At 30.3% G+C, this 72,089-nt stretch overlaps 2 protein-coding genes across 3 annotated transcripts; both read left to right on the top strand.

Annotated features, from left to right (window-relative positions):
* The first annotated feature begins 49,165 nt into the window (after positions 1-49,165).
* LOC114162428 lies at positions 49,166-55,233 on the top strand. 2 transcript variants are annotated; one of them, XM_028046314.1, is made up of 3 exons: positions 49,166-49,184; positions 50,597-50,705; positions 53,385-55,233. In XM_028046314.1, the coding sequence occupies exons 2-3, from the start codon at positions 50,654-50,656 to the stop codon at positions 55,055-55,057; spliced, it is 1,725 nt and encodes a 574-aa protein (XP_027902115.1). In that variant the 5' UTR covers positions 49,166-49,184; positions 50,597-50,653; the 3' UTR covers positions 55,058-55,233. The 2 variants fall into 2 exon arrangements, with proteins under 2 accessions (XP_027902115.1, XP_027902114.1); XM_028046313.1 differs by lacking the exon at positions 49,166-49,184 and adding an exon at positions 50,424-50,499.
* A 1,102-nt stretch (positions 55,234-56,335) lies between these two features.
* Positions 56,336-60,729, top strand: LOC114163432 (BURP domain protein RD22-like). Its single transcript, XM_028047747.1, has 2 exons — positions 56,336-56,361; positions 59,958-60,729. Exons 1-2 carry the CDS (start codon positions 56,336-56,338, stop codon positions 60,727-60,729), a joined length of 798 nt encoding a protein of 265 aa, XP_027903548.1.
* The last annotated feature ends 11,360 nt before the right edge of the window (positions 60,730-72,089 follow it).

Raw genomic sequence — 72,089 nt, 5'->3', positions numbered from 1 at the left:
ATCAAATGAATATATAATTAAGGGTTAAATATGATTTTGGTAAGTAAAAACTGAAATTAGCTCATCTTCAAAACTTTGGCATAATTTAGTCTTTTACGTTTAGAAATGTGTGGAATTAATCTTTTTAACCAAATTTGATTAAGTTTATTTGATGTTTCAAATGTGTTTTATGATAATATTTGAACTAATATCGAAGCAAAAATGTGTCAAATGGTGTAAACAATTCAAATACTATCATGAAATGCGCTTAAAACATTAGATAAACTTAATAAAATTTGGTTGAAAAAACTAGATCCACATACTCTTAGAGATAAATGACTAAATTGGTCAAAAGTTTCGAAAATGAACTGACAATTTTCACTTAGACTTCATGAATTAAAAACCGATTTACTATATATCTAAGACAATCTTAGTATAGGTAAGTTACTGAAATAGACATTTTAATTTATTGACACGTGTCTAAAATTAAGGATATTTTTATCTTTTTAATGTTGTTGTGTTTTTGCCGCCCGAGAGCCTTCTTTAATTAATGATTGACGGTTGACAGCAACATCCTTCTTCTCCAAGGCAATCAGTTTCGTCCAATTTAATTTTTGTTTTTCTTCTTCCATTTTACTTATTCTTCTTGTCGGATCCTTCTTCTTTGTTCTAAGTTAATTTTGTTTACTCACTATTTGTTATTGTTCATGCAAAACAGAATTTTTATATGGTTAAGGTTATTTTTTGTTATTCTTTTTCCTTTTTTTCTTTTAGGGTGCCAAGTTTCGTTTTCTTCTTTAATTTTTGTGGTTATTTTTCGCGGCAAAAATTGTTTTTAATAGACTTGCATGAGAATGTGATCTAGGGTATTTGGATCGGGATATTGGTTGAACTCAGTTTGATTTTAGAGTTATTTTTTGTTATTGTTCTTCCTTTTTTCTTCTCGGCCAAAGTTTCATTTTCTTCTTTATTTTTTGTGGTATTTTTCGTGGAAAAAATAGTATTCCCTAGATTTTCAGGAAAAGGTATTCAAGGGTATTTGGATCGGAATATTGGTTTAACTCGGTTTGATTTTAGAGGAATGTGTATGTTGAAAAATTAGTGATTTTTTTAGAGAAACAAATGTGCTCTTTTTCAACTATTTCTTTCTCTAAAGAATGATTTAAGCTTTCTATTGTGATTTTATTGACTATTAGGTCCAATGAATAAAGTTGTTTTTTATTCCATTTATAAAGCCAAACAAGATGGAAGATAGTAAGGTAAGAAACAATATATGCCCAACTTCCATATTGTTTTGTAAAGTATCATATATTGTCTTATAATGAGGATCTTTGCTATGCTTAAAATAAAATGTGACATTTTTCATTTTTTTAAACAACCTTTATCTTTACCCATTTGTGATTGATTGCCCATTATTTCATGACATGCAGTAAAAAAGTTTTCAACAAAAATAGAGAGGTGGTGATCTCTACCGTGTCAAGCAATGCAGGGAAAAAGTTTCTTAATCAATTTGTTTAGAATGTCTTCACTATTATCTTTGTGTCTAAGGTCTAAGACATATAATTAGAGTCATTTTTTAAGCTGAGGAATCCCTTTTTTCATGCAAATTAGCTTTCTAATTTTCCTATGCAATTTTTTTGACTGAACATTCAAACAACGACTACAAGAAACTGATGAAAAGCTAAAAGTAATTGATTAGCAATTGCAAGAAAATGACCAGGCTTATGCGTAATTGAAAGGTCAACTTCAATCGTTACAGAATATACTCCTCACATTACTACCTCATGACCAACAAGTCCTCCGACAAGCTATATCCAACCTAACACAGTCTCAACAACAACCTTCACCTGCCCAGCCTACAGAAGTGCAGCCTAGCCATGTCTAACCAAGTCCAAAGCAATCTAGCCAAGTGTAGCCCAACCCAGTTCCAGACCCTGAAGACCTTGTTGATTTTGATGACTATGTAGATTATTAAGGTTTCTGACTTATGAAAGTTATGTTTAGAATAATTGTACCTTGGATATATTCACTGATTACTAATACTTTTATTTTTTATTGTGTACACTGAATTTAGAAGTTAGTTAATGGATATTTGGCATGAATTTCTGTAATTGGCAGGTATATCACTATAAGAAAATGTTTCATTAGTAACCAATTTTAGTGACCAAAAGTTGTTAGTTAATATAATGACTAATATAGATACCAATTTACAAAATAAAAAATTATTGGTTACTAAAATAGTTACTTTTATGAATAAAAGATTATAATTGGTCACTAAATTGGTTTTTAAAATTAGCTACCATGGTTTTGGCTAACAACTTTTGGTCACTAAAATTGATTACTAATGAGGCATTTTCTTGTAGTGTATGTATGCTTTGCAATGTTTATGCAAGTCTGATTGTGTGTGGTAATGGAGAAATTAAAACTGATTTTGTAGATATAGTTAACTTTATCGAAGGATTTATCGACGAGTATATCCATTGGTAAACTGCACAGGATAACACAGTCATTCGCCCTTTACCGATGGATTTATCGATGGCACGTCCATTGGTAATTACCGACGATCACTTATTCGTCAGTAAATATTGTCTATTGAAATTTCGTCAATAAAATCATATTTCCGACGAATAATGTCCATTACGGATGGATTCTAGCCGTTGGTAAGTAGTGATTTTTTTGTAGTGTATACCATTAGCTATATTTATATACCATTTTTTGGCTGACTCTATATTTATACACCTCCTCCCTTTCGTTCTCTGTTTGTTTCTTTTCCAGTTTGGCTTCATCTTGATAAGGGTGATTGGGTCTGATTTGGTGATAAAAACTAAATGGAGAAAACGAAGTGAGGAACGTAAAAGGTGAATGACATGTTCTTTTGATAGTTGATCATACTGTGTTATGTTACCATTTACATTTTAAATCTTTCTTACTACTTTGTAATGATTTCTAATCAATATTACACAAATATCACATACAATAAACAAAATAAACAAATGGAAGATTTGTTGGATAAAGCTTATAAGAAGTATGTCATATGGAAGGAAGGAAGTACAAAGCAACATTTTTTGGTTATATGTGGGTTTGAAGAGGGATTCGTTCTTTTATCAATATAATAGCTCACTCTACTACATTTGCCTGATGGTTGGGAAATGGTAATTTAAAATCATTCAATTATTTTGTGAAAGTGTTCAAAACACTTTTGTGGCAGTAAATTAAGGCTTCAATTGTGTAATATTGCATTTCCAATTATTTTGCCAGTTTTTACATAGTGAAGAATTTTCTAATTGATTAATTTGGGTCTCAAATACATGTGATGTGTTCTGATTATAAAGAATTTTCAGAGAATATAGATTTGGCTATATAATGAAAATTATTGAACGACTGAACATATTTTCTATTAGGTCAGTAATATATATATATATATATATATATATATATATATATATATATATATATATATATATATATATATATATATATATATATATATATATTTATTATAAAGCTAAGATGACAAGGACGTGGTTGTTTGATATGCACATGCAGCCATGCAATATCTTTGAGATGTTTGATCAATAATGATGAGGACATTGATTGTCTGGCCAAGACCTATCATGAGGACATTAGTGATGAAAGGCATAACGTAAGAAGCATAAGTAGCATAAGTAGCAATCACAGTAATCCTATGGTTGGCAATTGCAAAGAGCAGTTCTTGATTGAGTGTATTTTTAATGATTCTCAAGGGAATTGTTTCTCCAGCATCTACTAGTACACACATAGTTTCTGCATAGCATATTTGTTGTATATTTTACTCATATGTATATCATAAGGAAGCTAAGACTCAATAATAATTCCATACCTTTTGACTTGAACATCTGTAGTAAAAGTGGTTACTTCTAATAGAAAAATTGTGTTGTCTGAAGGGCAAAACAAAAAAAAAATGTTTTTTATGTGGGGATAAATGATGATGCTATTTACCAATGGATGGAGATGTTATACGGTCCAGCATTTACTATTTTTATTACGAGAGAATCTCCATCTCTTTCTTCCACAGTTGGACTAGTAAATTGCCCATTTATAACGAGTATGTTGTGGGTTCTGCACAACCTCTTCATTGGGACAACTTTAATATATTTCAATCAAATATTGAAGTTAGTAAAACTAAGAAATGGTGCATGATCATTACATTGAATGAAAAACATTTAACAAACTTATGGTAGTGATTCTCTACTGTTAAAGCAAGGGAAGTAATGATGAAGAGTAAGCCAAGTAAGAACCAAGAGTAACCATTGCTTGCCAAGGAGGTGGATAGTCTTCATTGGTGCCAAAGAATTTGTCAAATGTAATTACTTGAGTTATGTGACATTTAGTCTATGGTGCATCTATTTATAGAATGATTAAACCTTGATTGTAACTTTGAAAGACAATTGTTTTAGCCTTTATTTAATGAGTTAAAAGAGTAATAAATAGTTTAGGATAGTTAGTCTAATCAGAAAGGATTTGGTGCACCCACTAGCCCAGTGGAACAAATGCTAGATTATATAGTTTAGATACATCACTTATAATATTTTCTTTAATCAGAAAGAAGTAAAAACTCAAATAGTTTCTTTGTCTGAGAAGGTAAGAATGTGACGGAATCATGAATCTAAGTAAAACTATGTTAACTTATGATGTAGAAATAAAATTAGCAGCATCATATTTTCAAAGAAAGGAATAAACCCTAAAAACAATGATATTTGAGAAATTTTAATTGGTAAATTAGTCATTTTCATGCTTTATTAATAGAGTGAGTTAAATTTGTACCCATAAAGAAAATATTTGTGAAATGAGATAGTCTATTGAATAATTCAAACGTGAAGATGGTCCACACAACCAATAATTTTTCTAAGTTTATTTGTTATAATCTCACGTTGAGGAAAAAATGGCCTAACACAGGAGTACCTTCTCAAGTTTGAGGAAAACATGACAAAAAAGCAAATAAATACTAAACAATTAAGGTCGGGTTGAATTTTAATTTAATTCATAGTGCAGAGAAGTTGTTTAGTGTTTAGTTGAATACTAAAGTTATTACCGGAAACAATATTTTTTCATTAGCTTTCTAAGTAATATGATACTGGCATTTGTTAATCCAAAGAAAAAGATGCATTTAACATTTTCAGTTACTATTCATTATCTAACCTGAACTAAAGTATCAAGTGGTCTCAATGGTAATAAGGTTGCATTAATTGTATAAACATACACAATACATTTCATGCTCTTTTAGCTGGGTAATCATCGGTCTTATATTAAGTACTGCGAAAATGCTTCTCACTGATAATTTCATATATTTTATAATTAAAAAACTAAATTTATTATTATTTTCATAATATATATATATATATATATATATATATATATATCCCTTAACACAATTAATTTATATTAGAAAAAAACAATATATATTACAGATATGTTTTATAGTAGATATTTTTTTATTATTTTTTATTTAATTTTATCTATTATTAATTAAAAATAGGAAATGACAAATAAAAGAATAGTTGGTCTCTACTTACATCTAGAGATATTAAAATAAATTTTAATTTGTGAGTCAATTCGACATTGACAAAATTTAAGTTGTGAGTTGAAGTATAACTGACTCAATTATATTGAAAAATACGTTAAATTTTTAGCTGCGTAATCATTTGTCTTATATTAGGTATTGTGAAAATGCTTCTCATTAACAATTTCATATATTCAATATTATAAAAAAATAAATTTATTATTATTTTCATAATATATTATATATATATATATATATATATATATATATATATATATATATATTTCCTTTAACAAAATTAATTTATAGTAGAAAAAAACAATATATATTACAGATATGTTTTATAGTAGATAAATTTTTAATTGTTTAATTTTATTTTATCTACTATTAATTAAAAATATAAAATGACAAGTTGATTTATACTTACATATAGAGATATTACAATAAATTTTAATCCGTGACTCAATTCGACCGATTTCAGTCACTTAGAATTGATAAAATTGACAAAATTTAAATTGTGAGTTGAAGTATAACGGACTCAGTAATATTGAAAAATACGTTAATTTTTTTTTATTACTTTACTAGCAATAATGTTTATATATAATCAATCTTATCCAAAATATAACATTCATGACTACAAATTTATCAAATATATAATAACACATCAACTTTTAAGATATATATTTCTTGAATACAATATATGTAATTGAAAAAAAAAATGTAACATCTTAAGATCATCACGTTTAAATTAATACTTTTACATACTAAATTTAAACTTCAAATTTACTAGAATAATTTATATTCAATTTATCATTGTATTGGGATTTATATTTATTATAATAGATACATTTTTTATTATAATAATTATAACTAGGGATGGCAACGAGGCGGGGCGAGGACGGGTTTCACTATCCCATACCCATTCTCGTAAAAAAAATTCATCCTCATCCCCATACCCAAATCTAACGGGTATCAAACTTTTGTCTCATCCACATCCCCACCGAGTAACGGGTATAATCTTGTACCCATACCTCTACTCGTTTTCTTGCTACTTTAATATTAAATTTTATAAAATGATAAAAAATTATGGTAAGGAAAACATAATATTATCAAATATTCAATATTAGGAGCATAGTTTTTTCTTCGATATCAACTACTTTGAAATAAATTATAATTGTTTACATTTTAGATTAGAATACCAAATAAAATTTCATGAGAACCAAAACATTTATTAAATTTCCAAACATTAATGAAATTAAAATATAAAAGGAAAAAAAATATTGAAATTAAAATATATTTTAAATGTTTGTTTACTTCAATTGTTTAAATTATAATGAATCTCTTTTTTATGCACTAATAAAAGTTATAATACATCACTTGATCAAAATGACGCAAAGAATAAATAATAAACATGTTAATACAGATTTGTCTAATATAATCCAACCAAGAAGGGGCTGGATATTGAATCTTTCACTGAATTTAATTGAATCTTGAAAGTTTCTTTAACTCTTATGACTCAATTTCCCAGTTTTACAGTTCTGTGTTAATGGGTTGTGTAAAGCAATTAATAAATATGTAAAAGAAGAGAGAAACAAAGAACACAACAAGTTATATTGGTTTGATGCAAGATGAATCTACGTCCAGTCTTCTCCTAAGCAACCCACTTAGGAGGATTCCACTAAATCAATAGAGATTCAAGAATTACAAGAGCATCTATATAATTCAAGACCCTAAAGACTAAGGAGTTTGATCTACAAATCAAGAACTCCCCCTAGATGCAATGCATCCACACAATTGCACCTAGACCTTCACTTTACCTAGAGAAACAATCTGTAAACAGAAATACAACAAGAAAAGAACCAAGAAACGAATACACCTAGTAGTTGTGTAGATTTGTCACTTGATTCCTAGATTCAAGCTTGACCCATCAATGTTGAATCCACCATCAATCCTCTTGAAGGTTCACTTGAATGATGTCTAAAGAATGCATAAGAACTCTATAGATCTCAGAAAGACAATCTCAAAATGTTTCTTAGGAATTTAGTAATTTTCTCTATCTTAAAATTGATTTTAGAAACTGGTTTTATACAGAGTTCTATTGTAGTCATTAATAGATTAGGAATTTAACGAATAGATTATCATGAGTGTATTTTCACTACATCAGTGCAGTACTCTCAGCTAATCTTTTAGTTAAGTAGCTAATCTATTTACGAATTCACATTCAAGAGTTTGATGGTTGATACAATTCAATGCAAGCTTATTTTACATATGATTTTTGCTCTACAACATTTAATGCATAAGCTAGGAAAGCAGGACTAATCCTAAAATAGTAATTCACATGATGCATAGCCTTGGACATCATCAAAACCATCTTCATCTGAGTTGTAATAGCTCCCCTTTCAACAAAACATAATAATAAAATTTTAACATAGATCTTGTATCTTTTGAACTACATTATATGTTTGATGGTGATAAAAAAATATTCAGGGCAATTACATTAAATTTTATATTGTATTAAATAAAAATTATTTATACAATTATAGTGAAAAAATTAAAGTATGATTGCAATGAGTTAGAAAATAAAAAATAATTAGATAAAATTTATCGAAATAGTATTCTACATGATGAAAATAAATAAAAAATTAAAAAATTAAAAAAATGTACGTCTTATAAACAATTTGGAGACTATTGAAAGGAATCGCACAAACGAAAATAAATGTATAATTAAGGTATGGATAAAATGAAAAATATCTTAGAGATCTAAGAAAATTTTTCAAATATCAACATATATACTCAATGGTTGAAAAATAACAAAAATTGTTTTGGCGAAACAAAAGAATTATTCAAATGAAACAAAAATTAATAATAATAAGTAAAGATTTTTTTTTATATTACCTAGTAAATGAAAGGTTTATACTATTAAACACTTAAGTAGAGAGTATTAAACATTCTCATGTGAAAGGAAAATATACAATAAATAAAAATATTAAAAAATAATAGAAATATTCAAATGTTAGACATAAATTTTTTTTTAATTGACATACATCATTTTAACATAATTACATAAAGGTTATGATAAGATATAAAAAAATATTGGAGATGCGAATGAGTTTCATTACAAACCAAATAATTAGAAGAAATGAAAAATAGAAAGTATATATATATATATATATATATATATATATACATATATATATATATATATAGGATTACTTAATTAATTGTGATTATTTTAATCATTTAAACAAGGATAGAGAGATGACAGGGACGGGTATTATGGCGGGGATAAATACATCCCTATCCCCAATTGAAAAAATTGGGGATTCCCTATACCCATACCCTAGTCAATGCGGGAATTTCCCGTCAAAACGGTGACAGATTCGGACAATACCCACGGTGACGGGTTTATGTGCCATCTCTAATTATAATCATCATTATACTCAATATATGGAAACTATTATATTTCAAAAATATTTAATTTATAATTATAATAAATATTCATTTCAATTATTCATTTATCTAAACATTAACTATTTTTAAACCCATCATCAATGCAACTATTATTGTACATTTTAATATAAAAACATCCACATATAAAATTATTTTAATATATATTACACTATAATAATATAATTATTATTTTTCTTTAAAATATTAAATTTTCATTTTGAGATTATCTAAAATTTATTTATTCAAATGTAATAATATGTTATTTTATTGTAAAGAAAAGTAATTGAACAAGAGGCTCATGTGTCAAAGTTTATAATCAGGATGACGCGTGATTTGCCTACATTTGGCTACATGTGCCGGTAACAATGACCCGTGATACGCATTTTATTTTAGTGTAATATATATGTGCTTGTATCTATATGTGTTTTTATTTAAAAATGTTAACATCAATTTCATATTGTATTTAGTTTGTGCGGATCACATAACACAATATGCCTACATTTTACTTTAACAACCACTCGTGCATACACATTTCATCTTAAAATAATATACATGTTTTTATATCTATGTGTTTCTGTTTACAAATTTTAATATTTAAATTCCATGTTGTATTTATTTTATAGGGACCATATTGTTGTAGTAGTCGACAAAAGCACGAACAAAAAGATTTTCCGAGGCGTGTAGATTCATTACCCTTAAGGACTTATCCGTGGTGTATTGCGCAAGCCCTCCAGGATACAACATGAACTTCTCGAAATTTTTGAGGATCTTAAAACTAGCAAGATAACTCTTAAAAAGAGTAAATAAATAAACCTAGGATAAAAGTAGAGGTATAAAAGAGAAAGGATGAGAGAATGAGAGAGAATGAATGACAGTATGAAAGTGTGTTTTGGAATGGAATTGATGCACCTATTTATAGGTGAAGGATGGGTGTAGGATGAGTAAAACATCCCATAGTTCACAGAACAACAACAACCCACTCAATGTTCATTATAGCATGGCTTATAGAAAGGAGAAAAGTAACATACAAATAAATTGTGGACCAAGATATGCGGAGGAAACTTTGCAACTTCCTTGAATGTGGCAACGAGAAAAAGGGGTTGTTAACCTACAAAGATCTTTTGCAATATTAACAATTATTTTATAATAATCCCCCACATATTGCTAAAGATAAAAGATAAAAAGAAAAAGAGAAAAACATGGGTCTCACATAGGATGTAATGCATCAGAGCTAGTATAGCAAGCTATGTGAACCAATCTTTGATTGGGAAACTTAACACACAATGTAGTTGGTATAGCAAGCTATATGAACCAAGGACACTTGATGTGTGTTAGCGGTTTATCAATCACAATACACCCCCACAATTCTTGCTATTATTGTTGTGTTGCGCTTACTAGGCCATGCGTGTTTCCGGTATTCATGAGTGCTCTAGAGATCATGCCAAGATCTGATACAAGCGACCCCACTTGACACTCATATAGGTGATTTCATCAACTGTATGTTGCAAATCATACACCACCCGTAAGAAATATGAAAATCATTAAAACTTTGTTTAAACTAAAATTCTTACACCACATTGAATTTTAATTTACAAAGTTTAACTTCTCAATAATGCAGCCTCTAGCACTTTCACACACACCATAGGAATGGACATAATTGATTTAAAATCAATTTAGTGTTATCAGAACTAACAAGTGACTTGTTTTTACCCATATGAACCTTATTCATGGGATCTCCAATCACAAAGGTTGGGTTACTATCACTTGTTTGTTTGCAAGTGGCTTAAATCTCATTCCCCTCGATGTTTCTAAAATCATATTTCTTCCAAGGGGTTTTGTCAGAGGATCTGCTAGATTCCATTCTAACTTCACATAATCAATGGAAATAGTTCCACTCTTTAGCAGTTGCTTAACCAAATTATGTCTCAATTGTATATGTCTGTTCTTTCCATTGTAGTTCTTGTTTTTAGTTATAGCTATTGTCGATTGGCAATCACAATGTATTGACACAGATGTGGTTGGTTTCATTCCTAAAGGAATCTTTGCTAAAAAAAATTTCAACCATTCAGCCTCACTACCAGCCATTTCGAGAGCAACAAACTCATATTCCATTATTGATCTTGCAATAATTGTTTGCCTGGCTAATCTCCATGTAATCGCACCACCCCAAGTGTGAATACATAACCACTAGTGGATTTTGTCTCATCTAAATCAGAGATCCAGTTAGGATCATTGTACCTTTAGTACATGGGAAATACACTATATTCAATGGCATAATCTATTGAACCTCATAAGTATCTCATAAGTCTTGCAAGTGCATCCCAATGTTCCTGATTAGGATATTGAGTGTACCTACTTAGTCTACCTACTGCATAAGCAATATCAGGTCTTGAAAAGCTGATTAAGTGTAGTAAGCTCCCAATTATCTAGGCATACTAAGGATGAGAAATTGATTATCCTCTATTTTTCATTAATTTAGAGTTAGCATCATAAGGGCTACTCACTGGTTTGAAGTCATAATATCAAAACTTCCAAAGAAGTTTCTCAATGTATTGTTCTTGGGATAGTAATATACTATCTCCCTTCCTTATGATTCTAAAACCTAAAATCACATTGGCTTCACCCATGTCTTTCATTTCAAAATTAGATCCTAGAAACAATTTAGTTCTATAAACTATATCAATGCATGTACCAAATATTAACATGTCATCCACATACAAACATATAATGACACATTCACCATTTTCAGATTTAGAATATAGACATTTATCAGCATCATTAGGTAAGAAACCATCACATAGTAAGACAATATCTAGTTTTTCATGCCATTGTTATGGTGCTTATTTTAACCTATACAAAGATTTTAAAAGCTTGCATACCTTATTTTCTTGACCAAAGACAACACATCCCTCAGGTTGATTCATATAGATTTCCTCCTCTAAATCACCATTTAGAAAAGTAGTCTTAACATTCATTTGATGTATCACTAGCTTATGGGTAGCTGCTAAGGCTATCAAAACTCGACTTGAGGAAATCCTAGCCACAGGGGCAAAGGTGTCAAAGTAATCTATGTTGTGTTTTTAGTGAAACCTTTCGCTACTAACCTTGCTTTATACTTATCTATGGATCCATCTGGGTGATACCTTTTCTTAAAGATCCACTTACAACCAATGGGTTTTGCTCCTTTAGGCAAATCTACTAAGGTCCAAGTATTATTTTTTGAATTGGTTAAATTTCAATCCTTATGGCCTTATTCCACTGTTTTGCATCAAGAACACTAGTAGCCTCTAAAAAGCTTGTTGGATCATTTTCAACTAGATAGGTACAAAAGTCATCTCCAAAGGAAGTTTCCTTCCTCTGTCTTTTACTTCTCAAAACTTCACACATGTCATCACTATTTTTATCTATAGATTGTTCAGGTTTCTCACTAACCTTTAAAGGAAATATATGTTCAAAGAACTCAACATTTTTTCTCTCCACAATAGTATTATGTTCAATTACATCACTTTTAAGAACAAGAAACCTATAGGCAACATTATGTTTAGCATAGCCTAAAAACGTACAATCAGAGGTTTTAGAGCCTATTTTCCTTTTCTTAGGATTAGATAACATTACCTTAGCTAGGCACCCCCACACTCTTAGATATTTAAGATTAGGTTGATAATCTCTCCACAACTTATAAGGAGTTTTACCGATTTTCTTATGAGATATCCTATTTTGTAAAAAAATGTAGTAAGAAGGGCTTCTCCCCAAAGGTTATCAAGTGCACTAGAACTAATAAGCATGGCGTTCATCATTTCCTTAAGAGGTTTATTCTTTCTTTCAGTTACTCCATTAGACTCAAGTGAATATGGTAGGGTTACTTCATGGATGATACCTTCTCTAAGGCAATATTTATTAAACAAAACATATTCACCACCTCTATCTGATCTAATCCTCTTAATTTTCTTATTCAATTGATTTTCTACTTCTGCCTTATACTTTAAAAACACATCAAAAGCTTCATCTTTATGCTTGATTAAGTACACTTTGGTATATCTAGAATAATCATCTATAAAGGTTACAAAATAATTTTTACCACCTCTAAACATAGTCTGTTTTAAATCAGCTAGATCAAAATGAATTAACCCTAACAATTCAGTTTGACGTTCTACTGGATAACAAGTTTTCTTTGTTATTTTAGATTCTACACATATATCACATTTACCACTTTGTTTATCATGCATATTAATTAATCCTAGTCGTTGCAATTTCATAACATACGACAAATTCACATGTCCTAATCTAACATGCCACATATCATACGAGTCAACAATATAAGCAGAAGAAGATTCATTAATAATTTCTGAAATATTGAGTACAAAGAGACCTTGATCACAATATCCCTTCCCCATGAAAATATTATTTTTTGTCATTACAATCTTGTTAGATTCGAATGACACTTTAACCCCAACTTTTCCCAATAGTGCTACATATATTAGATTAACTCAAATAGAGGGAACATCCAACACATCACTCAAGGCTAGAGTCTTCCCATATGTGAGTTTTAGAAGAACCTTTCCTTTCCCTGGAACAAGAGTTGTCCTAGAGTCACCAAGATAGACGTGTTCTTTTCCATCCCCTACATTAGTATAGGAGGTAAAAGCACTTTTATTTGCACATATGTGCTTGGTAGCACCAGAGTCTACCACCCTCTTACTCACATTGGTCATCAAATTTACTTGTGAAACAACCGCAACTATAGTAACTTCCCCTTGGGTAATATTTTCCCTAAGAGGATTATCATTTCTTGCTTTATGCCTACATTGAGGTGCATGATGGCCAGGCTTCCTACATACAAAGCAATTTCCCTTTTTCTTAAAGGTGGGGGTTTAATCATTTGGAATGGGAATTTCAAAATTTACTTTTCTTATTGTGATCAGGTTTATTTTTGTACCTTTTTATGCATGTTTTTCTTCTACAATGTTAGCTTTTGCAGATAATGCTTTGGTCGTTGTAGTAGCACATTCCTGCCTGTTAGTATCTTTAACTATGATGTGTGAATGAGCTCCTAAAGTGACATCTTCTTGTGCCTATGTTTCAGTTGTTGTTTATAGTCAGTCCTAGATGATGGTAGTTTCTCGATTAGGAGTTCTAAAACAAACTCATCAGGAAGGATTATATTCTCTTCTTTGATATTTTCAAGCAGCTTGTGCTATTCTTTAATTTGGATCTTAATGTCCTTATCTTCAATCATCTCCTAGCAGTAGTAGTTCCCTATGATAAATCTTTGTCTGACTATGTCTTCAGTAGTATATTTGAGGATCAAAGAATCCCAAATTTCTTTTTCTTCCTTATATGAACAATACACATCGAATAGGTCATTAGACAATGCACTAAGTAAAGTGTGTCGACATACCTTGTTTGCATGAATTCAATCTTCAACTTGTTTTGAAGGGATATTGGAGTTGGGTTTTGAAGATGTGAGAGTAGTAGCAACTCTATACATGTCTAAAAGGGTAGACACACGTTCTTTCCAGCGTTGAAAGTTCTGTCCAAAGAATACCTCAAATTTTGACACATCCAGAAACGGTTTTGCAAAAGCTGTCTGAGCTCCAGAAATAATGTTTGGATTCTCCGGAGAGGATGTGTTGTTGTAATATACATTTTACTTTACCAACAACCCATGGATACGCATTTTATTTTAATATAATATACATGTGTTTATATCTACATGTGTTTCTATTTAAAAAATTTAACATCAATTTCATATTGTATTTATTTTGTAGGTTAAATTACTCTTTTTGTCCTTGTATTTGTCAAGTAGTGTCAAATTGGTCCTCTAGTTTTTCTTTGTCTCAGTTTGGTCCTTATGTTTTTTAAAAATGATTCAATTTGGTCGTTGCTGTCAATTTTGACCAAATAGTGTTAGAGTCAACGTCACGTGTCAATTTATGGTTTTTCTAATTTTTTGTAATTTTTTTATTTTGTACACGTGTCATTTCAAAGTTGTGCCACATGTCAGAATGATAAATTAAATCCCTATATTAGTTTTTAGTTTCAATTTAGTTCCAATTTTTGTAAGAATGAAGCAATATTGTCTCTTGTTAAATTGAAACTCAATTTACTTTTTTGTATAAATCTTATGATGATATTCTTCCTAAAATTGACATTTTTATTAAAAATTTGTAGTAATATTTTTAAACAAACTTTTTCTTTTTAGTTTTATTATCAAACAAAGTGATGAATGCATATTTTTGCCCTCATTTAGTGTTTAATTATGGGTATTTAATTAAATTTATGAGCTTAAAGAGTGATTTAATTGATAATTCTGATAATTAGGCTATTTGAGCTTGTGTGATAAAAATGTCTTAAAAAGTGATTTTTAGTTGCATAAATTATTTCTTGGATATTTTAACGTTTGTTGATGCAGCTGAAATTAAGATTAAGTTCATTCAAGGTGGGAAAATAAATTGAAGTTACAAACCACCGTTAAATAAGGCTGAAATTAGCAAGGTCTGGAAAAATCACTTCTGCACCCCCTAAATTACATATACACTCCCCTTTTCCAAATGGGCTACAGAAAATCTATTTCTACACCCCAGCCTTTGTCTATTTTCACCCCTTTTTCCACTTATAAACCATGACGACACGTGTCATAATCCTCCACTAATTAAACTAACCAATTAGAGAATGAAACGTGGCGACATCTAAGCACTCAAAATTCAGCCAACCAAATGGTGCCACGTCATCATCTTCATCTCTTCCATGAAAAACCCTAATTTCTCCTCAAACCCTAGCCGCCACCATGCCGGCAGCCGCCGTCGTTCATCGTGGTCCACGCCATTCCTGCAGAAAATATGCGTCGCCAGCAACAACACCATACGAGGCCACCACTACCATCCATTCAAGTTGCTGCACCTGCGAATCCTTCACGCTATCGCCACCACGAACCTGCACGAAGAACACCTTTTAGCCGGAAATACCACAGCAGCCATTGATGGAGAACGAACCACCGTTCGCGCACCTACAACCACCGCAATAGCGCCCAACGCCGTGAATCTGCACCACTCTCCATCTCCACACGAATTGCAACACACCTTCATCATTTCATTCACGCACAAGCAGTTCAAACCTTCGTTCACCATCTTCGCGCACCTACACAAATCGGAAAACACAACCAGACTGCATAACTTCACAAACGCGAGCAAGAGCCACCTCCAACAGCAACACCTTCATCTCGACCCATGGCAACAACACTCTCCATCTTTTGCAGCAGCGAACGCGAATCCCATTGCTGCACCTGCACCATTCACGCACACCGTCGTAGTTCCACCGTCCCTGCACCTAAAATCGTTAGCCAACGCACCAGCAGCAATGTGATTGCAGATCTACACCGCGCCAGAGAGCACCTGTTCAAACCTCTGCACACCAGATCGGAGAAGAAGAACGATGCAGCACCATCTCCGCAGCAACCACTGTGAGCCACCACATTCAGCAGTCGTCATTGCACACCAGCGCAACAAAGGGAAGGAGGAAGGAGGAGTGAAACCCTAATTCATATAGATTTAAAATCATTACTTTTTACGTGATTCAAAGATAAAAGACATAGATGAATTAAAACCTCAACAATAATAAAAAGAACAAAGAAATTAATTGATCTAACCTCAAAATCCAATTAAGAAGTTACAATGGAATCAACCCAAGAAATTTAGAACTCCATGAATGCAAAATAAAAATAGAAGAATGGAGAGAGAGAAAGGAAACGAAATTAGACCCCCCTAAGGGTTCCAAAACTCTGAAGTCCCGAGCTTGTTTTCTCTGTTTCCCTCTTGGTCTCTTTATATAGGCTTCTACTAGACTTTGGGCTTTATTTGTCGGTTGCTAAAATATTTTATTTTTATTTAATTAATTAGCAACTTAATTTCTGTCCAATTTCCAATTCTGCCCCTCTTGTTTAACCATTTTTGTAGTTTTGACCAGAGTTGACTGTTGGCTTTGACCTGTTGACCAATTGACTACCCTATCAGATGCTGACACGTGGCAGTGCATTTTCTCTCTCCAGAATTAGGGTTTCACTCCTCCTTCCTCCTTCCCTTAGCTGCGCTGGTGTGCAATGATAGCGTTATCAATTTAGTCCAAATTTTTGTAAGAATGAAGCAATATTGTCTCTTGTTAAATTGAGACTCAATTTACTTTTTTGTATAAATCTTATGATGATATTCTTCCTAAAATTGACATTTTTATTAAATATTTGTAGAAATATTTTTAAACAAACTTTTTGTTTTCAGTTTTATTATCAAACAAAGTTAAATTCCAAACCTAATATCAATAATTAACCATTTTGTCATCATAAATAAAAATATCAAGTGTACCGTATTATACAAACTTAGTGAAGATTAAAAATCAAATAACTTGTCACACATAAGTTTAGGAAAACCAAAGTTTAAAGTTTAAAGTCAAAACAAAACCAAAGTTTAAAATTTGTATAGATTTTAAAGTTAATTTAAAAATATTTCTATAAATATTTAATAAAAACGTTAATTTTAGTAATATCACCATAAGATTTATAGAAAAAGTAAATTGAGTCTCAAGTTAAGGTGGGACAATATTGCTTCATTTTTACAAAAATTGGGACTAAATTAAAACCAAAAACAAATATAGGGTTCAAATTGAATCATCTTGACACGTGACACAACTATTAAGTAACATGTGTAAAAAATAAAAAAATTTAAAATAAATTTAAAATAAATTTAAAAAATTAAAAAAAATTAGAAATTGACACATGGCGTTGACTTTAACACCGTTCGATGTCCCATCCCTATCCCCACCGGATAACAGGTATAATCTTGTATTCATACCCATAACCGTTTTCTTACTACTTCAATATTAATTTTAATTAATTTTTATAAAATAATAAAAAATTACGATAAAGGAAACATAATATTATCAAATATTCAATATTAGGACGATGGTTGTTTCTTCGATATCAAATACTTTGAAATAATTGTTTACATTTTAGAGTAGAATACCAAATAAAATTTCATGAGAACCAAAACATTTATCAAATTTACATATTGCAAATATTAATGAAACCTAGTGGATAAAATTTAAAATATTTTTTAAAAAAAAATGTAAAAGGAAAACAAATATTCAAATTAAAATATATTTTAAATGTTTGTTTACTTCAATTTTTTAAATTCTAATGAATCTCTTTTTTGCACACTAATAAAAATGATAATAGATCACTTGATCAAAATGACGCAAAGGACAAATAATAAATATAATAATAAAATTTTGACATAAATCTTGTATCTTTTGAACTTCAATGTATGTTGGATGGTGATAAAAAAATATTCATGACAATTACATTAAATTTGTATATTGTAGCAAATAAAAATTATTTATACAATTATAGTGAAAAAATTATAGTATGATTGATAATGAGTTAGAAAATAAAAATAATTAGATAAAATATATCGAAATAGTATTCTACATGATGAAAATAAAAAGAAATAAGAATATTAAAAAATTAACAAATGTGTGTCTTAAAAATAATTTGAGAGACTATTGAAAGAAATCGCACAACAAAAACAAATGTATAATTAATGGTATGATAAGATGAAAAATACTTTAGAAATCTAAGAAAACTTTTCAAATAACAACATATATACTCAATGATTGAGAAATAACGAAAATTATTTTAGCGAAACAAAAAAGTTTTTCAAATGAAACAAAAACAAATAATAATAAGTAAATAATTTTTTATAGTACCTAGTAAAGGAAAGTTTTATGCTATTAAACACTTAAATTGAAAGTATTAAACATACTCATGTGAAAGAAAAATATACAATAAATAAAAATATTAAAAAATAATAGAAATATTCAAATATGAGACATAATTTTTTTTAATTGGCATACATCATTTTAACATAATTACATAAAGGTTATGATAAAATGAAAAATATATTGGAGATGCAAATGAGTTTTATAACAAATCAAATAATTAGAAGAAATAAAACATATATATATATATAGTTAATTAATTACGAATATTTTAATAATTTAAATGAAAACGGAAATATGGTGAGGACAAGTATTATGGTGGGGATATGTAGATCCTCATACTTATCCACATATCCAATTGAAAAAGTCAAAAATTCAACATCAAAACGGAGACGAGTTTGAACAATAGCTTCGAAGGTGAATTTATTTGTCATCTCTAGTGACCTACTAGTTTAATCCTATAACCCTATAATTAATGGTTCAAGATTTTATTTTTAATAATGTTCAATAAATACGGGTCTATTTTTTCTTTTGTCAACATAAGATTTTTATTTTATTTTTCCTTATTTTTCAGGATCTGCTCCCCTCAGATGTTCATCTGTTTTGGGTGAACTTGATTATGGCACTCTGGGTGCATTGGCTTTGGCCACTAAACCTTCCAATTATTGACTTGTGGTAAGACGCCATGTTGAAAGGACAACTAATTTTGAAAACCAAAACAATAACAAATTTATTACGAAGTTACAAAAATAATAGAGATAAAGAAACGAAAAAAAAACATTTAAGAGGGACAAAACACTTTAATTACAAACTTTAAAATTCATGTCAACGATCAGCCGCGGATCTCGGTAAAAAAAAGTTTGAAGGACCAAAATAATATACTTGTTATGGAATAAAGTGAATAACAGAGAGAATAGAGAAGAAACAATAGAGAATAGAGAATGAGAGAATAAGGAGCAACTCATCTATGTATTATTATTGATAGGAAAAGTCTTAATCCAACGGGTTTCACAACTTCAAGTGTGCGAACTATACGTCCAAAAATCTTTCGTTTAGTAAGCATATACAATTATGCTTCTTTGCATATTTTCATTTTGGTCAATCTTTTCTCCGCCAACAATCTTCAATGATCATTGCTTATTGATCCTCATTGTCATTCGTAGCATTCCTCGCTATGTTATAAGTAAAAGTTTCGTCAATGTTAACTTCATTTTGGTTCCATATTATATGATTCATGACATAATTTATTGAGATCTCATCATTTTCAACAATTTCAGTTACCTGAGGTTCTTCTGGAACCGAACCATTAATTATGTCAAATGAATCTTTTGGGATTTCAACCTTTTCGATTAGGTCATTTTGAATTTTAGCTCACTTTCTCATTCAAGAGTTTTTATCTTTGGAACCAATAGATCTGTCATGCTTCAAACGTGTCCACATGAGTTTTTCAAAAAAAAAAATTCGCATCATAATAACTGAGCATGCCAAACAAGCCAATCATTTTGATTTGTAAACTTATGGTTTACCATGACATGCATTTCAATTGTACTAATAAACTTGTAGTACAAACTATAAGAGAATGTTGATAATTTCTCCAATACACTTTCTTTTTCAACTCAATCATAGAGATATAAAGATATTTCATATCTTTTTCATTGTTTGTCTCAATATAATATCCATTTAGACAAATATCATTGAAACTTAATAAGTTTCTATTCAACTTCTTGGTAGAAGTATAATAGCTCTTCTAGAGTCTTCAAATATATTTGTAGTATTATAACATTGATGTTTCGCATCAAGAGAAAAATTTATTACTCTTGAGAATTGTATAAGTTGTTGCACTATCAATAAGACACATATCTTTTGGTACTAGTGCAAACATTCGTTTTTCATATAAACGTAAATATCAATATGAGATTTTTTTTAACACTTTCATAATCAATGAGGTGATCAATGCTTCCATTTGCTTTAGCAAAGAAAATAATAATAATAATATCAAGATGAGTAGCATCCATATGGCCATAATTAGAATCACCTTCTTAATAAGCAAAGTGTGTTTCTATATTTTTCTCATTATTTGTAAGATGCTTTGGTGTAGAATCAGTACAACTCAAATGGTCTTTGATCTTTACCACCGTAATGATAATATATACTTTCATCTTTTTGTCAATATTTTCAAATTCTCCTTTTTCCTTTTTCACATTATTGTGCCACTTCTGGTGACAAAATATGTCTTTAAAATTTTCTTTATAACCATGTCCATAATCAATATCATGATCACGATCATGAAGATATAAATCAAATGTTGCTGCATTCACTTTTGGGAATGGAGCAGAACCAATTTGGACAGGTTTCTTGATTTTCTATCAAAATCTCATTGCTTTGTTCATCCATACAAAGGCATGAAATAAATTCATAATATTTATTGCTGCATTCACTTCTGGGAATGAGCAGATTAGGCGGATCTCATTATTTTTCATCAAAAGCTTTATTGCTTTGTCCAGCCACCCATACATAGGCATGAAATAAATTCATACTAATTTGTGAAATGTTTTCACAATATTTTTGTCATGAGCAAATTAGTTGCTTAGATGTTTTATTTCTTTATTTAATGGTATCCCAATATCCATTGCATCTAAATATATTTCTCAACATTTAAAATCCAATATAAGGAATGCTTCCTTGTAATATCAAGGGTCACAAATCCAAATTTTGCAACGTTTCGTATGTTTAGAACTAGCACATAAAATAATAATATTATTAATAATAATAATCATCAAAATAATAATAATAATCACCGTCATAATAAAAATAATAAGACAGAGATGAAAGTTGATAAAGTTAAACAATTCTTATCACAAGAGGAAGAATATGAGGTAAAATTATAAATTGAGTAAGGATTAGAAAGAGCTTGGATTGAGACATGCAGAGCACTGTCGTTAGAGAGAGAAAACTTCCACTAGTCCTCAATTGGTTGGAGCATCGTGGTGATAACGTGTTATGAAATAAAGCGAATAACAGAGAGAATAGAGAAGAAACAATAGAGAATAGAGAATGAGAGAATAGGGAGCAACTCATTGTGTTTTATTATTGATAGGAAGAGTCCTATTTATAGATACTATATGTAATCCATAAAGGAAACAAATCAACTTAGTTAATACAAATATTTACCATAAAGAGTAATGAATCATATGAGTAAATATATCAAATCAATGGAAAATCATTAATTCATAACAATACTCAAATTTTATATATTTAATTATCATTATTAATATAACAAAAGTATATATACAATAAACATTCAGTTAAATTTACATTTTGATCTTGAGAGTTTAATGCAGACTTAATTAAAATGCGGACTTATGGAATTTTAAGAGTCATATTACAATATAGAATATTTATTTTCATATAATTATGATATGGAATATTACGAATGTTGAGAAGTTGTATAGATTGAAAAAAAATATGAGAAATATAAAATATATGATTGATATAAAAAGTATGTTATATATATATATATATATATATATATATATATATATATATATATATATATATATATATATATATATATATATATATATATATATATATATATAAATTCAAATGACTTTATCTGATTTTTTGTGAAAATAAAGTCATAGAATTATTGATCCGAAAATTTTCTCTTTACAATTGCGAATTTATATGAGAGTGAAGAAATTAATTTATGTCTAATTTTTTATTTCTTTTTTAAAACAAAAAGAGATGTAAAAGTAATAAATTAATACAATATGTGAGAAACTTAAAATGAAAAAAAATAAAAAAGTATCTCAATAAATTTTATTATTTTTTATTATATTTAATTTTTAATTTTTAATTTTATTATTTATTAATATTAAATATCATATTTTCTAAAAAAATAAAAATTAATCTAAAAAATTTAAGATAATATTTAAAAAGATGATTTGCATTGGTAACCGTGCACGGCTATGAAACTGAGTTTTAGCAATTTTAATACTTTTGCTATTACCTATATCTGAAAATTTGGCCTTAAATACCGTTTTAAACCATTGAGGATGATATTTATAAAATATCCAACAGCAGAGATACTGAAACGATATATTCAGGATTCTCCTCATAGTATCACATCCCTAGAAGATCAATAGCTACATAAATTATATTAATAAGCATTAAAAACAACCAATATTTAATTCAAAGGCTCTTCCTGCTGCAATAGTACTTTTTCACAAATGGTTTTAAATGATGGGGAACAGCAATTTGGTGTAATAGTCCTTTTCATCATTCTAGAATCCACATTCATAAACAAAAGCTAGCTAGTTAGGTCTAAAATATCATCGTTGTGTGATGCTCATCAAATGAAAATGGAAACGTTGAAACATCAAAAGTCAAAAAACAACAAAACTATTACCTGTTCCTACTAACACCCAAGTCGAACTTCTCTCACTCAAACTCTCTAAATAATCGATCCTTGAAAACTGGAAGTAATCTTGAAAAACTAATTAAAATTTAAAATAACTTTAATAAAATAAAAAATAAAAAATATTACTCTTTTTTTCAATCTTAAAATTGTTATTATTTAGTAACGGATCTTGACCAAAAATTTTGGCGGAGTCAAAATAATATAATTATTTGATCATTAGATTGGATCAATAATATAATGTCTCAAAAAAATGGATCCTTCTAATTGAACAATTGGATCATTAGCTTGGATCGTTTGTTTAATGTTGTGAACAGGTAAAATCTATGTTGTTTTAATTTTCACGAATAGTTTTCTTTTATCACTTTTAACCCATGAATCTATTCTCTTATTCTTTATTAATATACCTTTTTTAAAATAATATTAACAAATAATTTATCATAATTTAATAAAAAATTAAGAGACGTAATTATTAAAAGAAAAATATATTATAGTCAAGTCACAATTAAAAATCGGTTATATCGGTTATGAAAAAATACATAATACATTATTTTTTCTTCTATATTCATAAAAAAACTGAATATTCAAAAGACTCAAAGATAAAAAAATTAACCATTAAATTAATATTTCATTATCAAGTAAGATAAGAGAGAATTACCATTTTTTTTTCTTCAATAAAGGTGAGGACAAACGAGAAATGAGACAAAAAATGAGTTTGTGTCTAATTTCCTTCTTTTTTTTCAAAAAAAAAAAAGGAAGCATATGAGAGTGAGAGATGAATACAATTTATGTAAAATTAAAAAGACAATGAGAAAAAAATAATAAATATTTGGTTTAATTACTCTTTTGCTTATGGTTTTCATCTAAAAAATGTTGGTCCTCTAGTTTTTTTAAATCTCAATTTAATCTTGATTATTGAAAAAACTGATGCAATGTATTTTTTCTCATTAAAGTTTTTGAGACGAATAAATGATTTTTTATTAAAATTAGAATCGTTAATAAAGATAATTTATTTTGTTAATGTATTTAACGTAATCCTAATGTTAATGTTGATAAAAATTCTTGATCACTTCAATAAATTGAACCAAAATAACCGAATTGCATTAATTAATTTGAGGGCCATTTCCTCCTTGCCTGTGTCATGATCCGCCATTACTATCATCCATAAAGAAAGGAAAAATTAAAACGTGCAAAAAAGTATTTATGATAGGATTGCTGACAGCTGCGATAACCTGTTGTTCTGAGGTTTACATATCAATAATAATATCGTCTTATGTTTAAATTAAAATGGAAAGAAGATATAGACTGTGTGGATGAAAAAAGAGTAAAACATAAATAAATGTTAACAAAAACTTATTTTCAATAGGGATGTCGACAGCTACGAAAAGCTGTTGTCCTTAGGTTTGTACATCTTTAAATTAAAATGATTTTCTAAAGTGTAAAAGGATTTTGTGAAGGTAAAAACTCGTGTTACACACAGAACCACATTACTCATGATGTACACAGCGTCATGCCCAAGGCAATCATGCAACTTCCATACTTATTTGGATTAAAGAAAAAGAAAAAAGAAAAAAGAGACATAGATTGTGTGGATGAAAAGAAGAGAAAAAAAAAGTTAGTATTAAATGTTGGATTGAGCACTTACCACTTTGTCAAAAGTTATAGTTATTAGTCCGAACACAACTCTTTTTACTTAAGAGTGTAACAGTCTCAGCGTCACGATTCGATTGTAACCCGACCCACTTGGCCTTCGTCACGAGACAATTGATGCCACATACAACAATCTTTCCCTCAGCAATTTTCCTACTAGGAATTCTACTTGGATTGTGACTTGGCCCACCTGGTCTCCGCCATGGGACAATTTTGCAACCCGCAACAATCTCCCCCTTAACAATTGCCCACCAGGAATCAAACTCGTGACCTTGACTCTGATACAAATTGCTGGAAACAAGGCAATAAAGGAAAGAATAAGGAGAGAGAAATAAACGACACAAGAATTTAACGTGGTTCGGCATACAATGTGTATGGCTACATCCACGACTATAGTAGGAAGTATTTTTATTTCTAGTGTATCTCAAGCTTTACATAGGGTCTTTTATATAGTAAAATAGAGAACCACATCTCATAATTTTAAGCGATGTGAGACTAAATCAAGCACCATAATACTAACAATTCTCCCACTTGGAGTTTGATTTATATTACCACCTAGTGTAGTACCTTCATCATCAATTTTCTCGAAGGCTAGTTGAGGCAATGCAAAGCCTCAACTTAGTTGTTGTGACAGTCTTGGTCAACATATCAGCTGGATTCTCTGCACTTGGAATCTTCAACAAAAACAAGTCTCCATCATTTATCAAGTTTTTGATAAAAGGATACTTCAATTCAATGTGTTTGCATCTGGAATGAAGAATTGGATTTTTAGCAAGACAAATAGCACTTTGACTATCACTGAACAACGGAAAGTCATCTTGCTCTTTTCCTAATTCTTTTATAAGATTCTTCAACGATATTATTTCCTTCACTACTTCTGAGAAAGTAGAGCACTATATAAGGATAAAGACCTATAAACCCATTGTCTTAAGGTTTTGGGTTGAGAGTGGTGTCAATGTCTTGTGTGGTTGGGCTCATGTCTCATTGGTGTTGTATCTCCCTAGTGGAACCCCCTCTATAGACCTAACAAGTGGTATCAGAGCCAATGGTTAAAACCAGCTCAGACGAATGTAGTATGGTCCTTGTATCGAAAGTCTTCCTGGCAAGGATTCTAGGTAAGCCTGTCCCATTAAGAAGAACGACAGTACATAAAAGGCAGAGAAGGGATACTCGTGGTTTGGAATGCTTCCGTTGGAGGGGGAGTGTACCAATGTGGTTGAAGGGACTCACCCTTGAGGGGGAGATTGTTAGGAATCCAAGTGTGAGTCTAATTCCTACATTGGTTAAAAATAAGAAAGTAGAGCACTATATAAGGATAAAGATCCATATACTCATTGCCTTAAGGTTTTAGGTTGAGAGTGGTGTCAATGTCTTATGTGGTTGGGCTCATGTCTCATTGGTGTTGTATCTCCCCAGTGAAACCCCCTCTATAGACCTTAATATAATAATTTTTTATATATTTAAAATTAATCCTTTTTAAAATAAATTTTAAAAAATCATTTGAGGTTCAAGTAATTGCTAAAGTATAAATTAGAATTAAAATAATTTTAAATTAAAATAAAAAATTATTATGAAAAGAAAGTTTATATCTAAAGAAACAATACATTAAAATAAATTATTTTAGAATATATCTTGATTAATTATATATATATATATATATATATATATATATATATATATATATATATATATATATATATATATATATATATATATATATATGAAATGAACATAATAAGAGAGAGAAGAAGGAAAGAAAGAATAGAGAATGAGAGAATATGGAGCAACTCATCTGTGTTCTTTCTCTCCTTCTTCTCTCTCTTATTAGGTTCATTTCATAACGCGTTATCAGCACGATGCTTCAACCAACTGAGGGCTATTGGAATTTTTTTTCTCTTTAAGGATAATGTTCTACGTGTCTCAATCTAGGCTCTTTCTAATCATTTCTTCATTTACAATTTTATCTTATATTTTTATTCTTGAGATAAGAATTGTTTGACTTTATCAATTTTCTTCTCTGTCTTATTATTATTATTTTTATTATGATGGTGATTATTATTATTATTATTTTATGTGCTAGTTCTAAACAAGCGAAATGTTGAAAAATTTGAATTTGTAACCCTTGATATTACAAGGAAGAATTACTTATATTGGATATTAGATGTTGAAATACATTTAGATGTAATGGATCTTAGTGATACCATTAAATAAAGAAATAAAGCATCTGAGCAACTATTTTTTCCCGCGAGAACAATATTGTGAACAAAGATTTCACAAATATTATAAATTTATTTCATGTCTTTGTATGGTTGAACAAAGCAATGAAGCTTTTGATGAAAAATCATGAGATCCATCCAATTTGCTCCATTCCCAGAAGTGAATGCATCAATAAATATTATGAATTTATTTCATGCCTTTGTATGGCTGAACAAAGCAATGAAGCTTTTGATGAAAAATCATGAGATCCATCCAAAATCTGCTTCATTCCCAAAAGTGAATGCATCAATAAATATTATGAATTTATTTCATGCCATTGTATGGCTGAACAAAGCACTAAGCTTTTGATAGAAAATCATGAAACTTGTCCAATTGGTTCTGCTCCATTCCCAAAAGTGAATGCAACAACATTTTATTTATATTTTCATGATCGTGATATTGATTATGGACATGGTTATAAAGGAAATTTCAAAGACATATTTTGTCACCAGAAGTGGCACAATAATGTGAAAAAGGAAAAAGAAAAATGTGAAAATATTGGTAAATAAGACGAAAGTATATATTATCATTACAATAGTAAAGACCATTTAAGTTGTACTTGTCGTACACCAAAGCATCTTACAAATAATAAAAACACATTTTTCTTATGAAGATGGTGATTCTGATTATGGCCATATGGATGCTACTCATCTTAATATTATTATTTTCTTTGCTAAATCAAATGGAAGCATTGATCACCTCATTGGTTACGAGAGTGTTAAAAAAATCTCATTGATATATATATATATATATATATATATATATATATATATATATATATGTGTGTGTGTGTGTGTGTGTGTGTGTGTGTGTGTATTTATATGAAAAATGAATGTTGGCACTAGCACTAATGATGAAGATATGTGTTTGATTAATAGTGCAACAACTTATACAATTCTTAAGAGTAATAAATTTTTCTCTTGTTTGGTAATGTGAGACATCAATGTTAGTATTGTTTATAGTACTACAAATATATGTGAAGGCTCCGGAAGAGCTATTATACTTCTACCCAGAAGTTGAATAGAAACTTATTAAGTTTCAAGGATATTTGTCTAAATAGATATCATATTGAGACAAACAACGATGACAAAGATATGAAATATATTTATATCTCTACAATTGAGTTGAAAAAAAATGTGTATTGGAGATATTATCAAACTTCTCTTATAGTTTACACATATATTAGTACAATTGAGATGCATGTCATGGTAAACCAGAAGTTTATGAATCAAAATGAATGCCTTGTTTGGCATTATCAATTTGATGGTTTATACTACAATATATCAGTATAATTAAAATGCCTCTCATGGTAAACCAGAAGTTTACGAATCAGAATGAATTCCTTGGTTGGCATGATCAGTTATTATGATGCGAAAAAAAAGGTTGAAAAACTCATGTGGACACATATATAAGAGTCAAAAGACTTCTTCAGACCAATGATTTCTCATGTACTATACGTTCACAAAGGAAAGTTGATAATAAGACCATCATAAGAAAACTTAGAAATGAGTCAATCTCATTTTCAAAACGAATGCAAGGTGATATTTGTAGTCTAATACACCCACCATGTGGATCATTTCATGGTTTTGATTGATGCATCAACTAGATGGTCATATATTTGTTTATTATCAACTTGTAATCAAGTATTTGCAAATTTATTAGTACAATTCAGAACTCACTTCCCTGATTATCCGATTAAAAAAATCTGTTTTGATAATACTAGTGAAATTACATCTCATGCTTTTCATGAGTATTATATATCAATTGGAATTGAAGTTGAGCATCCAGTAGCACATGTTCATACTCAAAATAGACTTGTGGAATCATTACTAGAACGTCTAAAATTGGTTGCAAAACCATTATTTGTGAGAGCTAATCTTTTGATGGCTATTTGGAGATATGCGATTTTGCATGTTGCATTATTGATTCGCATCAAGCCAACAAGTTATCACAAATACTCCATTATGTAGTTGATTTTTGGTCAGTGACCTAATATTCTCATGTAAGAATTTTTTTAGTGTGGTGTATATGTTTCAATTTCCCCACTAAAAGGGACTATGATGGGTCTTCAAAGATGATTGACAATATATGTTGGATATGATTCTCTCTCAATAATGAAATATCTTGAACTACCAATAGTTTGTCTTATTTACAGTTTGACTATTCAACTGTCACTTTGATGAATAAGTTTTTCCAACATTAGGGGGAGAAAGAAAACAATTGGAAAAGAATATTGGTTGGAATGAATTATCATTATCTTATCTTGATCCTCGTATAAAAGAATGTGAATTGGAAGTTCAAAGGACAATTCATTTACAAAATTAGTCAATCCATTACCAAATGTTCTTACTGACAGAAAGGATAATCAAATCATATATACCAGCTGCTAATGCTTCGAGTATATTTGATATTAATTCATAACACGTCTGAAGCGTGGTAAGCTTGTTAGTTCCAAAGACACGTTCGAAGCCTGGTAGGCCTATTGGTTCTAAAGATAAAAACTCTTGAATGAGAAAGGGAGCTAAAATGCAAGATGACCTAATCGAAAAGGTTGAAATCCCAAAAGATTCATTTGACATAATTAATGATTTGGTTCCAGAAGAACCTCAGGTACCTAAAAATGTTGAAAATAATGTGATCTCAATAAATTATGTCATAAATTATATAATATGGAACCAAAATGAAGTCAACATTGACAAAACTTATACATATAATATAGCAATGAATGCTATAAATGACAATTTATCATTGAAGATTGTCGACAAAGAAAAGATTGGCCAAAATGAAAATATGCAAAGAATCATAACTAGATTTGCTTGCTAAATGAAAGGTTTTTGAACTTATAGTTCGTACACCTGAAGGTGTCAAACCCGTTGGGTACATATGGATTTTTGCGTAAAAATCAAATTAAGAATAATGAAATTGTTAGATACAAAGTACAATTGGTTGCTCAATGTTTTTCACAAGACCCAATATTGATTTGTAAAAAGACATATTTGTTGGTATTGGATGCAACAACATTGTAATATTTGATTATTCTAATTGCACAATGGGGTTTCCATTTACATCTAATGGGTGATGTTACAGCTTATTTGTACGGTTCTCTTAAGAATTATATTCATATGAAAATCCCTAAAGGATTTTATTTGCTCAATAAGACAAATTCTAAAGAGGGTTATTCAATAAAATTGAACAAGCCCTTTTATTGATTGAAGCAATCAGGACATGTATGACATAACAGTCTTATTGATTACTTATTCAAAGAAGGATATAGATATGATCCTATTTGTTCTTGTATTTATATGAAAAGATCCAAAAATGAATTTTCCATAATTATTGATTATGTAGATGACATAAACATCATTGGAACTACTAATGAGCTCACAAAGGCAATTGATTGCTTAAAGAAAGAATTTGAGATGAAGGATCTTGAAAAGGAAAAAATTTTGTTTGAGATTACAAATTGAGCATTTAAACAAAGGTGTTTTAATACATCAAGAGACTTATATAATTAAGGTGTGTAAACATGTTCTAAATGGACGAGTCACATCCATTATGCACTTTAGTAGTTGTGAAGTCATTAGATGTTGATAAATGTTCTTTTTAGACCTCAAGAAAATGATGAAGATCTTCTTGGTCCAGAAGCACCATATCTTAGTTTCATAAAAACACTAATGTATCTTGCTAATTATACTTGACCTGATATTGCATTTGTTGTAAATTTGTTAAGCAAGATATAGTTCTTCAGCTACAAGAAGAAAATGGTTTGGAGTAAAACATATACTTCATTACCTTAAGGGTATTGCGAATATGAGCTTATTTCATCCAAATGATTCAGAATCAGTACTAATGGGTTATGTATATGCATGTTACTTTACATATTCTCACAATGTCACAATGGTTGATCACAAATAAGATGTTTCTTCACATGTGGTAACACAATGGTTTCATGATGGTATATGAAACAAACAATAGTAGCAACATTGTCTAATCATACAAAATTACAAGGAAAATTGTGAATATGTTTGGTTAAGGTATAAAATTCAACATGTGTAAGAAACTTGTGGCTATCCCCGACACAGATGGAATCAACAACCATAAATGAAGACAATAGTGGATTGTTCAATTGAAAGGATGATATAGATATCCAAAAATTCATTTATGTGAAAATCTGGCAGGTCTATTTATAAAGTCTTTGCCAAGAAGAACTTTTTTTAGCAAATGATTCACAAGTTCGAACTCCATCACCTTAATGATGTAAGTTTACATGAGAGAGAGAAATAGAATATGTGATGAACAATATTGTATTAAAGAATACAGAATGTTGTACTCTTTTTCCTTCACTAGGTTTTTTATCCCAAAGGGTTTTTCCTAGTATGGTTTTAACGAGGCACATTCCTTTATCAATGGACACTCAAGGGGGAGTGCTATGAATTAATGATTGTCCATTGATTTGATACATTTACTCATATGATTGATATGATTGATACTCATATGATTTATTACTCTTTATATAAATATTTGTATTAACTAGTTCATTTGTTTACTTTATGGATTACATGTTGTATCTATGAATATGACTTTTCTTATAAGTAATAATACACGGATGAGTTGTTCCATATTCTCTCATTCTCTATTCTTTCTCTCTTCTTCTCTCTCTTATTAGGTTCATTTCGTAACAATATATATAATTAACTTAGACAAAAAAATTATTTTTTAAAAAAAGTAAATAAATAAATAAAATAAATAAAAAAACAACGAACTAGCATGTGACACATATTTTACCATGTTAGTATAATACTAACGGAAATTACCTAATTGTTACACTTTTCCAAAAATTGGGACTCAATTGAAACCAATTAAAATATGAGGATCTAATTGAGATTTTTAAACAAATAGGACGATCAACAAAGTGTTTTAACCTAAATTATATGCGGTGGCGGACTTTAGTGTTGTTGTAGGGCGGCCATGGCCCCACCTAGATTTTTTATTTTTAAAAAAATTATATGTAATATATATTATATAAATAAAAAATAAATTAGGTAAATTTGTATTTCTTTCGATCTTTAAAGAAAATTGGTCATAAAAAATTAGCTATTAAGTTGACTACCAAATGAATTAGTTTTTAAATTAGTCTCAAATTAATTAGTGACCAATTTAGTCACCAATTATAATTTTTTTTTCATGACAGTGACTATTTTAGTAACCAATCATTTTTAATTTTGTAAATTGGTATTTAAATTGATGATAGCAATTAAGCATTTTTTATTTCTAAAATTGGTTTCTAATTAATGATTTTTTTCGAGTGATAAAATTAAATATAATAAAGAATAAAAAAATTTATTGACGTACTTTTTATATTCTTCATTATCTTTTGAGTTTCTCATTTATTCTCACTCTCACATGTTTTCTTTTGTTAAGGAAGAAAAATAGGAATTTAGACACGAACTCATCCTTTCTATTCTTATTTCTCATATGCTCTATTCCATTATTGAAGATATAAGGGATAACTCTCTTCTAATCTCACTTGATAGTGAAATATTAATTTAATAAATAGTATTGTTTTCATCTTCACGGTATATTTCCTTTTTATCATTTTTAAAACATTCACATATGTGACACTCAAGATTCAATTGTTGAATTAAAGAGATCATTTTTTAATATTCAAATAATTACATGTGTAGGTGAGGGTTTTCATAATAATTACCTTTTTCAAAAATATATATAAATGTTGAGTAATTATTTTAGCCCCTCCAACTATTATGGTCAAGATCCACCACTAATTATATGTAGCCAACAAATTTGAAATTTTTTAAATTATATAGTATATTGGAAATTGATGAATGAAATTAAACATTTTTTTTATTTCTTTTATAAAGCACAAAATTTAATGTTAATAAATAATAAAATACAAATTAAATATAATAAAGAATAAAAAAATTTATTAAGATTTTTTTTTTCATTTTCTCTCTCATATTTTTTAGTTTCTCCTCTCCCACTCTCATTTATTTCTTTTTGTTTTTGAAAAAAAAACTCAATATTTTTGTTCTCATTTCTGATTTGTTCTCTTCCATTTTTGAAGAAAAAAAATGTAATTTTCTTATCTCACTAGATAGTGAAATATTAGTTTAATAATTAACATTAGTTTTATCTCATCAGTCTTTTGTATATTCATTTTCTATGAGTATTGTACTATTTATTTTTTCATAATCGATTTTTAAATGTAGCCTGATTATCAAAGATTTTTGTTTTAGTATTTATGTCTTTCAATATTTTTTATTAGATTATGATAAATTAATTTTTAGTCTTAAATATTTTTTTTTAAAATATGTATATTGATAAAAAATAGAAGAATAAATTCATTTTTTAAAAGTTATAAAAGGGAAACCCAGTGAAGATGAAAACATGACAAATTCAACTCCTTCAAATAATATGAAACATGATATTAATGATCCATTGTTCAATTAGAGAAGCCTTTTTTTAAGGTTAAAGAATTACAGGTGACGAGGTTTATATTAATTCTTTGGAATGTGATACAAGAAAACGTCTTCCTATATGAAAATATCCAATGAGTCAAAGAGATGAAATTAGAAGAGCTTATTTAAAATTATGTCCATATCAAATGCAACTTCAAAACTATCTTTTTTCTAAGGAGAAACACTCAATGAGATTTCAATCTAATTCGTTTAAAATGTTTCCTTGTTGGCTAGAGTATTCCCCAAGTAATGAGGAAGCTTATTGTTTTGTATGTTATCCATTTAGTTCAAAGTCAGATGGTCATCCTTGGTCCGATGTGTTTACAGAACAAGATTTTAGATCATGAAAAAAGGTTAATGTAGGAAAAAAATTTGCATGACCCCAACAAACTCAACATAATATTTTGTACCCTTTGTTTTTGATAGAGACATTAGTGATATGATTCTAATAATTAGAAGCAATATCTCTTCACATGATTAGAATCAATATTACTAATTAGGATTGATTCTAATAATTAGAAGCAATATCTCTTCATCTGGTAAGAATCCAAGAATCCATATTATTAATTGGGATTGATTTTTGTGTTGTGATTTGTTAATGGTTAGAATCAATATTTCCGATCTTGATTAATATTGTGCTCTGATTTTCTATGATTTAATTTCCATAATGTGTCGTTATCATGACCAATTTCTTCCTTATATTGTTCATTACAATTAAGGGTAGGATTGTAGTTTGTGAATATAAATAGACAGTATGTTCCATGAAAAGGGACCGGAAAAAAAATATTCTCTACACTTCTCTCATTTTTTGCCAACACCACTCTCACTTACACACCTCCTTTTTTATCTCTCTTTCAAAACAAAACAAAAAACATAACAAAAAAAAACATATTGAAGGAGGTAGAAAATCGAAAGAAAATATTTGTTACACTTTCTATTTCTCTTCCATTACCACCCACATAAACACACCTCCTTTTTACCTTTGTTGGGAAAATGAGAGGGTGAGATTGATATAGAAGAGAACATATATCGAAAAATTTTAAAGGTACGTCATTGCCAATTTCTAATTCTTTTGCTATACTCTTTTTATTTTTCATTAATTTTTTAATCATAAATAAATATTTTTCTTCATTTCTTTTAGTGTTTGTCCGGCCGCTCAAGCCGTATGACACCAATTTTTAAATTTATTTTTCTAGAAAATATATCAAAAATAATATATAAAGAACTAAAGATTAAAAAACAATTTTCTTTGTTTAATTTTTGTGTTTGTGTAGCCGCTCGCGTCGCTATGACACTCATTTTCAAATAATTAAAAATACCAAAAAACATAAAAAGGATTTTAAAATTATAAAAAAATAAAATCAAATAAAATCAACAATTTCTAAAAGATTCTAAAGAACTATGTAACCTTGATTCTCCATTGTAAATGGAGATATGTAGCGGCGAGGATTAATCCTCGGGCCAAAAAAACCAAAAAAATATTTTTGTTTTTTTCTTAAATTCATTTATTATTATTTTCAGGGAAAATAAATATTTTGAAAAACCACATCCTTTTACACGTTTAATTAAAGATATCGTCTTTAGATGGACATTGTGGGGTGCTAATACCTTTCCCATGCGTAACCGACTCCCAGACCCAAAATCTAGTTTTTTTTGCAGACCTTGTCTTATCTTTTTGGTTTTTTCCATAGTTTTCCATAATAAACTATGGTAGCGACTCCAAACTCAGTTTTTTTTCAAATTTTTATTTTGGTTCGTCGTCCCATCACGATTTCAGTTGTGACAGATGGCGACTTCACTGGGGATACTAGAGAGTCCAGCCATTTATTTGGATGTGCAAATTTGATGTGTTTTTTCTTCATATTTTTTCTTCCCCCTTTTTTTAATCTTTTTATCTCTTTTTGATATTTGGAATAGTTGTATGTGTATGTTCTTCTTTATTTTGGTATTTGGAATAATTGCCAAGTGTAGGTTTAGGTATACATTATATTCTCCCTTCACACACATTTTGTTTATTACATGAGTGGGGCCCTATACATGGGTCTGAGTTGCTTAGAATAGAGGGGATTGTGTAGCAGTGTCACGGTGGATGTACCCAAGTGGTCATTGTGAGAACCCCAACTAGAATTTGTTTGCTTCATTGGTACTCCCACCTCTTTTTTACCAATTGTCGTGGGAAATTCCATGAAGTGGGCCATAGCTCTAGTGACCTTGATCTTTAGGTATCAGGAAACTATCCTTGTGAGCACATATATTTTGCATTAGAACTTTAATCTTTAAGTGTCAAACCTCTTTTAAGACACAAAAGGGAGACTATTTGTGTCCTTTACCCTCAATTTTCCTTGTATTTAATAATAAATTCATCACAATCAGATCATTATTAAAATTATTAAAAAAAGTAAATAATGCCTTAATCATACATTTCATTCACATATCATGTGAATAAGTCTCCTACGATGCACAAACATGCATTGCATTTCCATTTTTGTGGTCATTCATGGTACCTTGTCCAAAGATTCAAACACATAGCATGCATTGGCATAAATTTTAGAAAAAAAGTTGCACTACAATAAGTTCAAATTGTTTCCCACTTTCTTTATCACCAAATTCTTAGAATCTTTCTTATGAATAATGAGAAAATAATAAAACATTCTTTGGTCAAATCAGTGGACTGAATAAAGAAATAAAATTTTGTTTGTTATCATTTCTTTTGAAGCATCCATCTAGTCTTACATACATGAAATCGCTTAAATTCATCTCCCTTTCCATCTTTCTTCCACCATAAACCTTGTTTTCATTTCAATGGAGGATTATTATAAAGGGGACACATACCTTAAAATTATTACAAGAAACCCTCTGAACACAAAAAAATAAAATAAAAAATGAAGAAAAGTCCGCTATACTAAAAACTCTGAATGACAATCTAGGCAAAATAAGAAAAAAAGTGAGAGAAAAAAAAAGAGAACATAACAAAAGGCATCTTGTCATATGAAGTAAATTACCTTCCTATAAATTAAATTTGTTTGAGAAAAACAATCATGATTTGAAATGGTGTGTGGTCATGTTTCCTTATGAAAAAGCAAAAACAAAAGTAATTATCATTTGCTACCCAATTTGAGCTTTCAAAAGGATTTCTTTCAAATTACCCTAAACAAGGATCACCCTCCCACTAAAGGTTGACATAATGTTTGCATTTGTTTCATCCGACTGGTAGTTCACCAATACAAACATATAAAAAAGAAAAATAAAAAGAAAGAAATGATGTGGTTATATAGAAAAAAAAAAGGAAAAGTTTGAAGAATGAGAATAAAAGGTAAGAATATAGAAAGAAAAAAAAGGTGAGTGAAATGAAGTCAAACAAATATTGAATGAAACATTATTCAAATATACTTGTTCCAAACAACCCTCACATCACTTTTTTTAGCCTTTACTATCATTTACTTCCATACTCCTAGCCTTGGTCACGATACAAGCCTAATAAAGTCCACACAGATCAAAGATTGGTTATTATCTTTCGAAGGTTTTGATTTAGAGAAAATTTTTGATTTGCTAACAGGTTTGCTCTAAAAGAAATAATAAAAAAAAGATTGAAAAAGTGTGTTCAAAGATTTGCTTTTAAACACTGGTGTAGTTTATTTTTGGGTGACATATTTCCAAAGCTTCAAAATTAGCATGGGAAATCATGGAAATTAAGTTAAATTTGGGTTGTCCCCTTTCAATTCATTCTTCATGAAACTTCATCTTTGCCTCTATAATATCCCCGCTCTAAGCCTAAACCTTTACCAACCTTAAAATAGTCCATCTTTATCAGTCACAAACCCAAACTAGGGTAGTCACTTTATTTGTAATTCATATATTCCTATCATTCATTTTGAATTGGGTCATTTACTTACACTGAAGACTGTGATCACATTAAGAGCAACTTGTGAAGACCTCATCATTTTTTAATCTCCTCGTTTGGGAAAAGTCAAACATGCTTTTGCACCTTAAGAAAATCATAGGCTCTCAAACTAAGGGCAAATTTTTGATATCCCCATCATTTCCTTCATACCATCAATAACTAGGGAAAGCCTAAACACATTTTGTACCCTGAGACCAATTCAAATTGGGGCAACTCCCTAGTTAATCTTCATCACCTTATCCAAGCCTTTTTAAGCCCTTGGCAATTTCATGGATGTCATTCAAATAGTGTTTTAAAATAAACGATTAAAAAAATGTTCGTTAGTAAATTGATTAGACCAAATAAATGATTTGAAAAAGTAAAAAAATATCAAAGTAGAATGATTCCATGAATTCGAAATAACAATGAAATGGGGATCAATTCGAATTGTTTTAAAAAAAATGCAAAAGAAAAATTCATACATAAGGTATTTGATACATCATACCAAGTCATGCATACATGAGTCATTCATTTTGTGAATAAAATATTTTCTATCTTTCCAATCAAAACCTTCTCCACTCATATGAATGGTTATTGAATCCTTTCGTTTTAGAAGGAAGAAAATAAAAAAAGATACACAAATTTGTTTCTATGATGTTTCTCAAATTTATGGACCTCTTCATTCATATGAATGACCAATATACTTTAAGCCCATTTTCCAATTTGGTCCTTAAGCCTAGTTCCCACACTGGCCCCAAGCCTAGTTGCCACACTGGCCCCAAGCCTAGTTGCCACACTAGCCCCTAAGCCCAGTTTTCACATTGGTCCCCAAGCCTTGTTTTCACACTAGTCCCTAAGCCCGGTTTCCACACTGGCCCCCAAGCTCAATTTCCACACTGTCCCACAAGCCTAGTTTTCATACTATCTCCCAAGCCCGGTTTTCATACTAGCCCACAAGCTTAGTTTCCACATTGGTCCTCAAACCCAGTTTTGTCTGGCCTCCAGCCCAGTTTTTTTTTTCTAGCCTCTAAGCCTAGTTTTCCTTACTCTTAAATTAAAATAAAGGAAAAATGAAAAATGAAAAAAAAAAGCAAATTGCACTCATGCATCCATGCATCCATGTAAGCATATCATATAGTTTCAAAAAGAAAATCATAACATGCCATGCATCATCACATCATATCATCCATTATACTCCACAAAATTATTGAAAATTATTTCCAAAAAAAAAATAAAGAAATTTGAAAAAAAAGTCAGCAATGACAATTTTTTTATGCAAGTCTCACAAATGTTAGGCATTCATGCGTTGTTTGTCCATACTTCAAGAGCAAAATTCAGGTTCTCATTTTATACATAAGGAGTCTCTACGAGGCAACGGTCATTGATTCCCTTATGTTTACATCATGACCCTTTTTAAGACAATAGTCATTGATTTCCTTATGTTTACATCAAGACCCTCTGCGATGCAATGGTCACTGATTTCCTTATGTTTACATCAAGGCCCTCTGCGAAGCAATGGTCATTGATTTCTTTATGATTATATCAAGACCCTCTACAAGGCAATGGTCATGGATTTTCTTTACATCAAGACCCTCTGCGCGACAATGGTCATTGATTTGTTTGTCACATTAAGGCCCTTTGTGAAGTAATGGTCACCGATTTCTTTACATCAAGGTGCTTTGTGAGGCAAAGGTCATTGATTTCTTTGTCACATCAATGCCCTTTACGAGGCAATGGTCATCGATTTCTTTACATCAAGACCCTCTGCGAGACAATGGTCATTGATCTCCTTTTATACATCAAGACCCTCTATGAGGCAATGGCCATTGATTTCCTTTTATACATCAAGACCCTCTACGAGGCAATGGCCATTGATTTCTTTGTCACATCGAGGCCCTTTGCGAAGCAATGGTCATTGATTTATTTTCTTTCGATATAGACTCTCTCCTCGGGATTGGTCTAATTTGTTTTTTCAAAAAGTCAGAAAAGAAAATAATAAAGCAAAGTGATTTGTCAGATCGGGATCCTCTATGTGGTAATGGTCACTGAATCTTTTGGATATAAACCCTCTCCTCGGGATTGGTCTAATCTTTTTTTCAAATAGCCAAATTTACAAAAAGAATGTGGATTTTCAGATCTGGCCCTTTACATGGTAATGGTCACCGAATCCTATGAATAGACCATCTCCACAAGATTGGTCTAATTTGGTGTTTTCAAAAGTAAAACAAAAAACAAAAAAAAAAATGGTGTGTCGAATCAAGACCCTATTCTTGGTAATGGTCACCTTGTTCTTTTCTTTTAGATACAAACCATCTCCTATGGAATAGTCAAGTGTATCTTTAAATCTGTCTTCGTTTGAAACTCGAACGAAATTAGTGTCTCTATCTTTATTTATCTTTTAATACGATAATATGAAAAAATCAAACATTCATATATCTAGTAAAATCTAAGTAAAGAGTGGCAGTTGTCAACACCCAATTTCGTCCGGATGAATAAATTTATTTTCAAAGAAAAAATAAAAAATAAAAAAAAAAGTTTTTTTAGTTAATGGAAAATAAAAAAGGGTGAAATAAAATTTTCTTCCAAGATTTTCAAACTTTAATTTTATAAAAAAAAAAGAGATGAAAAAAAAAGGAAAAAAAGGAAGAGCTCAATTTATTTTTAATTATCACATTCCTTTCCATGAGCCCAATAAACTCAACATAATATTTTCTACCATTTGTTTCTGATAGAGACATTAGTGATATGATTCTAATAATTAGAAGCAATATCTCTTCATATGGTCAGAATCAATATTACTAATTGGGATTGATTCTAATAATTAGAAGCAATATCTCTTCATATGGTTAGAATCAATATTATTAATTGGGATTGATTTTTGTGTTGTGATTTGTTAATGGTTAGAATCAATATTTCTGATCTTGATTGATATTGTGCTCTGATTTGCTATGATTTAATTTCCATAATGTGTCGTTATCATGACCAATTTCTTTCTTATATTGTTCATTACAATTAAGGGTAGGATTGCAGTTTGTGAATATAAATAGACAGTTTGTTCCATGAAAAGGGACCGAAAAAAAATATTCTCTACACTTCTCTCATTTTTTGCCAACACCACTCTCACTTACACACCTCTTTTTTTATCTCTCTTTCAAAACAAAACAAAAAACATAACAAAAAAAAAACATATTGAAGGAGGTAGAAAATCGAAAGAAAATATTCGCTACACTTTCTCTTTCTCTTCCATTACCACCCACATAAACACACCTCCTTTTTACCTTTGTTGGGAAAACGAGAGGGTGAGATTGATATAGAAGAGAACATATATTGAAAAATTTTAAAGGTACGTCATTGCCAATTTCTAATTCTTTTGATCTATTTTTTTCATATTTCGTTATATATTTTTTAATCATAAACAAATATTTTTCTTCATTTCTTTTAGTGTCTATCCGGCCGTTGAGGTCGTGTGACACCAATTTGCAAATTTATTTTTCTAAAAAATATATCAAAAATAATATAAAGAACTAAAGATAAAAAACAGTTTTTTTGTTTAAATTTAGTGTCTGTCTGGCCGCCCGTGTTGCATGACACTCATTTTCAAATAATTAAAAATACAAAAAAACATAAAAAGATTTTCAAAATTATAAAAAAATAAAAAAAAAATCAAATCAACAATTTCTAAAAGATTCTAAAGAACTACATAACCCTAATTCTCCATTGTGAATGGAGATACGTAGGAGTGAAGATTAATCCTCATCGGGCCAAACAAACCAAAAAAATATTTTTGTTTTTTTTTGTAAATTCATTTATTATTATTTTCAGGGAAAATAAATATTTTGAAAAACCACATCCTTTTACACGTTTAATGAAAGGTATCGTCTTAGGACGAGCGTTATGAGGTGCTAATACCTTCCCACGCGTAACTGACTCTCGGACCCAAAATCTTTTTTTTTTTTTGCAAACCTTATCTTATCTTTTTGGTTTTTTCCGTAATTTTCTAGAATAAATTATGGTGGCGACTCCAAACTCTTTTTTTTTCAAATTTTTATTTTGGTTCGTCGTCCCGTCGCAATATCAGTTGCGACACTCAGTGCATAAAAATGCAATGAAAGCTTATAAAGACTTGTTGAATCAATCTATTAGAAATAATAACATTATAAATGTTCAAAGTTCAGAGAAAATTTGCAAGAATTGTTACGGCTCAAAACCTTTATTTATACAATTCGTTGGCTAGCATTTCAAGCTTGTGCATTTAGAGGTCATGAGGAAACACCATAGTCAAGTAATAGAGGTTACTTCTTAAGATAATTAAACTCTTAGCATCATATAATGATAAAGTCACACAAGTAGTGTTAGAAAATGCTCTGTATAATTCAAAGTATACTTCTCATCATATTTAAAATGAAATCTTACACATTTGTTCTTAATTATAATCCTTATGCTTATTATGTGCATTATTTCTCTCATAGACTACAAAAGAGGTTATTCTAGTTCATCAATTTTTTTCAAATTTGGATTTCATTGTAAATGTTGTGCGTAAATGAAATGATGAGATACAAGTTGTTGAATTAGATGGAATAACTAAATTGTTAGAAATGGGTGAACTTGAAACTAGTAAAGGAAAAAACCAAATTAGCACTTTAAAACAAGATGGTGATACTCGTTTGAGCTCACATTTTTATTCCATTTATAGTATGGTGAAGCTATATAATGCATCTTTTCTGGTTCTTCAAAAATTATTGTTAATGGATCAACTTATTCTCCAAGGGGTGATGTTTATGGATCAACATAAAAATATATAAAAATATGGTTAAATATTTTAAGTAAAATTGTTTATTAGTTATCATTTAAAGGATTTATTTTATTTTAAAAGATTTATTTCTTAAGAAATAAGATTTGGTGAATAATTACTAAATTAGAAAAATATTATTAGATGTTGTTACAAATTAAAAGATATTTAAGATATTGTCAGATAGTATGAGATATACTTATATACTATTATATATTATTGTTAGATAATAATAAGTGAAAATAAAATATTGAATTTTCCTTAGAAATATTAGGCTTATAAATATATGAGAGAACAAAGGTTTAAGGAGAAAGTTTTAGTAAAAACGACGACAAGTCTAGGAATAGGGAAGAAAGTTTTAAAGGTTGAGTTTTGAAGGAAAATAAGTAAAGAGTAAGAGGTAGGGGGAGCTTACATTCTTATAATGAATTATTTTATATGAAATTTAATTGTAGAGTAGATGTTATTTAGTATGATTGTGATGACATGTCAATATGGGTTTGTTTGAAAGGTAAACATATGATTGCATGCAATGACTCGACGAAAGGTGGTGAAGAGTAACTCCACGTAGTGGTAACTAAGGTGTACTTTGTCAAAGCTCTCGAGGAGAGTAATGAGAAGTGACATATGTATCGTTGGTGCTTCTGAGGAGAGTAATGGGAGGTGGAACTATATTAGTAAGCTACGTGTGAGTTACAACTCAGTTTCCTAATGTTGAGATCAATGGTGGTTGTATTATTTGTGGTGATAAGATGTTTTGTGTGGTTGTGTGAAACAATAGGTGTAATTGAATCGTGTTGTAAGACACGTGGCTAGGTAAGGTTTGAGTGATTTGTTATATTATTATTGATGTGTATTCTGGTTATGATGTATTTATGTTTTTATGTTAGCTCATCCTTCTATTTTGGTGGTTATGGTTTCCACCAATGATGATCGTATTTTATACAAGAGCAGAAGATAGTACATGTGTTGAGGAAGATGCATGACACTAGGGAGAGTGGTTAATATTGGGAGCCGTTTGGGATAATACTTTAGTCTTATGTTTGTACTTCAATAAATTTTGTTTGTAAAGCAATGTCTTTTTTTATTGAAATTTTCAATAAAATAGGAATGAAGTTTTATTTAAATTATATAATTAGTATTATAAATTGTAATAAACGAAAAATTGGGGTGTTTCAATATTGATTTTACACATGATGAAAGAGATTATGGGAATTATTGATTGTCTTTGTCAAGCTTTGCAGAAAACAATCCTAGGATATACCGAATGCTATGTAATTGGTTTGTTCTACTAAAATTTTGATTTGATTCAAAAGTTGAGAGAGGATGGTTTCGTGAGCAACGAATGAAACTTTTAAAGATTTTGACATTGAGGATATATGTGTTGGAAAAACTCACACACACTAAAAGAATATGCAATGTAACTCACTATGGTGATTTTCATTGATGGAGAATGGGCTATTATATAGCCACTTACAAACCAAATATTAACAAACCAAACTAAATCTTAATCTAATCTAATATGTCATATAAACAAACTAAATCTTAGATACTCCAACCGACTAAAATAACAACTAACTTAAATCTAATCCACCAAATATAAAATACCCTATCACTTTGCTAAATAAAAACAACTTCGTAATCTAAATCAAAATCTAAAGATTATGTAATAAAATTAAAGATTATCTAACAAAACTCACCCATAATCTTAAATTTTTTCTTCTTTCATCCCGAATAATCTTATATCTCCACAGCCAACTTGCTTTTCTCTTTAACCAAATTGATCTTCTCTTTGCCCGACTTGATCTTCTTTTTGACTGACTTGATCTTTTCTTTGGCCGACTTCACTTAACCTTGGTTGCCTTACCCTTTGATGGGTTCTTTATTCTCTCCGTGGCCAACTTGTAATTAACCGAGTTCCTTTGAATAGGTCGAGCTCTCTTTAAGAGATCGGACACTCATGCCTTCTTCACACTGAACTCATCATCCATTCCAAGTCCTCACTTCTCATCTTGTACCTCTAGTACAACTCTCATATCCTTCTCGGCATGTAACTGCTCTTGCAAACTTAACAATTCTTGTTCGACATCCAAGCTATCCACACTCCACGTTAAGCTATCTGAGCTACACAGGTTCCCTACTAAGCTTTTTGAGATGTTCACTTGCTCCCCCAAACGATCTAGGCACTCCACTTACTCTACCAACTTAATCAAGCAATTCAGACTTCCAACCGACCTAACTAAGTTAGCCTCATGCTCCATCGAGCTAGTTGAGCTGGCCTCATGCTCCATGGAGCTCTCTAAGTTCGTCTTTGGGTTGTTTGAGATCTTCACACTCTTTGCCAAGCTCTCCTGCTATCCGCACGTCTTGACGATCTCTCCATGCTACTGGATTGATTTATGACACTCAACCTTTTTATCGGCTTCTTCACTTATTTGTGTTCATCCCCCGAGCTATATCCCATCATCAACAACATTATTTCTTCTTCAACTTCTTCGGCAAGATTAGTTGTCTCTTCTCTTTCAGATCACACTACTTTAATTTGCTTACCATCTCTTTCTTCAACACGCTGTTCTGAACGGATCCCGTGTTGCTTTCCTTGTCCACACGTTTCAAACACCTTTTCTGCAGGATGCTCAACTCAAATTTGTACATCCGATTTTTCTTCATTTCTACCCAAACTACTAGCCGACTATGCTTGTCCTTTAAGTACAATACCCAATTCTATATCAGAATCGAGTTTCCTTTCTCCACTATCTGACCTATGCTCAAAATATATTCTTTAGCTCAAGAACATAGTAGACATCCCTGATTTCTCCAACCCGTCCATCCTTTTGCATGTGTCGGATTGTTCCATATCCTTTTACCGCTACCTTGGAATCATCTGCACATAACACTAATTTGGCCTCCATCTTGGTGAGTTTGTTGAAGAAACTCTTATCTCCACACATGTGATTGCTTGCTCCAGTGTCTAGATATTGGACTGAGTTATTTAAACAACCTAGACTAAGCTCATCACCTTATTCCCTTTCCTCCACACAGCTCGAATGCAACTCGACATCCGATTCACTGCTCTTGAGTTTGGCATCCAAGTTTTGCATCATCATTAATATTCCAACTCCTCTTCGTCGTCTTCCTCTATGAGAAGATTTTTCTCCTTTTCAATTTGATAAAACTTCGCTATATGACCAGCCTTGCCATAGTTGTAGCAGTTTGCCAATCTGCATTCTCTTGCGTAGTGGCCATACTTGCCACACCTAAAACATTCCACTTTTGACTTAGACCAATCTCTTTGGCCCCTTTCTTAAACACGGTCATGCCAATTGTGTTGCCTAGTTTGGTCTGTGCTCTCTTTCACATCACATAGATTACGCCCACCTCGTCCTCAGCCACCTCGTCCTCTGTCACCTCGTCCTCTGCCTTTGGGACCTTTGCCTTGAGTATTCTGAGTTTCATTCAAATTGAGTTGCGCCTGAGAGAACTAACAGGTCCTTCGACTCCTCGATGGCACATACGATGCTCTCAAAATCATTTGTCAATGATCTCAAGATTTTCTCCATAACTCATCTTCCTGACAATGGCTCTCCATTCTTGCTGAGTTGGTTGGCCACCTTCTCTACCCAAGTTATGTACTCGGTTACTTGCTCTTTATCTTCCATCTTTAGGCCTTCAAACTCTTCTCTAAGAGCTTGAAGCCGATCTTGTCTGACCAGGTTGTTCCCTTTGTACGCAACCTCTAGAATATCTTATGCTTCCTTTGAACATGCAACGTTTGCAATCTGCTCGAAGCCTGACTCGTCCACAACATTGTTCAAGAAATACAAAGTCGAATTGTCTTTCATCCCCGTCTTCTTGAACGCGGTAATCTGGGTCCCCGTCTAATTTGCATCCTCTGCGAGTTCTTGGTACCCGGTCTCTACTATATCCAAAATGTCTTAGGATCCCACAAGGGTCTTCATTTGTAAACACCAATTATCATAATTGGTTTTCTTCAACAATTGCGACACCATCATACCATTAACAACTCTTGCCATCTCTCCTTTCTTTTTCTCCAAAGCACTCAAGCACACACTCTTTTTTTCTCACACTGTTTCTCTTTTTTTCACTCAGTCCTCAGAGCATAGAGCTCTGATACCACTTTGTTGGAAAAACTCACACACACTAAAATAATATGAAATGTAACTCACTATGGTGATTTTCATTGATGGAGAATGGGCTATTATATAGCCACTTACAAACCAAATATTAACAAACCAAACTAAATCTTAATCTAATCTAATCTAAATAAAAACAATATGCACTTTGCTAAATAAAAATGACTTTGTATTCTAAATCAAAATCTAAAGATTATTTAACAAAATTAAAGGTTATTTAACAATATGAACTTTTATGAACAAATATTATCCTTTAGATTTTAGTGAGAAAGCGAAGATTACTTTCAAATTTTAACTTCAACATTTTATTATGGTTTAATTACTATTTTGGTCCCTTAATTTGTTGGTTTGGTTCATTTTGGTCCCTTTATTATATTTTGGTTCAATTTGGTCCTTTAATTTTTTAAAAAGGTTCAATTTGGTCCTTGTCGTTAAGTTGACGTTAACACCGTGTCCGTACATGTCACATGTCATTTTGTGGAATTTTAATTTTTTTTAAAAAAGTTAAACTGTCATGTGTCACGTCATGGTTGTGCCACGTGTCAACTTGAGAAATTTTAATTTTTTTTAATTATTTTTTTATTTTTTATTTGAAAAAAAACTGCCACGTGTTAAGCTAACAATAGTTGTTTTCAATTTAGTCCCTCTATTTGGAATTTTGATTCAATTTAGTTCTCCAATTGTTTAAAATGATTCAATTTTGTCCTTCCCACTTTAAAATCAAATTAGTAATCAAACTTAATTACAACTTATATAAACATGTTAAAATAATTTTTAATATATTTATAGATCAAATTACTAACTATTCATTTTATTTTTTATTTACATGTGTTAAAAATTTCAAGTGTAAAAAAATTACAAGTGAAAAAAATGTAAGAAACAATATTGCATCCTTGAAGAATTTATTAAGCATCTTTGAATTATGTCAATCTTTGACAAGAACAAGAAAGTGAATGACATTCTATTTGATTGATTTTTTAATTTGTCTTATTTTAACTTTTCATATACAACAGAAAGATAATCTTTTGCAATGAAGATTATCAAAAATAATATTGCAGAATAAAATGGAAAATAATTTATTGTCAATAATATGATTATTTACAATAAAAAAATAAATAGCTAAAAGATTTAGTTTTTATTCAATTATTGATAAATTCAAAAATTTGGAAAAATGAATGGTAACCTTTAGATTTGTGTGATTTCTTTATAGTTATCCATATACTAAATTATGTATTCATTTTTATTATACTAATGATAATAAATAAATATATAAAATTTTAAGTGTATTATTTTTACTCTTCTAAAAATATTGGTCAAGATCTACCCATGTCTATCAAGTTATAAGTAAAAAAACGACACTATAATTTGATTATAACATAACTCATAATTTGATTATAACAAAACTCATGCATACTAGTACTACAATTGATACAACTCGTTACGAGACAAAATTTCACACATCCAAATTATTAGTTACTTCTATTCTTACTTTAGTCATAATTCGAGATTATTATTATTATTATTATTATTATTATTATTATTATTATTATTATTATTATTATTATTATTATTATTATTATTATTATTATTAGCAAACATACAGACGCTGTCGCACCTGTATTCACATTTTCTAATTTTCAAGAAAGTTAAGATCAATAATAAATATATAATTTTAAAAATAGTTGTTAAATATAAAATTATAAAAAAATAAGATATGTAAAAAGAAAATTTAAATGATGATTTAAAACAAAAGAGATTTGTAGAAAAATGATTAAAAGCAAATTATTTATAAAATAATTAATTTTTAAAATAACTAAGGGTAAAACGGGTATTATGAAATGTGGACACAAAAAAAAGAATCATTTTTATTGTTATAGATAGATTATTATTATTATTATTATATATATATATATATATGTATATATATATACATATATATATATATATATATATATACATATATATATTTTTAAATTAATAAAATTAAAAATTCTTCAAAATGGCAAAGTATATTTTTATTTTATTTCTTGATTTATTTGAAAAAAAAAATGAGAGGTTATGTGACTTCATATGTTTGGAAGAAGACCGAAAAAATAAAGTTTTTGTTTTTTTATTCGCTAATGAAAAAGGTTATGGACTACTATTTCAATAATCGCCATTTGTATTATTAGTTATTCTTCCAAATAATTAAAAAGTTTATAATCATATAAATTTAAAGTTAAACTAAACGAATAATTACATCCGTTAATATTATAATAAGAATTAAATATATTTTTAATTATTTGAATTTTAATGTAAGATTGAAAATTGTTTATGTTCGAAATTTTTATATAATTTAATTTTTAATTTTTAAAAATAATAAATATTGTCTATTTAATTTTTACGTTATATTTTTTAATTTAATTTAATTGCGTTGAAAAAAAAATTTAAATGTTAGCAAACGGGTTTATATATAAAAAGTTTTAATATTTGAGTCAAGAAAATCATATGAATTCTTTAAATAACCGCCGTTTTTATGTTTGATCGTATCTCTTACCATTAATTACTTTGTCTCTGCTGTGATGTTTCAGAGCATTATTGCTCCTTTAGAAGATAGTAAATATAAAAAAAATATCTTAAAATTTTTATTTTTTATTATATTTAAATTTTTAATTTATTATTTATTAATATCAATTTATAAAAAAAAATTCGCTTAATTTAATACTCATAAATTTTCATTAATAAAGAAACTTGAAAAGTCTTAGAAAAGTGAGACATATCCTCTTCTCATTATGTTCCTCATAAAGTGAGACATATCACTGCCTTGCATTACTTTTTTCTCTCAGTGTGAGTTTTAACCTTAGTTCTTATTTCTTCTCATATCTATCATGTTTTTATATATTTAAGTTGAGCTATGGATTTTGTGTGAAAAGGTGATACTGATGGCAGCTCAGGCTGCCTTACCTTTACTCTTTAATTTTCTCTTAATTTAATTGTCCTTTAAAATTTCATTATCATATATCATTACTAAAATAATATCCTTTATATTTATAAAATACACAACTATTTCACCATTACCTTTTATAGCGATCTTGTGTTTATACATTCTTTTTCTATTTTAGTTGCAAATATATTTTTGTTCTCAGTAAAAATAAATTTGTACATTTATGCTAACTTTACAACCCGTATAACAATTTTCAGTTTAGATAAATATAAACGCGTACTTAGATATGACAAATAAATCCGTTTCGTGGATATTATTCGAATCAATCTCCGTTTTGATGAAAAAAATTTATATTGACTGGGTATGGATATGGAGAATCCCCGAATTTTTCAATTGGACATGAGAATGAATATGAAAATGTACATATCTCCGCCATAATACCCATCCCCGCCATATCTCCGTATCCATTTAAATTATTAAAATATTCACAATTAATTAAGTAACCATATATATATATATATATATATATATATATTATTTTTATTTCTTCTAATTATTTGGTTTATCATGAAACTCATTCGCATCTCCAATATATTTTTCATCTTATCATAATTTTTATGTAATTATGTTAAAATGATGTATATCAATTAAAAAAAATTTATGTCTCACATTTGAATAGTTCAATACGTATCCGACACGGATAGGAGACCAAAATTAAAGTATCAGTGCATCATAGATTATAACTAAAATGGTATAATAACATGGGATCCTAAAAACTAATGCTATGCAGAAAAAAAAAACTTTTACATCACAAATAAATAGGAATAAAAGTTCTTAATGTTAGGAATACAAGTGTGAGTCTAAGTCCCACATTGACCAGAAATGAGAAAGTAGAGCACTATATAAAAATAAAGACCCATAAATCCATTGCCTTAAGGTTTTGGGTTGAGAGTGATTATGTGGTTAGGCTCAGATCTCATTGGTATTGTTCTCTCCAGTGAAACTCTTCTATAAAACCACTTAAAAAATGGGGAAGTTTTTTTTTTTATTCCTTGATTGTTTTGAAAAAAAAAAAAGAAAAAGAATATGAAAGCTAGTCTATCTCTTGTCTATAAATATCACTTGGGTTTCTGTGTTTATTCGCATCAGCTTCTCACTAGTAACCACTTTCCTTCTGCTATGGAGTTTCACTGCCTTGCATTACTTTTTTCTCTCAGTGTGAGTTTTAACTTTAGTTTTTCATTTCTTCTCATTTCTATTATGTTTATATATATTTAAGTTGAGCTCTGTTTTCTTTTTTTTTTTGTGTGAAAAGGTGATACTGATGGCAGCTTATTAGGCTGCCTTACCTCCAGAGATTTACTGGGAAAGGATGCTTCCAAACACACCAATCCCCAAAGCAGTCACACAACTTCCCAAGCTTGGTTAGTACAAATTTTATTATATCTAAAACATGTAATAATTCTGTTTAACCACCAGTTTAGATTATTATATCTAAAACATGCATTAATGTGGGATCATGAAAAGTGATACTCTTGAGATAGAAAAAAAAGAAAAAAAACTCTCTTAATATGACCAATTAATATATCTAAAACACATGCCTCTGGAAGAACACGAATGCGAATGGAGTGAGACCCAAACATGAGCGGACTACGCGAACTGAAAGGAGACCGAAATGTGAGCCAACGAAAACGCAACTAGGCACCAGAATGTTGATTGTGGCGACAAGGTTGAGTGAGTTTGAGGAAAGAGAGCGAGTCCGGATGAAGTGGTGTATACGGTGTTTACAGGCAGTGCTGGTTCGAAAGATTTTGAAAAAGGTTAAATTATATTTTTCCTTTTCAATTTGGACTCTATTTTTTTAATCTCAATTTGATCTTTGTTTTGAAAAAATTTGATGCAATCAATTACTTTTGGGGTGTACTTTTGGGGTGCAGTAACAACATTAAATGGGATTGTTATATTCAGTTCCTGGTTTTTTTAATTTTTTAATTTTTTTAAAAAAATAAAAAAATTTGTTACATGTCAAGTTGACATCGTGTCACGTGACCGTGATAGTATTATGTGGTAGTGACAGTGTCATGTATCACTACTATTATGTCATGTGCATGTCCTCATTCTCAATTTGGTCCATGTATTTTAATTTTTGTCTCAATTTAATCCTAATTTTTGTAAAAATTGAGCAATTTTGTCCCTTTCTATATTAAAACCAAATTTAATTTCTATATAAATGTACATAAAGATTTCTATCAAAATTGATATTTCAAATAAATATTTTTAACAAGATTAAGTTTATCTAAATTTATATTTTACATTGAACTTTATTTAAAATTGTTTTAAAGTTGTTAATAGAAAATAATGTTAATAACAAAAAATATTTATAAATTATATTGATATTTTATTACATCATACTTTAATATTATATTTTTATTTGAATTTATATTTCGAACAATTGTATATTTTTCAAATGTGTAAAGATCAATAGTTTATATACAAATGTTTTAGTTAGTGTAAAAATAAATTATATGAATTTAAAAAAAAATTAACTAGTTTATGTAACAATAAAAAAAATTAAAATTTTAAAACAATTTTAAGTAAAGTTGAATGTGAAACACAGATTTAAATAAAATTAGTTTCATTAAAAGTATATAATAAAAATATCAATATGAATAAAATTATTTGTATAACATTTATATAAAAGTTAATTTTTGTTCCAATTTGGAGAGGGACGAAATTACACAATTTTTACAAAAATTGAAACTAAATTGAGACAAAAATTAAAATACAGGGACCAAATTAAGATTGAGAGAATGATATCTGGCATAATAGTGACACGTGATACTACCACATCACATTGTCACCGTCATGTGGCACAATGTCATCTTGACACATGATAAATTTTTTACTTTTTAAAAAAATTTAAAAATAAATAAATAAAAAATAACACAAAAATTAAAGAAAAATAAAAAAATTCTAAAAAATCCAGGAACTGACACTGACACGTGACACCTCATTTAATGTTGTTATTAAACTACTAATGGAAAGAACTTGATCGCATCAAATTTTCCAAAACCGAAATCAAATTGAGATAAAAAAATAAAATGACCAAATTAATATTTTGCTACGAAAATAAGAATCAAAAATATAATTTAACCTTTGAAAAATGCATAAATTATTTTAAAAAATGAGTAATCGCTTCGAAAAAGAAATAAAAAAGTAAGTTGACGCAGTGGACGAGTGCACCAATTGTTTTAGAAATTTTTTAATAAATAATAGACGCATTTTTTAATAAAAACTCATCTATTGATATCTTAATACATAGGCCTTAAATCTAAAAACGTTTTCTATTGGTTTATTTATTTTTTTAAAAAAATATAAATTAAATATAAATAGTTCGTTTTGGATGAAGCATTATATATGTGTATTCACTTTTATAACACTTATTTCATAAAACCTTGTCTTTTGCCTTTTGTTTTGATTTAGAATGTTTAATTAAATAAGTGTTATTTAAAGAGTGCTCTCTATTAACTATAATGATAATTTATGTTGTTACCATTATGCTCCTGCCTTAATTATATCTAAAATGGTGTAATCACTACAAGAGAAAGGTAATGGTATGCAGAAAAAAAAGGTCCTTTTAAATCAAAAATAAATAGGAATAAAAATTATTAAAAAAGGGGAAGTGTTTTATTTTATTTTTGTATTTTATTCCTTGATTGTTTTGAAAAAAAAATTATATATGAAAAGCCAGTCTATCTCTTGTCTATAAATATCACTGGGCTTTGTGTGTTTCTTCGCATCAGTTCTCACTTGTAACCACTTTCCTTCTGCTATGTATAACCATTATAATTAAAAAATATTTTATGTTGATTGGAAACACTTGATCCATTGTTAATAAATGAAAATAAAATTTATACATTTATTGATGGTAACTATGAATTTCCAATAATCTCTTAAATACTCATTTAAACTTTTGTTCTCAACAATTTAAGTAGTTTGGAAACTAAATAGTTCAATTTAAAATCTCAAATAACCAAACTAATCTTTTTCAATAGAGAAAGGCCACTATTAAATACTTGATATGTTTGTTTTAATATTGCAAGATGAGATTCTTTCTCTTGGTGGTGAGAAAACTCAATTACAAGATGGTATCAACCAGATGTCATCATCAGAAGACGGAAATCAATTATTTGTCTGGGGTGTTAAGAAAAATCATGGTGTCAAAGAGATGTCATCATCAGAAGACGGAAATCAATTATTTGTCTGGGGTGTTAAGAAAAATCATGGTGGTCAAGAGATGTCATCATCAGAAGACGGAAATCAATTATTAGTCTGGGGTGTTAAGAAAAATCATGGTGTCAAAGAGATGTCATCATCAGAAGACGGAAATCAATTATTTGTCTGGGGTGTTAAGAAAAATCATGGTGGTCAAGAGATGTCATCATCAGAAGACGGAAATCAATTATTAGTCTGGGGTGTTAAGAAAAATCATGGTGTCAAAGAGATGTCATCATCAGAAGACGGAAATCAATTATTTGTCTGGGGTGTTAAGAAAAATCATGGTGTCAAAGAGATGTCATCATCAGAAGACGGAAATCAATTATTTTTCTGGGGTGTTAAGAAAAATCATGGTGTCAAAGAGATGTCATCATCAGAAGACGGAAATCAATTATTTGTCTGGGGTGTTAAGAAAAATCATGGTGGTCAAGAGATGTCATCATCAGAAGACGGAAATCAATTATTAGTCTGGGGTGTTAAGAAAAATCATGGTGTCAAAGAGATGTCATCATCAGAAGACGGAAATCAATTATTTGTCTGGGGTGTTAAGAAAAATCATGGTGTCAAAGAGATGTCATCATCAGCAGACGAAAATCAATTATTATTTTGGGGTGTTAAGAAAAATCATGGTGTCAAAGAGATGTTATCATCAGAAGAAGGAAATCAATTATTAGTTTGGAGTGTTAAGAAAAATCATGGTGGTCAAGAGATGTCATCATTAGAAGACGGAAATCAATTATTAGTCTGGAGTGTTAAGAAAGACGAGACACCTTTTGACTCTCAATCAAAGACAAATGTTGTTATTCAAGAGGTAGTTCCAGTTGCTGAACATCATCACCACGATCACTCAAAATCAAGTATATTTTTCTTAGAAGAAGGATTGAGGCGGGGCACAAAATTGGATGCACACTTCCCTAAAAGAAAATATTCAAGCCCGTTGTTGCCCCGCAAAATTGCAGAACACTTACCATTCTCATCAGAAAAGATAAATGAAATATTAGAGGTTTTGGTTGTGGAGCCAAAGTCAGAGAAAGCTGAGAATGTGGAGTTTGCTCTGAATATGTGTGAAGAGCCTGCACTGAATGGTGAAGAAAAATACTGTGCAACTTCAGTAGAATCCATGGTAGACTTTGTCACTTCAAAACTTGGGAAGAACGTCCATGTTACTTCTACAGAGATAGAAAATGAAGGCAAGTCCCAAAAGTTCTCAGTGAAAGATGGAGTGAAGATTTTAGCAAAAGAAGAGATAATTTCATGTCACCCAATGCAATACCCATATGTTGTGTTTTACTGCCATAAGTTATCAAATAGCAGTGCACATTTTATGCCATTGGAGGGAGAAGATGGAACTAGGATTAAAGCTGTAGCAGTATGCCACAAAGACACATCAGAATGGGATCCAAACCATATTGCATTCAAAGTTCTCAAAGGCAAGCCTGGGACCATTCCTGTGTGTCATTTCTTCCCTGAGGGTCATCTTCTTTGGTATGGTAAATAAAGTTAACTAAACTTATATATCATGCCAAGAATACTACCCTTGAATTAAATAAGGCATTGTGTGATGATGTAATCTTTCAGCCTACGATGTATTTCTGTTTCTTCTGAACTATGTAAGACATCATGAATAATGTAATAAAAATAATGATGATATTATGTATGGCTTGTGTTAGCTTATCGGTGTTATTATTTGAATTTGAAGTTTTTCCTTTCACAGAATTAGATAATAATCTAGACATGTGAATTGCAAACAAAAGACACCAAAACATAGACATTGATTTTGGATTGGACCAGATATACACGTCACACACAAACATATAACATATACAAGAAGAGAGGTAATGTTCAAATTAAATGATTCTTTTTGTTAGATGTGTGTTGCTAGCCAGTCTTAGAAAAATTGCTTCGAAAAAATCTAGACGTGGGGCCCATAATTCAAATAGTATCCGTACGTACGAATCTTTTAGTTTTCTTACGTTTACTTTATTTTATTATATATTATAATTGCGAATACATTTTCAACTTTGTTCCGATCTTCCATCTATTCAAATAACATTATTGATTTTATTCTTTAAAAGCACTTGATTTATAGAAAAAATAATCCATATCAAACATGCCCTCATCATAAAATTTTGTTTTCTTGAAACATCATACGTCAAGATACCAACCCATAACTTCTTCAACCCATATTAACGTCCCATTTAATTTATAAACACAATTAAAGGAAACGTCACACATAAGATAGTAAAATCACGCAGTCCTGGGGTTCCCAACATCACCCTTACAAAACCAGGCACACCACGATGCCAACAAAAGCAGGATAACAGTTTAACTAAGAATTTACAATCCAAAGACAACGAATACAAGGGCCATAGCCTTAAAGAAGACATCACGAAGAGAAGTGTAAGATCCAGCCCAGACGGCTAAGCGGTGGAATCACCATTCCCCTGTTGACCACGAGAACTTCGCCCATCTGCTCCCATCAACCAAGTCGATGATCATTGCAAGAAAGAACAGCCACATACAACACAACCATGCAACGAAACGGGTAAGCTAGAGCCAACAACATATTCATCATACAGTCAAAAGTATTTCCATCATTTCACATCCATATAATCAACCAAACATGTTATGACTCCCAATCAATACACTACGACTCGACTCGACTCATCCGGATACGTATAACTTGGTTGGATTCAGTGGATGCTTGCACTTGTGGTGGATACCTCTACTCGACCCTGAGCTGCTCATCTCCGAGCTATGTGTTACAAGTATTACGATGAATCCAATCTCCCCCACCACAAGGTTAGCCCTTAATGAATTTCAGGCCTCCTGCTACTCTCACCACAGGAGTCAGTCTGCTCTAAGTGAGACTAACTGGCTCCTTAGAGCATCAGGATGCAACCTTACCTTGAATCTTTACCTAGTTATACAGATGGGTCACCACCATGGACACCCACTAACAGGGACCATGGGATTACGTCCCGACCACTGAAGCGCAACCCTGAAAGTCTCACCTAGAGGCCCCAAGGAATTATACACTGACACAAACAAAATACAATCATACAGTCCAATAAGATTCACCATGCAAGGGTGCATTCATTATGTCAACCTTCAAAGCCGTTACATTTCACATTTCCAGGTCCAACCCATTCCAACTCATCATAGTCCATTCATGTTCATAAAATACAACTCATCTCATTTTCATGTCACTTTAGTGATACCAATCTCATTTAGTTCTCATGCCAAAAATCATACCAAACCCATCATTTAAATTTCATGAATCCTGCTACATATACCTCATGCTCCATTATATACATAACTTACATCATAACATCCCTACCCACTCAAAACATGCCATCCAGAAATAAACAAACACCTCTACACAACACTGTCTCGCCCAGCACCTCGCTCAGGCGAGACGTGCTCGCTCAGACGAGCTCCCCCTTCGCCTAGGCGAGGGCTCGAGAAAGGGAGCAGAAGCACTCGCGGGATCTCGCTTAGGCGAGACCCCTCTCGCCTGGGCGACGCTCAAAAGTCAAGCTGGTCGCCTGGGCGACCTTTCGCGCAAAAGTCCTGGGCGAGCTCCCTGTTCATCTCACCTAGGCGAGACTGACTCGCTCGGGCGAGATTAACAGGTCTCGCCACTGTTTTCCTGGAGCAGTCATACCCACTAGTCCAAAACAACACATCAAGCCAATACACACATTCAGAACATCAAACCAACCAAGGACTCTCAACACAAAAGCAAAATAGCAGCGAAAACAAAGTACACCAGTGAGTTCTAGCTTCCCTACCTGGAAACAGAGCCAACTGAAGCCTTGCCGACACGACACTAGCACCGCAACCCTCGGAACGCACTAAAGAGCTGAAAAATAGGAGGTACATGGGACAATGGCGGATTGATACGAAACCCTAACGGTGAAAATACAAAGGAAAGCACTAGAACTCATACGATCTAGAAAAGGGCACTTACGTGGAGTGGGAACTGGTTTAAAGCTAGCTCGAGAAAGCTTGGGGAGAAACCCTAGCAGAGCGTCCTGTGAAAGCAAGGGGTGACTGCTGGTTTTCTGAAAATGAGTGGAATTAGGGCAACGCGAAGGGTTCTTATATCATGGGCCAGCCTTTAGGCCCACTGCTGCAGGGCAGCCCTTAAAATTAAGGACAGAATTACGTAAACAAGATTTTAATGGGCCTTACATTAATTTCTCTACAAATGTACACAAATATTTCTATCAAAATTGATATTTCAAGTAAATATTTTTAACAATATTAAGTTTATCTGAATTTATATTTTACATTGAACTTTATTTAAAATTGTTTTAAAGTTGTTAATAGAAAATAATGTTAATAAAAAAAATTCATAAATTATATTGATATTTTATTACATCATACTTTAATATGGTTTTTTTTATTTGACTTTATATTTCAAATAATTGCATATTTTTCAAATGTGTAAAGTTCAATAATTTTAAAACAAATTATATATTTTTTTAAAAAAATTAACTAATTTATGTAACAATAAAAAACAAATAAATTTAAAATTTGAAAACAATTTTAAATTAAGTTGAATGTGAAACACAAATTTAAATAAACTTAGTTTTGTTAAAAGTATATAATAAAAATATCAATTTGAATAAAAATATCAAATTTAATAAAAATATTTGTATAATATTTATATAAAACTTAATTTTTGTTTCAATTTGGAGAATGACGTGAATTGCACCATTTTTACAAAAATTGTGATTAAATTGAGACAAAAATTAAAAAATCAAAGACCAAATTAAGAAGGAGAGAATGACACTTGGCATAATAGTGACACGTGGCACTATCACGCTACATCACACTGTCACTGCCACGTGACACAATGTCAGCTTGAAACATGGCAAATTTTTAATTTTTTAAAAAAATTAAAAAATAAATAAATTCAAAATAATAAAAAAATTCAAAAAAGAAATTAAAAAATAAAAAGTTTAAAAAAATCCAGAAACTGACACGTGACACCCTATTTAATGCTGTTACTGTACCACTAATGGAAAGAACTTGATTGCATCAAATCTCTCAAAACCGGGACCAAATTGAGATAAAAAAAATAGAATGACCAAATTGATATTTTACTATAAAAATAGAAATAAAAAACATAATACATAAATTCTTTTAAAACATAGTAATCGCATCGAAAAAGAAATAAAAAAGTAAGTTGGGACAGTGGACGAGTGCACCAATTGTCTTAGAAATTTTTTAATAAATAATAGACTTTTTTTAATAAAAATTTATCTATTGATATCTTAATACATAGTCCTTAAATCTAAAAACGTTTTCTATTGGTTTATTTTTTTTTTTCAAAAATATAAATTAAATATAAATAGTGCGTTTTGGATGAAGCATTATATATTTGTATTCACTTTTATAGCACTTATTTCATAAAACCTTTTGCCTTTTGTTTTGATTTAGAATGTTTAATTAAATAAGCGTTATTTAAAAAGTGCTCTCTATTAACTATAATGATAATTTATATGTTGTTACCATTATGCTCCTGCCTTAATTATATCTAAAATGGTGTAATCACTACAAGAGAAAGGTAATGGTATGCAGAAAAAAAAATCCTTTTAAATAAAAAATAAATAGGAATAAAAATTATTAAAAAAGGGGAAATGTTTTATTTTATTTTTGTATTTTATTCCTTGATTGTTTGAAAAAATAAAGTTATATATGAAAAGCCAGTCTATCTCTTGTCTACAAATATCACTGGGGTTTGTGTGTTTCTTCGCATCAGTTTTCACTTGTAACCACTTTCCTTCTGCTATGTATAACCATTCTAATTAAAACATATTTTATGTTGATTGGAAACACTTGATCCTTTTAAATAAATGAAAATAAAATTTATACATTTATTGATGGTAACTATGAATTTCCAATAATCACTTAAATACTCATTTAAACTTTTGTTCTCAACAATTTAAAGAGTTTGAAACTAATTAGTTCAATTTAAAATTTCAAATAACCAAACTAATCTTTTTCAATAGAGAAAGGCCACTATTAAATACTTGATATGTTTTTTTTAATATTGCAAGATGAGATTCTTTCTCTTGATGGTGAGAAAACTCAATTACAAGATGGTATCAACCAGATGTCATTATCACAATACGGAAATCAATTATTAGTCTGGGGTATTAAGAAAAATCATGGTGGTCAAGAGATGTCATCATTACAGGGAAAATCAATTATTAGTTTGGGGTGTTAAGAAAAATCATGGTGGTCAAAAGATGTCATCATCACAAGACGAAAATCAATTATTAGTCTGGGTTATAAGAAAATTCATGGTGGTCAAGAGATGTCATCATCATAAGACGGAAATCAATTATTGGTCTGAGGTGTTAAGAAAAATCATAATGGTCAAGAGATGTCATCATTACAAGACGAAAATCAATTATTATTCTCGGTGTTAAGAAAGACGAGACACCTTTTGACTCTCAATCAAAGACAAATGTTGTTGTTCAAGAGGTCGTTCCAGTTGTTGATCATCATCACCACGATCACTCAAAATCAAGTATATTTTTCTTAGAAGAAGGATTGATGCCGGGCGCAAAATTGGATGCACACTTCCCTAAAAGAAAATATTCAAGTCCGTTGTTGCCCCGCGAAATTGCAGAACACTTACCATTCTCATCAGAAAAGATAAACGAAATATTTGAGATTTTGGCTCTGGAGCCAAATTCAGAGAAAGCTGAGAATGTGGAGTTTGCTCTGAATATGTGTGAAGAGCCTGCACTGAATGGTGAAGAAAAATACTGTGCAACTTCAATAGAATTCATGGTAGACTTCGTCACTTCTATACTTGGGAAGATTGTCCACGTTACTTCTACAGAAAATGAAAACAAGTCTGAAAAGTTCTTAGTGAAAGATGGAGTGAAGATTTTAGCAGACAAAAACATAATTACATGTCATCCTATGAATTACCCATATGTTGTATTTTACTGCCATAAGATATCAAATAGCAGTGTACATTTTATGCCATTGGAGGGAGAAGATGGAACTAGGGTTAAAGCTGTAGCAGTATGCCACAAAGACACATCAGAATGCGATCCAAACCACAATGCATTTCAAGTTCTAAAAGTGAAGCCTGGGACCATTCCTGTGTGTCATTTCTTCCCTGACTGTAATCTTCTTTAATCTTCTTTGGTATGGTAAATAAAGTTAACTAAACTTATATATCATGCCAAGAATACTACCCTTACATTAAATAAGGCATTGTGTGATGATGTAATCTTTCGGCCTACTATGTATTTCTGTTTGTTCTGAACTATGTAAGACATCATGAATAATGTAAAAATAATGATGATATTATTATGTGTGGCTTGTGTTAGCTTATCGGTGCTATTTTTTGAATTTGAAATTTTGCCTTTCACAGAATTAGATAGTAATCTAGACATGTGAATTGCAAACAAAAGACATCAAAAGCATCCGGAACGATAACACCAAAAGACATGTGAATTAAATAATTCTGGACGTGGGCCCTAGATTCAAATAGTATTTTTACGTACGAATCTTTAGTTTTCTTACGTTTACTTTATTTTATTATATATTATAATTGCGAATAAATTTTCAACTTTCTTCCGACCTTCCATCTATTCAAATAACATTATTGATTTTATTCTTTAAAAACACTTGATTTAAAGAAAAAAGTGCATTTCAAGTGTTTTTTAATTTGGTTTCAAGATTATGTGAAACTACTGTACCTATCAAACAAATGGTATCTTGAATAAATATTTTGAATTTCAAGTTTTATTGGATAAACAAACTAATAAGTAAAATTATATGAAATTAAATAATAGAGTACAAATATGTATATTTTAAACACAATGACTAAAATTATGTAACTCGAAATATTATAATTATGGTCTCTTGTGTTTTCATATTCATATTTAGTTATCTAGTTTTCCTTTTAATACGTCTTCCACTAAAATTAATTAGATCATTGATTGTAATATTGATTGTGTTTTCTCTTTGAAAGGTCCCATGAAATTCTATCCAAGAAAAATTACAATTGTTTTTACTTTGAACTCTTTCTAAAATTTAAACACCGAAAATCAGAAACAGAACATGAACTCAGACAAAAAGGATTTATTGAAAACATAATTTTTAGACACAAAAGAAAATAAGGAAAATTTAAAAATTAAAGAAAATTACAAATTTTTTAATTTCCTAAAAAGTATTCTTCAAATGTACTCCAAAACATAATCAACGTGTTCTTTAGATTCTCACCTTCATACAACATCAATAGTTGCAAAGATATATGTTCTTCCAAGTTCTTAATTCTTGTTAACATTCCATTTTGTGTTATTTTTCCTTTCTAAAATTTTCTTTTTAATTTAAATAAATATTAGTTTGTCTTTAATTAATTATTTTTTAATGTTAGTGTAGAAAAATAGAATTTTAAAAAAAATGTGATAAAAATGATTATTTTAGTAGTTTTTTATTGCATTTTAGCTCTCTTGTTTTTAAGACTCCCTTTTTAAACAAAACTAGTTTGCCAAGAAATCCTCCATTTTCCTATATTTAGTTTTGGACCCCTTACTCTCATTTTTTTCCATTTTGCAGATTAGTCCTTGGTGGTCAACCAAAGCTTTGACCAGCCTTGCTTTCATTAAAGCTCACTGTTTCATTAAAAGAGTAACAACTCATTGGTGATTTTGACACGAGTGAGAAAGGATGCATAAGACCACGGCATCACGAATCACACTCTGCTGAACCTAGTGTAAAACAGAACAATCCCTAATGCATGAGCGTTTGACTAGTGAATCTGAGGCGTGAGTCTGCTGATCCAAGGGAGAACGAGGCTGGTGCGTGATGAGATTGAGGCAGCGTGGAGAGATGGACGAATGGGAGAAAATCGAAGCTGATCAAACGACAACAAAGGGGGTTTCAGATTTGCGATCCTTGTTCGAAAGAAAGGATCATGGTTAGGAATTTTTGGTTCTTTTCTCTGTTTTCTTTCTTTGGGGTTTAAAAAGGGAAGGTGTAGGTTTTGTCAAGGGAGCCCTAGTTGCACGACAGTGAAAAATGTGTTAGGGCTAGGGTTCTTAAGTTCGAAAGTGTTCTTGCGAGAGAGGGAAAGAGTGCATTGTAAGAAGGGTTTTCCATTTCTAATGAGCACAAAGTAGCCTCGAGAGATTGGGGTTTTCCTTAGTGTGCGGATGATTTCACTTGGCTTTTCACGAGCTCAAAGTGGCCGGGAATTGCTTAGTGAACATCTTTTAACCATTTCAATTTCAGCTTGTTTCTTGTTCTTGTGTAACACTATTGAGTTTGCAATCCAAAACACTGATTTTCTGCTTCCATTCCAATTTCCAGTTTCCAATCTCTGCTTGTTTATGATTCACGTGCAATTTGATGTTTCAGCTTTTAAATTCTACTATGCTTTTAAATTTCTTTAGTGTTTTTCAGTTTTCATTCCAGTTCTTGTTTCTGAGTTAGTGATTGGGTATTGGGAAAAATCTGCACACCTCAATGGTTCCTTTAAGGGACTATGTGACCCAAAGTGGGCACAAATTATCAAGATGTCTTCTTGAGTGTAGAATAATCTTTGTCCATTCACTGCACTGGATTTTAGTTTCAAATTTGCTCTGCTGTTTTATTATTCTGCACCATTACTTTCCTTGTTTTAAAAATTTCGGCAGCATTTAGTTTATGTGATCATGGTTTCTGTTAATAGTAGTGGTAGGAACATTTCATCTCGATGCATTTTTTATTTTCGCACCTGTATCAGCATCATCTACAGGCCTTAGGCACTTTGCATTTGCATCAGTCTTAGCTTTTCATGCATTGACATACGACACCTGCATCCAATTGTTCTCTGTTGTCACAAATCATTATTCCACTACTGTCTCAAATTCTTCATCATTTTCATGTAGAAGAGTGCATTCATACCTGTTAGAAGTTGCTGTTGTGATTAAATTCTAAATTTGTCCAGTGAATTCTGTTGTTGCCATATGAATTGTGTTGTCACGTGCATAGTTAACCATGGTTCTGTTTTCATTCATTTTACTAATGCAAGATCTAATTTCACTACTACCACCGTCCAAAACCACTCCTATCATCTTTTATATGCATTCATAATTCCATCCATTCACCTTCATAATTTGATTCTGCCACTTTATACTGGTTTTCTGCTGTCACACTTTTGCATTTTGGACCCATTAAAGAATTTTGCATTAGCATCTTTGGATTGAAAATGTTGTTACGTCTGCAGTAGTTACATATAGGCTCTGCAATATGTTTTCTTTTTCTTTTTTCTACTGTCATGGACCAAATTTCTGCTGCATGTTTCGATCCATTTAACTAGTGCTCTGCCACTTCCATTTGGCTCCAGCAATTGAATTGTTATTGCCATAGTCATTTCACACATATTCTCATAAAGTTGGCATTGCATCTTCCATCTTCATCCCTTTTATATTCAATTCATCATTCTCATTTAGATTTTCAGCTTATATTTTGGCATTTAGGCCTAGTGTATGCACACAAATTTGGCATCATTCAATTCTGTATTAATCAGCATTGCACTCATCACATAAGAATTCTGTTGCACTTGTCTTCTGCATGGAGTTTATTCTGCATCCATTTATGTTACTGCATTCTATCATAGCCTTTTATGTGGGTGTGAATGTGGCTGCACTTGAATGAATTTTCAGATTGAGGTTTCTAAAGTGGTTTAATCTATCATCTAGGTGGTCCAATACAACAGCCAATTCAATATTCCATCTGCATTGCATGCCTCATCTTTTAGGTTCATATTCATTCCATTTAGATTCCATTCTAGGCTCTTTACATCTCATGCATTGCACTCACTCATATCTTCTTTAGTTTCAATCATGCATGTAGTCTAGTTTTAATTAAACAAAATTCAGCACCTTCTTTCTTAACTTTTCTTTATTTTAATTTTTGCCCTTTTCTTTCTCTTATTTACTTTTTAGCGAGATTTAATTACACAAGTTAACTTTACACGCACCATTTCCTTGGATTCGATCCAGAGTCAATTTTCCTATACTTCTTTAGGGGGAATTATTTGGATTTTTATTAACTCTAAAAAATGACCTATGAAAAAGTGAGTTAACAGTCCTTTATATTGTCATAGGTCCTTTGAGTTGAATTAGTTCTTCCTCAAGTTCTTCTTGTAATGAGGATAATTCCTAATCAGAGTTTGTTTATGAACTTAAGAAACTTAAATTAGAAGATGAAATTCCTCCTATATCCTTCTATAAAGGTATTCCAGCTGGGATTCCTCCTATATCCTTCAACATAACTAAGAACATTCAATCAAAAAATGAAATTCCTTCTGATATGTTGATAAAACACAATCAGAATGTGAGAAAAGAAAACTTTCACAAAAAGGTCAAATGATTTATGTTGCTAATCATCAACATTACAACCCAAAAACAAATCCAGCTTTTAGAGAACGAAAATTTGAATGTCCAATGTTGCTTCGCCAAATTGCATAGTCACTACAAGGAAACTCTTAAATAATGACTTTAGTGACAAAAAATATATTTAGAGACCAATTATAATTTTTTTGAAACTATTTTAGTTACCAATGATTTTTAGTCTATAAATTGGTATCTAATTGTGTCACTATAATGACTAATTATCTTTTGTCACTAAAACTTGTCATTATTATTCAGGGATTTTTCTTGTAGTGAGCGCATACCATTTGCCTCAGCATAGATAAAAGAAATATTTGAGATGCTTTCAATGAAACTAGAAGTAGAGAATGTAAAGATTATGAATGAAACCATTACTTTTTGCTAAGCACCTTCTGTAACATCTCGACCGGATATTACAGATTTAAAGTAATTAAAATAAATAAAATTAACAAAACTGCATTTAATGAGATATCATTTCCTAATAATTACAACCATTTACTCAATAAAATGAAAATTAGAGTAAGGTTAATGGCCATTCAAGATCCATTATTAGATGGTTTTCCAGCCCTTCCTTGGCTGCCCATTCAGTTAGGTTTCCTCCGCCCTTCCACATTCATGCCAAAATTAATTTTGACAAAAAAAAGTTTACTTTGGTTCTACCAAGGTTTGAACCATGACCATTCCAATGTCAATCCATGCACAACCATTCAACCAATTCATGTCCCGTGATGATTAATATAATTCTATGATTATATTATCACTCAACATGCTCAAACATATTATTAAAAACAATAATACTTAAATAACACATAAATGACATACATAGAACTTGAACCAAAGTCCTTTGACATAATCAAAATACTCTCAACCATTTAAGCTATTAGTACTTTTCCACATCATATAAGTTAGAATTAAATACCATAAAGACTTCCACTAGCCGAATTTATTAATTAATTATTCATGGGTCTTACACCTTTAATCACAGGAGTAGAAAAAAAATTGTGCAACTTCCTTGGAATCCATGGTAGATTTTATCACTTCTAAGCATGGGAAGAATGCCTAAGTCACTTATAACCTTGGGAAGAATGCCCAAGTTATTTCTACAGAGGCAGAAAAGGAAAAGAAGTCCCAAAAATTCATAGTGAAAGATGGACTGAAGATGTTAGCAGAAGAAAATATCATTATATCTTATCCAATGAATTACCCATATTTTGTAGATAAGTGAAAATATCAAAGAAATTTAGAAGAATATCAACATAATTTGATTATCAAAGTTATCAGCAAGAGATGATATTGATAAAGTTGGTTACTACAAATACAAAATCAAGTACAAAGTTGCAAGCCCAGTCGAATTCAAAAAGTCTATAAATAAGGGGCCTTACATAGGTCAAAAAATAAGAGGAGTCTTTTTTAAGGTTCAAAGAATTACAGGTGAAGAGGTTCATATTAATTCTTTGGGATGTGATCCATGAAAACGTCTTCAAATATGGAATATGCAATGAGTCAAATAGATGAAATTAGAAGAGTTTATTTTAAAAAATTTCTATATCAAATACAACTTCAAAACAATCATTTTTCTAAGGAAAAACATCCAAGGAGATTTCAATCTAATTGATTTAAAATGTTTCCTTCTTGGCTAGAGTATTCCTCGACTAATGATGAAGCTTATTGTTTGGTATGTTATCTATTTAGTTCAAAGTTAGATGGCTATCCTAGGTCAGATGTATTTACTGAACAAGGTTTAAGATCATGGAAAAAGGTTAATGCAAGAAAAATGTGCATTTCTCAACCACATTAGAGATAGTCCTTGCTCACCGCATAACAATCTAATGAAACCTTATAAAGACTTGTTGAATCAATCTATGCACATTAATAACATTGTAAATGTTCAAAGTTCATAGCAAGTTTGCAAGAATCGTTACGGCTCAAAATCTTTATTGATAAAATTTGTTGGCTAGATTTCAACCTTGTGCATTTAGAGGCCGTGAGAAAACACCAAAGTCAAGTAATAAAGGTAACTTTTTTAAGATAATTAAACCCTTAGCATCATATAATGATAAAGTCGCATAAATTGTGTTAGAAAAGGATCTGTATAATGGAAAGTATATTTCTCATCATATTTAGAAGAAATCTTGCACATTTTTTCTTAATTATGATCCTTATGCTTATTATGTGCATTAATTCTCTCATAGACTACAACTTTCTTTGGTGGTTGCTTCAAGAGAGGTTATTCCTATTCATCAGGTTTTTTGAAATTTGGATTTTATTGTAAATGTTATGTGTAAACGTCATGATGAGCTACAAGATGTTGAATTAGATATAATAACTCAATTGCTAGAAATAGGTGAACTTGAAACTAGTAAAGGAAAAAACCAAATTGCCACTTTAAAACAAGATGGTGATATTCGTTGGAGCTCGTATTTTTATTCCATTTATAGTATGATGAAGCTATATAATGCATCTTATCTGATTCTTCAAAAAATTATTGTTGATGAATCAAGTTATTCTCTAAGAGGTGATATTGATGGATCAATATAGAAAAATATACAAATATGGTTAAATATTTTAAGTAAAAGATGAAACTGTTTATTAGTTATAATTTAAAAGATTTATTTTATTTTAAGAGATATATTTCTTAAGAAATAAGATTTGGTGAGTAATTATTAAATTAGAAAAAAAATGATTAGATGGTGTTAGATATTAGTTGATATTCTTGGATATTGTTATGTTTTACAAATTAAAAGATATTTGAGATATTGTTAGATAGTATGAGATATTCTTATATACTACTATATATTATTGTTAGATAATAATAAGTGTGAATAAAATATTATATTTCCCATAGAAATATTAGGCTTATAAATATATGAGTGAAAAAGGTTTAAGGAGAAAGTTCTAGTAAAAATGACGACAAGTCCAACAATAAGGGAAAAAGTTTTAAGGTCAAGTTTTGAAGGGAAAGAAGTGAAGAGTAAGAGGTAGAGGGAGCTTACATTCTTGTGATGAATTATTTTGTATGACTTTAAATTGTAGAGTAGATTTTATTTAGTATGATTGTGATGGCATGTCAATATGGGTTTATTTGGAAATGTAATTGTATGCTTGTGTGCGGTGGCTTGACGAAAGATGGTGAAGGGTAACTCGACGTAGTTGTACAATAGGTGTACTTTGTCGGGGCTCTGAAGGAGACTAATGGTAAGTGACACACATATACTTCGTCGGGACTCTCGAGGAGAGTAATTGGAAGTGACATATGTATACTTCGTTGGGGCTTCCGAGGAGAGATGAGAGGTTGAACTGTATTGTTAAGCTGTGTGCGAGAGTTACAACTCAGTTTCCTAATGCTGATATTAGTGGTGGTTGTATTATTTGCGGTGATAACATGTTTTGTGTGGTTGTGTGAAACAATCGGTGTAATGGTATAATGTTGTTGCTATATTATTATTGATGTGTATTCTGGTTAAGATGTTTTGTTGTTTCTATGTTAGCTCATTTTCTATGTTGGTGGTTATGGTTTCCACCAACGATGATTGTATTTTTTACAGGAGTAGAAGATAGTATGTAGTACACGTGTTGAGGAAGATGCATGACACTAGGGAGAGTGGTTAATATCGGGAAACGTTTGGGATAACATTTTAGTCTTATATTTGTATTTAAATAAATTTTGTTTGTAAAACAATGTCTTTTTTTTTGTTTGTTTATTTAAATTTTCAATGAAATAGGAATGAAAATTTATTTTAAACTATATAATTTGTATTAATTATAGATTGTCATATTGGGGTGTTTCAATATTGATTTTACATATGAGGAAAGAGATTTTGTAAAATATTGATTGTCTTTGTCAAACTTTGCAAAAAACAGGCGTAGGATATACCAAATGTTATGAAATTGGTTTGTTCTACTAAAATTTTGATTCAAAAATTGAGAGAGGATGGTTAGCAAAATTTATTGAATGGTGTGATATTGTTTTATGAACAACATGGCATTGATATTCCTGATTCTAATTCTATTTATGTTGCACATCATAGTCGTTCTTGACATAAAAAAGAACATGTCATTGTGATTTTAGGGTGAATATATTTTTTGTTACAATGGACAAGCAACTACAAGAACTAAATGACATGTTTAGTGAGCAAAGAATGAAACTTTTAACTCTAAGCAATTTTTTATTTCCTAAGGATGCTCAAAGATTTTAACATTGAGGATATATATGCACTCTTGTGAACAAATATTATCCTTTAGAGTTTTGTGAGCAAGAGAAGATTAGTCTCAAATTTCAACTTCAACATTTTATTGTTGATGCTCCTAATAATCTAGAGTTGAAGAATTTATCAACCATCCTTGAATTATGTTAATATTTGACAAGAACAAGAACGTCAATGACATTCTACTTAATTGATTGTTGAATTTGTCTTATTTTAACATTTGAACTACAACAAAAAAGATAATCTTTTGCAATGAAGATTATAAAAACAATATTGCATAATAAAATGGAAGAAGAATGTCTTGTCCCGACAATATAATTATTTACATTAAAAAAAGAAATAGCTAAAAGTTTTAGTTTTGATTACATTATTGATGAATTCAAAAATTTGAAAGAACGAATGGTAACCTTTAGATACATGTGATTTCTTTATAGTTATCATTATACTAAATTATGTATTCATTTTTATTGTGCTAGTGACAATAATTAAATATATAAATTTTAAACGCATTATTTTTACTCTTCCAAAATATTGGTCAAGATCCACCACTACTTACCAAGTCTTATAAGTTTGCTAGTTTATAGGAAAAGAACAACACTATAATTTGATTATAACATAACTCACAAGCATACTATAATACTACAATTGATACAACTCGTTACGAGACAATATTTCACACATCCAAATTATTAGTTACTTCTATTCTAACTTTAGTCATAAGCTGAGATTATTATATATATATATATATATATATATATATATATATATATATATAACATGCATTAATGTGGAATAAAAGTAATCCTCTCGAGATAGAAAAATTAAAAAACCCTTTTAAAATTAACATAAATAAAAATTCTTCAAAAATGGTGAAGTATATTTTTATTTTATTCCTTAGTTGATTTGAAAAAAAAAAAACAAACAAAAAATGAGAGGTTATGTGACTTCACATGCTTGGAAGAAGAATGGAAAAATAAAGTTTTTGTAGATAATATCAGTGTATCTTATCCAATGAATTACCTATATTTTATAGATAAAAGAAAATATCAAAGAAATTAAGAAGAATATCAACATATTTTGATTATTAAAGTTATCAGCAAAAGAAGATATTGATAAAGTTGGTTACTACAATACAAAATCAAGTACAAAGTTGCAGGTCCAGTCGAATTCAAAAAGTCTATAAATAAGGGGCCTTACATATGTCAAAAAACACTCTTAGGGGAGAAATAAACTTGACCTAAAAACACTTGATGGTAGAAAACCATTCTGAAGGTTGGAGGCATTCAATTTCATCATTATTCTAGTATTCTAAATGTTTAGGAGTAGCTAACTCCCTCATTCATGGGGTTAGGTGTAAAGTATTCTTAATATTTCTCCTAAAGTGATGGTCTTTAAGTAAGAACCTACGATGTTAGTCAAACCAACAACTTTCGTGACTATAATTTAACGTGAATAACTTATTGTGTTCAATGCAATGGGGACAAGCCAATATACCATGTGTGCCCCAACCAGATAACATCCCATAAGTAGGGAAGTCATTAATAGTCCATATAAAACATGCCCTCATCATCAAATTTGTTTCCTTGAAACATCATACGTATCACAAATTCTTCAAACCATCAATGAAAGGCTCTAAGTAAACATCAATAGAGGCCTTTAGATTGGATGACTGTAGTATAAGACAACTTAAAAACATATAAGGTTTTGACATGCACATTTAAGGAGAAAGATTGTATGGAGTAACAATCACGAGCCAACAAGAATATGGTGAAGATGAAGCCTGAGTGTATAGGTTAAATCCATCTTAACATAGACCAAGTTACACATTGTAAGGATCATACACAAAGGTAGGATGTTTACGATCAAAGTGCTTCTAAGCTTCACCATCAGATGGGTGGCGTAGCATGCCTTTGCTTTTGTTTTCATGATGCCAAGTCATATGCGGTCGGGTTTGAATAGAAGCAAACATTCTTTGCAATATTGGGATTATAGGAAAATAGAACATTGACTTAACTACAATTTGTTTTTTATTTCTTGATCCTTGATGAATTGGGTGATATCTTGGTTTGTGACAAAAATTTACATTCAAGCAATGCTACATCTTTTGTCACTATCATTATCATAAAAGAGCATACAACCATTCACACAACAATCAATCTTCTTAGCCTCCAAAATCTCAACTTTGATACTAACCTTTTAGTGTCAGAATAACTTTTTGCAAGCTCATATTTGGTGGTGTGAGGTGTGACATCTAACAAAATTTTGGTGGAAGCCGCTAAGCATTGGTTAAGAATGTTCTAATGGGACTTACAAGCTAGAAGTCTAATACATATTGAAAATTTAGAGTATGTCGTTGTAACATCCCTATTGGAAATTACTTAATTAAAATAAATAAATAAAATATAGAAAAACAATCGACAAAAATTTATTATTCCCAAATGCGGGAAAATTTAAAATTCATATAATGCGCTTAAAACTCCAAATTACAAATCCATAAAAACCATGAAAGTCATACAAGTTCTCAAAACAACTGAAGGAAAACTAAAATTGTAGATAAGCAAAGTCAAAATCCTAGCTCGACATCCCAAGCTAGCCCCTCTCCCCGTCTCAAGCGTCAGCAACATCACCTGTAGCATCATCTGCTCCCGTGTAAAAAATTATACAATCATCGCCAAACACACACAGAAAGGGTGAGCTTATAAAATAAAGAAAATATCATATCAATTAACATAATGGAAGTAATACACCCATCTTATTCATCCTAGTTAGTTCTTGGCCAAGACCTTAAAACCCCAAGGCTTTTCAACCTTAAATCACACAAATAGTTAGCCTTGGACTCAAGATTTATGATGCTCACACAAACCTACCTGCTCGTGGTCCTGCCTCTACGAACCTCCCCGCTCGTAGT

Source organism: Vigna unguiculata, chromosome 9 (assembly GCF_004118075.2).
Source record: "Vigna unguiculata cultivar IT97K-499-35 chromosome 9, ASM411807v1, whole genome shotgun sequence".
In the NCBI taxonomy this organism is placed as follows: Eukaryota; Viridiplantae; Streptophyta; class Magnoliopsida; order Fabales; family Fabaceae; genus Vigna; species Vigna unguiculata.
Note: the sequence above shows the minus strand (reverse complement) of the source record. Positions and strands in the feature narration are given on the sequence as shown.

Bases quoted from the DNA above. Each gene is read 5' to 3' on its own strand.
- LOC114163432 (XM_028047747.1), top strand. From the start codon at position 56,336: ATGAATCCAATCTCCCCCACCACAAG. The intron at 56,362-59,957 runs GTTAGCCCTTAA...ATAATGGTCAAG, and splicing joins CCAATCTCCCCCACCACAAG to AGATGTCATCATTACAAGAC.
- LOC114162428 (XM_028046314.1), top strand. From the start codon at position 50,654: ATGCTTCCAAACACACCAATCCCCAAAGCAGTCACACAACTTCCCAAG. The intron at 50,706-53,384 runs GTTAGTACAAAT...TAATATTGCAAG, and splicing joins CACACAACTTCCCAAGCTTG to ATGAGATTCTTTCTCTTGGT.